Here is a 72,089-nt window from a genome sequence, read left to right as displayed (position 1 = left end):
GTGCACAGCGTGCTTTGTGGTGAAGTTTTGTTTTTGGAGTGCACGTGCAGCTCCTGCCGTGATAATGCAGGTCAACTGAGCTTACGTACTCCGCAGTCGGAGGACGTGAATTGTACCTTACCTCCGGATACCATATCATTTTCAAAGCTGTACTTCCCCACATTGAGCCCCCGTCAGTGATCGCTATGCTCACGTAATACACTTTTGGAACTGACTCAGGTTATTGTGGCGGTGGTGGGAAAAGCTTGCTGGGTGAGGCAACTGTGTCTAAGCTCTCTCTCCAAACAATCACAGGCAACCAACTAACACCTGGCCGAAATGATCACAAATGAAATCACAATCGAAATGACACAAACGCACAATGATTGTTTTTAGAGTCCCCATGTGGCAGCCGTGGCAGTGTACAGTTACGATTTTCTGTCCTCATATAAACCCAACGACAGAGGTGGGGAGTAATTCATTACGTTTAAGTAGTGACTAATGGTAATGAATTACATTTTACCAGCAACAATGCATTGCATTTCAATGGCGTAGTGCAGGGTGACGTCACTCATTACTTTTCTCGACCTCGAGTGCACATTGCATCACGTGAAGGTTGGGAACAAGCAATTTTTTTTTTCATTTTTGTTTTTTTGTTTGCTTTCAACCCGTGTTTAACAATGAGTTCAGGGCAAATAAGTAAGGGAAGGGCCCAGCCGGTAGAATTGTGCAAGAGGTCAACAGTCACAGTGTTTTACAAGTGTCCACATAATGATGCCACCGATTTTCTCCTGTACGCATTTAAGGTAGAGGAGAATCAACGAAACATAAACATCGCCTCTATTAGGGTGCTGACAGGGGTCGTTTTTCTGCAGCACAGAATTGATTGTAGAGCTGGAGACGGGGGGTATATTTATTAGAACAAATAAAAAAAAGGAGGTCAGCATAGGTGGGCACGGCAAAAGGCGTAATCGAGCCGGGGGGTGAAGACTTGTAATATTCATGGGCCGAATTTAGTGCACATACCGAGCTTGTGCGTGCAGTACAACACGAAAGTTCCGTCATCCGCTTCCGCTGAACGAGTGTTAAGTATGGGAACAGACGTTCTGTCGCCAAAGCGGGCAAGGCTAGCGGATGACAAATTTGAGCATCATCTAAGTTCCGCTGCAATACTACTACGCTGCAATAAATATTATCTATAGTTTTCGCCTATCAGCCTCGTTTCTGCAGGAACTTAGGGGCGTCGAGTTGAGGGGTACCCAGGTGGCTACAGGTATTTGCATATAACAAAAAGAAACAAAAAAACTCGTGCATGGCACATTTGGGGCTTGTGCCTTAAACGTAAATATAATGTAGGAGTAATGACATCATTTCGTCGAAGTAATGACATTACTAACATCGAAAAAGTAATAAGTCACGTAATAGTTTAGTTTTTTATAAAAGTAATGAGTAATGGTAATGCATCACAAAATAAAAGTAATTTCCCCACCCCTGTCCACCGTCAATGAGCGCTCCCACGCCACGTCTCACGAGAACACGAAAAGACTGTTTTGAGAAAAAAAAAAAAATGTTTGGTCCGTTTCGCGGCTGGTCGACTATAATGGGATTTTGAGAGAGGGTAGGAGGGGCGATGGGCAGAAACGCAAATAGGTAGTACCGATATAAAGTCTCTCTTTCCATAAATATATATTCCCCCTCTCTCTCTTAAACCTTATATTCGGGGCCTTTTGTACTCAGCTTTACTAAGCTGTAGGAGCTCTTTTTCTTGAGTTCATTTGTACGAGTTCATCTTTTTCGAGACCATTTTTCCTTATATACTGTTCCATATCGGGGATAACATTATCCTTAAAGAATTGGTACAGCTGGGGATACTGTTCCAGGAGAAGCGCTTCTCCTGGTGTCCCCTGCAGCTCATCGGTGTCGCGTTCTTCGAAATGCACTGCAAGAATGCGTGCGATGCACGCGGCGAGTTGATCTTCTTCTGGATCTCTGCAATGCTGAAGTACCTCCTCTATTATGTCGGGCAGGTCGCGTGTCGTTTGCGTGATCTCATCAAGAATACATCGGTACTGGTCTCTACGATCCTCCTGTCCTTGCCTGTAAGGCTTTCCACCATTTTCGTAAACTATGTGCAACGCAATGTTACAAAATGTATAAGCCATTATTCCTAGAAGTTCATTATCTCCCCTCTTGGCCGCTATGCAGATTCTTCCTTCTTGAGGGATAGTTAGGCCCAGAACTGTTCCGTATTTTTCCCTCTGAAAATCGAGCACGACTTCCAAGTTGGATGTTGTGGCAACAACTCGTAGAATAACGTTAACCCTCGCGATCCTGAGCAGTTTTTCGTACAGTGCCCTAATTTTGTTGTCATTCTCGTCAGAGCTCGCAGTGCTTGATGTCTTACCAGTTAGGTACGCAATAGTATCACTTTTGGGTACAATCATGTTGTGCTGGCGACAATGTTCAATCTCGTCTACGTTACTAAACTTCTCAGGAGACCATTCCTCTTCCTTTTTCTCTTCAATAATTCCACACTCGCAATGGGGACTCTTCTCCATGTTGACGTGAGATCCGGACGATTTTTTCTCCGGCTCCATCTTTTCCGCTCCTGGTTTGGTGTTCCCTGCAAAGACGTGAACGTCTGGATAACTTTGGAACGTAAGTCAATGCGAATCATCTTGTCTATTCCTCTGCTAAAACGATTAGCTCCATCTCTGACTCTTTCTTTTTACATGAACTTTTTGGGTTCCTCCGAATCTTCACTGGACACTTCGCCAAGACGCGACACTGTCCATCGCGGAACGCTTGCTCAAAATGCGAGAGTTTTCTTGAAGGAATACAGACGGCCATCCAAAAAATTTCGGATTGAGACGTCTGATGGAAGCGTGCCTGTCATTTCACACATTAGCGTGAAAGGTTTCGATGTGTGCAATCTTTCCTAGAAAAAAAAAAAGAACACGAAGAAGAAGAAACTGACTTAATCATATATCCGCGCGTTCACCTTTAACCGCCACTCCGAGTATAACGACGAGGAGTGATGCCACGTCACCGATGACGTTACGGGGCAACACGTTCTGGTTCGCCGGTCAGTGGAGGTCAGCGCCCTGTTCCTTTGCCGCCATAAACCAGTTTTGCGAGTTCTCCCTGAGATTTAGGGATAGAAGGAGCCGCCGAATCATGACCAAGCCAGGAGCAGTGCTTTTTCAGAACCCCGATCAGACCAGTAGGAGACGACAGCGGAGTAGCAGACAACATTTGTCTGGACCAATCAGCAAGCATGTTCCACGTAGCGTCAGCCCGAGGTCCCAGGCAGATCAGAGGCTGGTACTCCTCTCCACCGCCGTTGCGCACGGTAGCTTTTTGCGGCGTACCTTAAATTCAATTTCTGCAATCATTATGACTCTGTGGTTGTGAATTATTTCTCACGGTGCGTGTTACAGGCCTACTTAACAGCTATATAGGAAGAAATCAGTGTTTTAAAAACAACTTGTGTGCTACTTTGAACATGGTGGCAGTCGCGGAGGCCGCCATTCTACTTCCCGATAGGGGTTCTGCAAAGGGTTCTTGTGCTGTCGTGGGCACGGAGTCGGGGCCCATAAGATGTATCCTCATGCAAGTGGACAACCTGCACCCTATGTGGCCAATATGGATACAGAATTGCCGGCAATACTATTCTTTGTTGATGGGCACATTACAAAGACAGCGTTCTTCGAACAGATGCCGAAGATTTCTCATTTTTGAGTTCACAGACTGGAATGTTACAAGACGTACGTGGAATATACATCCCAAGCAGCATGCCAATATGGGTCCAATATTGGACCCATGTGGGCTTCCAAGATTGCCCATATTGGTCCAAATGGGCTGCCCATATTGGCATGCCCATTTTGAACCAATATTGCCAATATTTCTGTGATAACATCAACGGGGAGTCCGTGTAATAATAAAACATTATGCTGTATAATATTCACCACTGATACTACTTTTGTCTGATTTTTGCTTTTTTATTTCTGCGGATCTAATTGATCCACGTTCACATGACTGGAAAATAAAAAAAGAAAGAAACACGGCATTGCCCAAAAAACGAAGAACAGGTGATACGCCCGCCTTGCTGAAGGACACAAGCAGTCCCACGGAACTGCCAATGCCAAAGAGAGTGTATTGGCATCAAATGGAAGGTCGGCCACAAGGCCAAAGATCCCTCAGAAACCTTTGTTGGGACTGCAATATTCTGTGCACTAACAATTTCCAACCCACTCCGAGAATACAAAGCAGCAAAACACTTTCGTGACGGTGATGGACATACGCCAGAGCAATTTACACTGCTTGAAGCAACTTGAAATCACCTAACTTCACAGAACAGCCATCTATTCCTATCAAACATTGTGTTTTCTACTTGACCTGCCGCAATGTCGTTATCATTACAGCACCCAGTGACATTTTAGCAAAATGAAACGTCCGTTCGGGCTGTCGCGCATGTGCATTAGTTGTAGGACGCGTGATTTCGCTCAAACAACCCGCTTGCTCTCAGACGCTCGACCGATTGGGATTGGCATCGCGAAGGAAGATGGCGGCGACTTTCAAGACGTGGAATGTTGAGTTGTCGAATTCTAGCAAACGTTACATTGGGATTGCCACGTACGTTGACTGTTTCGAATATTGTGTATCATCTGCGGGACGTTGTTGGATGTAACGATGTAGTGAATTGGGTATTTCACACGCTTCAACGTTCAATCTTGCCGTGCTGCTTGGGCATTTGTGCAACACGGGTACGTACAATTTTCTGTTCAGTCACTATGGGGTGTACGCGGGCATTATGTGGCCCATATTGCCAAGATCTTCCCAATATTGGCTCAAAGTGGGCAATATGGGGCCCATATTGCCAGGATTTTCCCCATATTGGCTGAAACTGGGCAATATGGGGAAAATCTTGGCGAAACGGGTCCCATATTGGACCCGTATCGCCAATGACCAGCCAATATGGGCCCAATATTGTGTGCTGCTTGGGATGAATTTTTTTTTCCCTTCACAGAATATTTATAAAAGTCTATGTATGTTTCTCGTTTTGTTAGATTCTTTTTCAATTATTTTGCTGCATGTGTCTGTTCTTTACATGTTGGCTAGATGCGCCATTTAGAGTGTTTCTCTGCTATTAATCCGTGCATGTTTCTTGTTTTGATAGATTGTTTTTCAATTATTTTTCTGCATGAGTCTGTTATTTACACGTTGGCTAGATGCGCCGTTTAGAGTGTTTCTCTGCTATTCATCTATGCATGTTTCTCGTTTTGATAGATTGTTCTTCAACTATTTATTCTTTGTGTACCTCTTGCTTACGTGTTGAATTTTGGCTCTCTATTAGCTGTTGATTGTATTTCTCATTATTTCATTGCATGTACCTATTGTTTACGTGTGGATGGTGTGCCGTTCCAAGTGTTTCTTTGCTATTCATCCGTGCATGTTTCTTGTTTTGTTACATTCTTTTTCAATTATTGTCCTGCATGCGTCTGTTGTTTACACGTTGGCTAGATGCGCCGTTTAGAGTGTTTCTCTGCTATTCATCCGTGCATGTTTCTCGTTTTGATACATTGTTCTTCAACTATTTATCCTTTGTGTACCTCTTGTTTACGTGTTGGATTTTGGCTCTCTATTAGCTGATGATTGTATTTCTCATTATTTCATTGCATGTACATATTGTTTACGTGTGGATGGTGTGCCGTTCCAAGTGTTTCTTTGCTATTCATCCGTGCATGTTTCTTGTTTTGTTAGATTCTTTTTCAATTATTTTCCTGCATGCGTCTGTTGTTTACACGTTGGCAGATGCGCCGTTTAGAGTGTTTCTCTGCTATTCATCCGTGCATGTCTCTCATTTTGATAGATTGTTTTTCAATTATATTCCTGTCTGTTGTTTACACGTTGACAGATGCGCCGTTTAGAGTGTTTCTCTGCTATTCAGCGTTAGGTCAGTGCTGTATTAAATTATTCATCATGTGCCATTCAAAGTGTTTCTCTGCTATTCATCCGTGCATGTTTATCGTTTTGATAGATTCTTTTTCAATTATTTTTCTGCATGTGTCTGTTGTTTACATGTTGGATTGTGCATTATTTTGGCTCTCTATTAATGCTAGCTGTTGATCGTTTTGATTCTCATTGTTTCCGTATGTCGATGCTGTATACTTAATACGAAATTGATGAATTGTGTAATGTTGAATAATCAACTTATCTTCCCTATTACGCTCGAAAATGTCATAACAGTCACAAAACGGGCGTACGCCTCCTGTCTTTGACAAATCAGGGCAGATATTATTAGAGCTGGTTGTTGGCTAGGAGCGCGCTATGCGGTGAAGTTCATTTTGTTTATATATTTTCTGTGTTGGATTCATAAAACAAAGTAATGTGTCTCTTAGAATGAAAATTGTATGGGGTTTGACTAGATTAAGTCACGAGGATGATTTTATGATAGTTAAAGTGATAGATTATTCTCCTCCTCTGTTGTTTTGATTAACCAGAGTAGTGTTATAGATTTTATTTCCTGTTGTGTTCATGTCATTCTTGTCCCATGGTCTTCCAGGTTCTCTGCTGTCCACAATTAACTACATACATCTATCGGCACTTGTAATTAAAGCACCACTATGGTGGTCTTGTATAATAATGTTAGACTTTTTAAAATAAAACTTTTAATTTTGATTGTAATCATATTGATAAAAATATCTTCCTTGATTAAATGTGTCATAATCGAATATTAGCTGTTGTGCATGAAGTTACGTACATCTGTCAGAACTTTGTAATTAAAACGCCGCTAATGTGGTCATGTTAGACTTTTTATAATAAAACTTTTAATTTTGATTGTAATCGTATTGATTAAAAATGTCTCCTTTGATTAAAATGTGCTACTCTTTCTGCTTAATTGAAAACTTGCGTGATTATCACTAATAAAAAATTGTGATACTTCTTCAATACTATTGCATCAGATTTTTTTGCTAAGTTTTTCTCCTTCACACAGAGTCGTAACATAATTCCTGACACTAATGACTTTAATAAATATATTTTCACTTGTACTTTTGTGTATGGCTATCCTTTGCATGTAAACTGCCAACTGCACAGCTGTTGTAGCGGGGAAAAAATTGTGATTGAAGTCGACACAGATTGAAAAATGATGAAAGAAGTCAGCCCAGGCTGAAAAATGTGAGCGGGTAAGCGTGCAGGCAGCCCTCCGGCCACGCTCCGCCCACCGGTAAGAGCCTCCACCCGAGCGCCGCCTGCCGCGCGCGGGGAAAAATACGCGCAGGGCCCAGGGGCAGAGGTGCCGTAGTTTCGCCTTGTCGTAGTTTAACACAAGTCGTATACTACTGGGGTGTCCGTTGTCCTTTCCTTTGTTGGTGGAACAACACATTAATTTTCGAACGCAAAGAAAACAAAAACAGAGCATGAAAACGTAGTCATATTAGGCAATTTGTTCAGAAACAGATGCATAGGCAACTCGGGAACGGTAGTTCATGTTATCGCCGTTGGTTGGCAACACAGTTCCTACCGTACCGTTCGTAGCGTTGCCTGACGATCTGCTAAAACTCTCTTGCTATTCGTTTCACGGTAGAGAACTACGTACTCTGCGTTAACGTTGCGTGCGTTACGTAACGGTCTATTAAAACTCTCTAATCTGATGAGCAGATCGGCACCTACCTCAAACATCTAGATTGCTTCAGAGGACGTAGCCCCTGACGTGGAATGCATCGCTGCATCCCGATCGACACGGTTTGGGGTTCGGCTCATTTGTAGACAAAAATTAGCCGATGGACATTTCAAGGCACCTGCGCGTATAAGAATTATTGAGTTAAAGAGTCAGTTAAAGTTAAAGCAAGTTAAAGAGTTAATTAATTACACGGCAATTATAGTCATCCAGTAGTTACATACATAAATGGTGACCGCATGGCCGTAGAACTCAACCGCAAAAATGTCGTCTGTGTAGCTTTCATAGCCAACATTGTCAACATTTTCGAAAGATAAAAAAAGGAACACGTGCCGTATATGCACGCCGTTGTAGGTTGATTCTTGATTCTTTTGACCCGACTGCGGCCGGTTACAATGGGTACATGCAGGCAGCTGAGGGAAAGAGAGAATATCCAGATTTGGGGTCGTGCCCTTTGCACTTTCGTATTTTATGCCCCTGTCACACCGCATTCCGAATGACATCCCCAGCGAATCACAATCGCACCGAATATCATTCGTTTGTCTTACATCGCGCTACACGAAGAAACAGAATGCCACTCACAAATGATGTCAGTGTTGATAATTCAGATACAAGTGCCGAACATTTGATGCATTGTGCGTGTACATTAGTTATGTTTTTATTTCTTTTCCTCGAAACTAGCGACACATTAGATTATTTCACAGAATCGTTGCCTTTTCGAAGACACGTAATTGGCTAAGTACCACAAGCAAAGACAACTAAGAAGGCAGTTCTCCGTAAAAGCGTGTTTAGCACTCCTTTCTTCGCGTCAAAATTTATCAAATTCGTGATAAAATATTGGAGTACAACTTTTCATTCATCTTTCATTTGTTCGAACGGTTTATCGTTGTTGTTCTTGATACCTCTCTATTGCGAGGGTACGCTGACGATGCGAGAGGGCAAAGCGAATGAGTTCCCGAACTCATTCGCTTGGCGAATATCATTTGCATGTATTGCCATTTGATTTCATCATGTGACACGAAACAAATGTCATTAAGTGCGAATATCATTCGCTGGGAATGACATTCAATTGATCGTGTGTATTATTCAGCCGGTCTTCCCTAATGAAGAGCAATGTCTCCGTTCTCTTGTAACGGTCAATTAGCATGTTTGCATTGTTCTCATTTTATCTGGCCTCCCCTGATCGTGTGTTTTTCGGTATGGAGTTGCTATAGTGTGGAGCAGGAGCACCCAGTAAGCTCAATGAGCCCGTCTTTTGATATTTTCCAGCTGGCGTTCTGCATCGAAAGGACACAAACTAATCAACCAGCCATTCAGCAGCTTCAGGTTCTGTGACTTTCCATTACAGTTGTCGACGCTGTTTTCACGTATGACAATCTACTGTTAATTTCTGCGCAGCAAATCCACGTTATATTCACGTAGAATATTTGACATGCTGAATTGGCTACGTAAAATCAGCGCGGAACTATTAGACATGAGAGAACTGATGTTCTGAGGCTGGAACAACCTAGAAGGGACTATTGTTCGCATTTTGCGTTCTACATTGTTCAGCAATATTAAACGTGAATTCTGCATCCTACCAACAATGTGTGTTGACTGGGTCGGCTCTTAGAGCTCAGTAAATTGGGAACAGATTGAATGAGGCACCTTATTTAAACGGGTTGTGACAATTTATCATGCGCGGACCATTACGTCATCGCGCATTTTATCCCATGTCCTATAAATTGGTACGTGTTGTAGTTTGCGACATGCAAACCCATGACCCGACGTCAACGTGGGCTCTGGTATGACGTCACTGAAACTAGAGACTCAGTCATTCCTAGCTGCTCTCGCAAGCGCCTTGCCTCCACGGCAGCCGCCTAACTGGCAGAGAACGTTGCCCGGCTGTCACAGTCCGACGCATTTCGGTGTTTGCGGTACTGATTCGCAAAGCGTCTATTACATCATTTTCTGCAAATCATTGAATGCAGGTTCACATCAGCGCATATAACGCGCATAACTTGGAGGCGGGGGGGGGGGGGGGGCTGTCAATTACTTATAGACCACTCTAGCCGCAACATCGCGAAAAGAATCGAGAACACGAAATATCACCGGAACCTTGTTATGTAATGAGATGTGTAAGAAATAGAAAATGAACTAACACTCACCGTTCCTGTGCTCCCGAGTGCAGTCCAGCTGCCTGCAGCGTCCAACTTATATCGTGGTACGTGTACCGTAAGATGGTGAGCTCAAACGTGGCTGAGCGTTCTCGTGCGGTTAAGTTACCAAGCTGAAATACCACAATCGTTATTAAGAGCAAGACACGATCAAGGTACATCACAAGGCGCGTTTACATGAAGGCGACAAAGGTCGGCCTAGCCAGGTAGGTCGACCTCCCTCCTTCGTGTAAACCGGCCTACGTCGACTGAAAAGAGAGGTCGACGCAGAGGAGGGAGGTGGCTAGGAGGGGGTAGATTAATGGACAATGGTCGACTTCCTTTTGCCATGTAGACCGGTTCAGTCGACCTGGCGATCGGTGTCCGTTACGTCATCAGCGAGCCCTTCCCGTATTGCCCGCGAAATCCCGGATCCTCGGAGGAAAGCAAGTATGGCGACGGAAGCAAGCGATGTTCCCGCTACCCTTCGATCCCACCGCGATGTGCATGGACTGGCGAAAGCACTAAATTAATGTTGTCCATTATTCGCGAATTGGACATCGCATCGCAGATGGATCGAAGCGACAGCGGAACCAAGCTATGTTTCAGATTGTGGAACGAAAAATGGCAGAGGAGACTCCGTGAAAAGCCTTTAAAATGCGTTATAAGACACTTCGTAAATAAATACACTGCGAAAATAAAACATATTAACTTCCGAGATAACATTTCAACGACGTGGCAGCGCTGCTGCTGGCGAGTAAGGTTGACTGAATTTCGGGAGCGCTGAGGCGCCTCATCTAGTTGCCATGGACGGTCGACCGTGGTGGACCATGGTGGACCGTGGACAGTCGACGCTTCCGATCAGTCGACTGGGGACTTCAGTCGACGTTCGCGCCCATGTAAACGCAGTTACAGAAATCCGCGCCGCTTGATTACTGGTCAGTTCTGAGGCTAACTATCCCTCCTTCAATGACAAGGATACCATATATGACGGACGGACGGACGGACGGACGTATTCTGGTCGTACCGCGTAACCAGCGGTATCACTTCCAATAATTTTGTTTCTCCCGAAAATTGTGTTCTGTCGTGACAAAGCACTGCAAGATTTGCGCTCTGATGCTTGCATGTAAGATGCGGTAGTTCATTACAGGAAGTTCAGTTTTGCGATGAGTAACAACTCACAATAGGGTAATTACAATATATTTTGTAGGCAGCTTCGTTACAGCACATTTCGTTCATTTCACGAGTGCTGCATCGAGGAAATCTGAGAACCCTCATGAAGGCTTCTCGGATGATTAAAAACGCATCGACTCTTCACGTTTTCCTTCTTTGTTCAGTCGCCTTCAGTTTCATGCGTCACTTAGTTTCTTTATCGCCATCCGCAATTACATGACTTAATTATCCGATACGCCCAAGTGGATACGTAACCTACAACCTCACCTAGAGCACCACACGGTTTATTTAACTCTCCAGCCCAAAATCATCCGTTTCCCAAAATCAATTTTCTTGAAGATCGGCCCCCTGTCTCCCACACCTCTCTGCTGTCCTCTCTCCGTCTGTCCACGTCTGCACGCAGCTCATAGCCACAGTTGCTTTACGGCGCTAAAAATCAGCTCTGCGTTTGTGATCGCATCAAATGCCATGCAGCTTGTTGCACGTTGGCATGCGGTTGAGGCGTTTATAGGAAGTGTCAAGAGCAACGATACCATGAAATTCGGTTCATTGCTTGAACCATACGCAATCAAGTATCCACTGAGCTTTTTGGCGCAGTGCGAAAACGCCGGATACTAAATGCGATAGCTTTGCAGTAGACAGAGACGGTGCCCGCACTGTACCATACACGATTTGCGTGCGGCGCAGCGGCAAACCCGACCACAGGTCGCCATGGACCTCGTGCGGAAACAGGGGTATCGCCTGCAATCGCGATAATGCAGGGAGTGCCGTGCTACAAAGCCTGCCGCCATTACTCTCAGACAGAAATGCTCACCCAAGAGTGCATTGACTTTAACAAGAAGTTCTGCATGCGAAACTCGTCTTTCTGCGCGAGGCCTATGCAACCTATGGCCGGGTGTGCTACCGTGCCGCATGGAAATCATGTACGGTCACAGCGGAGGGCCCGATTGCGGAGTTATTGATATACGAGGTAGGATTCAAAAGTTCCCGGACTGAGCCTATAACATAAAAATTGTTTGTTCGTTTGTTTTGTTACTACGTTCTCCCCCTCTTCTAAAAGTGGTTTGACCCAAATCACGTGGTCGGTGGCTCGCAAGGGCATCGTATTTTGTAGGCGTGTGCATTTAGTTACCGGCGATTGGAAGAAATCGCGTTTGTTGACCAGAGAATTAATCTCAAACTTTGTGTTCGCTTGGGAAAGAGTGCTACGGAGACTGACGAAATGTTGAAGTGTTTGTACGGCAGTGATACATTATCGGGAACGCGAGCTTTTGAGTGGCACCGACGTCTCAGAGACGGCACGGAAAGTGCCGAAGACGACGAACGCGTTGGCCGTCCGCAGACTTCCCGCGCCGCTGAAAACTTCACTTTCGCTGACTATCTTGCGGAAATGAAAACAATTGTTTTCCCACATCCTCCTTACTCCCCTGACGTCGCCCCCTGTGACTTCAGCCTATTTCCTGAACAAGCAAGTCGCTTGCAGAGTCGTCGATTTCAATCTGCAGATGAAGTTAAAAGCGCATTGCAGGCTGAATTAAAGGACATGGCTAAAAATGGACTCCAGAAATGTTTCGATGACCGTTACAAGCATTGGCAAAAATTTGTGTTTGTGGAAGGGTCTTATTTCGAAGGAGAATGTGTTTCGGCAATCAAATTGATAATACTTTTTAAGTTATAGACTCAGTCCGGGAACCTTTGAATCCTATTTCGTATATTAAAGATTATATTATATGTATATATATATATATATATATACTCATTGAACGATGCGACAGCACCAGAGGTGCTCCTCTGGTGCGGTCGCATCGTTCAATGAGTATCTGTTTCTCTACGTGCAGCCATAGAAGCCATTTTAATCTGTAAGTTTGAATTTCAAACACGTCTAGCATCATTTACTTATTTTTTTAATGGCTTTTCCCCCTCTTTATATATATATATATAACTGTGTAATATATAACTGTAACACACAGTTACGCAGTTACAGTACACCGCAGAGCAAAAAGATGTTGCGTGGTGGCCCCTGAGCGGCAGTTTGACGAAACAGGCGGGACAAGCAGCCATGTTGAATGTCACCGCATTGCTCCTTCAACGAAATCCTTTCGCACTTAAAAGAAAGACAACCCGGGTAGCATCACTTATCGGCCGCTGCTTACGGTTTCTGCGGGTCAGATTAGCAAGTAAACCCAGTGATTCAAGTGTCAGTCGATTCCAAGTTATTTTGAGCAGTGTTGCCCATGACCACCATTTGTAATATTGTTGATATTTTGTGGTTTGGCGGCGTGAGACAGCTATTATCATGAGGGACGCCACAGAACTGAAAAGTCCACACACAGCACACCGTACGTAACGCTGCTCGCGGCAGAGGGCATGCTTCTGCAGCTCGTACCCTGCCACGAAGTTGCTGGCATCCTTTGCTGGGATCAAACCCGCGCCAATTAGGTCAGTAGGCGGGCATGATACTAATAGACGAGTTCAGAAAGTCCTAGTGCTCTTTGCGCACGCATTGCATCCTGGGCGCTTGCTGAGCGGGGGAACGAAGAATAATCCTTCACATTTCGCTTTCGCTAACCTTGACACGTCGTGGACAATGGACCAGTAGGGGAGAAATCGGAAGAGTTTGGAGGCCACCTGTTTCTTTGGTATTAGTAAACTCCCATAGTTCAAAGCGACGCTAAGCACACTGGGATTTTCTGAACTCGTCTATTGGTCCAGCGAAGCCGGTGATTTGTAATGATTCGCCGAAGTTCCTAATTCGGTAAAAGCGCACACGTGCGATACGGCTCCAGGACACTGCTGCAGCTCAAGCACGGAGAAAGAAGGCAAGGAGTAGAAACTTCGCTCTCTCCCGCGAACGGAGACCGGGAGCAGCTGCAGCCCGAAGCGCCATCTATTGCACATAGGCTGAAATCCTGTCACGCGTGCAGTCACGTGGTGCTGTCGCATGGAGGGATCGCCGGCATCGCCTCTCTCTCTCTCACGCCCGTTGAATGGCAGTTTGAGACCAATTCAGGGTAGCCTTGAACGAAGTGTTTGGCGGCCCACAGTATACCTATGACAGTTCACATGGAACTACTTAGGTGGACGCTCAGGCTGCTAATATCGAGATGCAGTTCAGAAGAAGCCACTGTGGACGCCCGCTGCAGTTCTTTTTCTTTCTTTTTTTAAATTCCGTGTGAGGCGCGGCGAAGCAACTGTGACTATGAGCGGAGTACAGATGTGGACAGGTGGAGAGAGGACAGCAGGAAATAGGGCATCCGTCTGAAAGTCTTCAGGAAGCGAAGGAAAAACCTCAGACAGCACAGCCGGTGACAGGTTTCGAACCCGTGTAACCTCCCGGTCTCGTCGTGAAAAGCGATCCGAGTTGCAAGCCGACGGACAAGAATTGTTTCCCGAAGTTTGCGTTACACTGGACGCGTTATATAATAGAGACGTTCGATGCGAATCGCGAAGACAAGCATTCTTCACATTTGTCGCTAAGTTTAGATCCCTAAAACGCGGTAGATGATGTCATTCCCTCCCCAATTGCACTACCAAAGGTCGAATCTCGCGGTTGAACCCCGAGAACGACCCCCACCCCTCCCCCTCTGACTACTACTCCAGCGCCAGCAACCGCCTCTTTTTCCTACTCACGAGCACCGCCTAAGAAGTTCCATCTCTTCGCCTTCTTGCTCCATGAGTTCAGGACAAAAGCGAATTCTCGCGGTCAGTAAATGTGACTATTGCAACTGTGCAGTGTCGTTGCAACAGTAAACATGAACTGCAATAATAGATTATTGATATCGGAATAGCTCCGACTTTCTTCCTTCACATTTACTTCCCTCCAGGTATATTTCAAGTAGAGTTGGGTGATTTCACGCCGAATAAGGCAGTGTGGTCCGGTCGACCTCTGCAATTTTTTTCTTTTAAACGTGTATTAAAGCCTTGTCCGTAGGAGCCATATTGGCGCTGAAAGTATTTGAAAATAATTGTAATGGTTGTAATGTAATGATTGTAATTGTAATTGATTGTAATGAATTGTAATGTAAAATGAAAGTAATTTTTTACTTAGCTATTATTCAGATGCGGACATTTCGATGTACGAAATTTGACACCACGTATCTTCATAAATATTTTACATGTTCATGATTCCTAGGAAGAAGGCTTTATTATGTCTTTGAAAGAAAAAAAGCTGCAGAGGTCGACCGGACCAAGCCTTCCTGATTCGACGTGAAATCACTCAACCGTGAAATTAACCCAGTTATAGGCAGTGCGCGGAAACGTGGAGGACGGAAGCAAATCCTCTGCGCAGATCCCACAAAATACACGAGCCTTGCTTCTTCTAATATTTCATGCGCGGCAAGGAAAAATACGCAAATGTACATGAACAAAATCACTTACTCTACACGTCTCTCCCAGCAGTGCTACGGGCTTGAAAAGCTGACCAGCTGACCCTCACCTCATAAAAACACAACGCCTACGTATGAGCCTGCCAGTTGTGAAATACTTGCAAGAGATAAACAGTGTGATAAGGACGATGGTCCGTATGTTGACTCTCCGCTATTGATGGCCCTCTATTTACTGACGTCATAACGGGTACATTGGTCACGAGATAACTTGACGCTATATCGAGAACAGCAGGCGCAATGCCTTGATTGGACAGCAGGGTGCACGGTGCTTCCAGGAGCTCGGCGTTTCCGGCCTTGGAGACTTCTAAAGCTCATCGATATACGCCATGTCGACATTCGAGTGTTGTACCTGTTACCAAAATATGGTATCGCGATACCGACACTCGCCACTTGAGAAAAAAGTATGGAAATACCGATATCGATATCTCTTTTTTAAAGTAAAGGTGTACCGCTACCGTTACTGAAAAAAAGTAACACGATACTTTTATTTGAAATATGAAGATGATGCAACATAGAAATATCACTTACGTCATATGTTGTGCAGTAAAGCCAAAGCATATTTCGTATGTAGCTCCGACACGTTATGCTTTACTTTTATCCAGGGTGTCGGGCCGAACCCGAACCGAAAACCCTACCCGAACCGTTACTTTTGCCGGAACCGAAGCGAAGTTTTCATGACACTGTTGAACCCGAACCGAAGCAGAACCGGGAAAAACAGTAGCGGTAACCGGTTTGCGACAAAACGGTTCGGGCATACAAGAAATCGACATTGGTATTCAAGCGCCTCTCAATCCTCGAACGAGGACACATTGGTCTCGATATCATGGATTTCGAAATTTTTCACCTAGCAGTCAAACGAGGACGTGTAGTAAGTATGCTTTGAGTATCTTTTTGACACGTTTTTAAATACGTTTTAACACCATTCACACTCTGCGGCGTCTGCTCTTCATGGAGGAAGTGCCACGCGGACGAATGAAGCAGGAATGGAGTAGGCCAGTTGTGCAGCTCTATAGGATGAATATGTGATTGAGCAAGCGATCAACGTTTCACTACACACGTGAGCAGTAAAAATTAAACACATCAGAAACATGAGAAGTGGAGAAGGAGCGTACGCAGAACGGTAATTGGTCGCGGTTTGAAAAGTAAATGTAGCTCTGCTTACTGGTAGTGCAGTTGTGTGGTGACACATTGTCTTTGTGTAGTGGATTAACTGGTACATTGCTGCGAGCTCGGACAGAGCAAGCATGGCAGTCTTCACGGTTTCAGATCGATTCACGCTGTGAATCCAGTGTGCACAAGCAAGTACTGTCGTCTATGTAGAATGCTGTCCATCTTAATAGGCTGCACTGTGCGTGTGAAGAAAAAGATATTTTGGGGACAGGAAGTAGCAGGACCGCTTCATCAGCATGGATGCTATTTGCAAGTGTTCATCTACTCCTCTCTCCCTCGTTAAAGGAAGTAAAAACGTCAATGCAGACAACAGTAGTAAGCTATTAGCCACGCATTTCCTGATAAAAGCAGTTTTATGGAAATATAAAATAAAAGTGTTGAACCGGAACTTAACCGGAAGGAAATCCAAGGGTCGCGAACCCGTACTTTATCATGGTTTTGCTCAACTGTTATCACGGTTAGTACCGACCGTGCTTTTATCAATAGCTGGTTCTCAAAGCTGTCTTCAGTGATTCTTGCAGGCCATGATCTCTCAGGCAGCTGACAGAGGCCAATGTGTCAATTACATTAGTGTCAAGCTCACAAATACCGTGGAGTCCAATGCCCAAGGAATCCTATCCGAAGTTAACAATGCCACACCGTATGTGAGCGTGACTCAGTGGGACACGGTAGCTTATACCGCGACCGTCAGCGAGAAAAATATGTAAACCGAAACCAATTAATTACTGCAACAAATGACGCGCTTTCGTGGCAGATTTTTCTGTAAGAGGTGTCCACTGAAGGTCCCAAAAGGGTATGTACCCATTTTAACGCCGACGGCGTCCTGCTTTAGAACTTATGTTTTTTCACGAAACTCATTTGAATTTTTATTTAAATAATGAGCGCCTCCCACTCATTCACAAGGCGCGGAGGTTGTAGGCGGTATCGGACAGATACTTGTAAAAAAAAAGTTTTTCGATTGGTGCACCGGTTCGTAAATTATTTAGCCCGGGGGTTTAACTGAGACACCCTGTCTACAGGGTGTTGCAAAAAACGTGTCATTCGGACTTTATTTAAAAAAAAACTGGGTGACGGAAAAATACTGGCTAAACGGCATTTGTGTGGCAACTGAATTTGCCAGCTTGCTAAAATATTTTCATTTGATTTTAATTAAAAGAAATTGAATTTCTTTAATGGAACTCCAAAATTTCCCAAGTCAACCTAGCGTTTTTTTTTTGTTTTTTTTTTTTTACAGAATTAGAGAGCCCGTAGCGAACTTAGTCAGATCCACCAAGAAGTCCGTTCGATATTGCAAATGGAACTGCCCAAAAAAAGTCCCGAAATTGAGGCTTCAGAGTTTCGGGTATTCAAAAGCGCACCAAATCAGTCGCAAAGATGTGCGAAAAGCAGGACATGCTGGTGCCCCCATGAAGCTAGAACATTTTATCGTCGGACCGGCGTGCAGCACAAGACGCGCCGATAACAAGGCGGGTGACATACCACCATACGTTGATAAGCGGAAACAAAAATGATTCCGCCTCTTTTTTTCCTTTTTTTTCGACCTTCTATCTTTCATGGGGGCAGGAGCATGTGCTGCTCTCTGCGCATCTTTGCGACCGTTTTGGTGCGCCGTTGAGTACCCGAAACTCTGAAGCCTCGATTTCGGGACTTTTTTTGAACAGTTCGATTATAATATCGAGCGGATTTCTTGGTGGATCTGACTAAGTTCGCTACTCTCTAATTCTGTAAAAAAACACACACAAAAAGTCTAGGTTGACTTGAGAGTGTTTGGAGTTCAATTAAAGAAATTCAATTTCTTTTAATTAAAATTAAATGAAAATAATTTTACAAGGTGGCAAATTCAGTTGCCACACAAATGCCGTTTACCCCGTATTTTTCCGTCGCCCCGTTTTTTTATAAAGTGCGGATGACACGTTTTTTGAAACACCCTGTATAGTGGAATCCAGAGGGCAATGTCAAAGGCTTGGCCTCTGTTCGTTGATCTCAGTTCTTTTCTTGAAACCAGCGTGATTATTCCTTCCAGTTTCAAAGAAAAACAGTGAACATGTGCTTGGTATAACTCCATAATTCCGGTTGCGGAGCACGTAGGTGTGTCCACAGTCTTCTTGTCGATGGTTAGGAGGACCATTGACAATGAATAAGAGTGAGAAATATGGTCGGTGAAGAAAGGGTGGGTCACTAAAAAGTATCGGTATCGGTATCAGTAACGATGCAGGTATCGCGTTACCATAAATTTGTAACAAATACTTTTCCGATACTGAGTTTAAAAAGTGTCGCTGGTACGCACTCCGATACCAAAAGAGTATCGATTACTGTAACGGCGATACGTACAACACTGCGACCTTCACGTGAGTTCACAGCAGTGCACGAAGTCACGCCTTATCAGATGATTCTGATCGTGAGATTCGAAGGGCCGAAACGCGGAGCTATGCCAGGAGCCCGATAAGCGCTCAAACCATCCACAGTTCTACCCTGGGACGTGCGCAGGATGTCGCCATGCTAGCCTGACTCACGTCACGTGAAAGTCTGCTCCAATTACCTACCAACAAACGCGTTCTTTCTTTCCTGGACGCTTCAAGTTTTCTCAGCAATCAGTGAGGAGAACCCCCCTCCCTCTCCGTCCCGTCCTGCTATCCCTTTATGGAGGACATTGGCCCATCCAGTGGGTGCGGCATGGACACAAATATTTGATTCCTCGTATATGATCGTGACCGCATCAGAGATCAAAGATCGCATCGGTCAGATATCGCGTAGATACATGATCATTATCTACCACGTTTTGAAGCGTGGCTGGGATAGCCGCTGGGAGAATCGATGCGTTGTCCGGAGGGTTGTGATACTGTGATACTCTCTTTGGTATATTTGGAGTAGTCTAGTAACACTCATGAAAGGAGTATCACAACATCTAGAGAGGGGTGTCATTACACCTTGAGTAGAACATAGTAACTCCCATGAGTCAGTATCACTACACCTTGAGGGGGATTTGCAGTGCTTTGAAATAGCCCTGCACGTGGCAGTAACTACAGTGAACAATCGAAGATTGATTATCGAAAGACATGCGCGAAGTGGGGGTGTCAGCCAACACAAACACAAACACAAATGGAAGAGGAAGAACTGACGGACTGAATATGTCATAATTTCGTTTATTTAGATGGTACACAAATTCTACAATAGACACTAAAGACAACAAGAATGATTAGCTTGTCTCAAGCTATGCTGCACTTCTGACTCTCGATTTAGATGATGTTTGTCAGTCATACCGTGCTCTTGCAATGCACGCAGGAGAACATGTGACCGTTAAAGATGTAGCACAGGAGTTTTTACTGAGGACTACTAGAACCAAGAAAGGACTCATGATATAAAACGAAATATTTCTCACCGTGCCTTTTTCTGGGACTGGGACTGTGAAGGTTTTGCATGACGAGCAATTGTGTTTGCAATACAGAGGGCAGGAAAGATTGATTTCTCAGAGCAACATGTACATGTCAGTAACAATTCGGCTATCAGTGCAAGAGGATAAAACCAAAACATATACTAAACCATGACAGGCGATGTGACAAATTGCATGACAGATTCATACCAATTCCATGAGCCACGAAGGGGCAATTCTCCTTTACAAGCGCTGGTAGCCACTTCAGAACATTCACAGTAAATAGTCTGGAAACTGAAAGTACTGGATTACAAACTATTCCTAGTCAGTCGAAATATTAAAAAAAAATCACTGCATCGATCGCAATCGAATAAGTAACACGAAAGACATGTGCTCCTAAGAAAAGAAAAGAAAGGAAGTCTCCAAAATGGAAATTGGCTCACTTGGCTAAGCTAGCTGGGTAACTTCCACTTCATGTGTTTAATAAAATGATTTTGAAGCTCAAGTTCACAAATTTCACAGTTCACATAAATACTTTACATGAAAAATACCAGTCAATAATCGAACACATGGCCTCCCATGTTCATAGAATACAAATATACATACAAATATTGATACAATACTTTTTTTCTTCAAAATCCTTGTTAAGCTCAGTGATGAAACTTTTGCAATTAAGAACGTCTATTTGGGGGGACATTAATACCAGTACCTATAAAGTACCACCATAACTAGTGAAATATCACATTTAAATGAAATTCCAAGATTTATGACTGAAATAACTTATGCAACTCTTAAATAAAGTCTGTTAAGTGATCTGACAACTAACACATACATATGTCAAGAACTCACGAGTCCTATACGAAGGTGTACTGCCTGCATTGTTCCTCTTCCAGTCTCTCCATGTTCATCTAGTTTACTTCTGGTCTCCTTTTGTATGCCGTATTTAAAGTCTCGTGTCCAGACACTTTGATAAATTTCGGTATTGGTGTGTTAGCATCCACATTTATTATTTGTTTGGACTCGTGGTGAATCTGTAATCCACAGAAAAGATTGTGTTAATGTTCTGAAGGCCTTTCAGCTTAAAAGAATAAGCATTTAGTATTCTATAATCGGGCAGGAAATACAACACCAATGCAGGTCGCAACCTATAATTCGTTTCAAGAACGCAAACAAAATTCATCACATAACCGCAGGCGTGTCGGAACGTCGTGAAATACTAGAATCAGGATATTACATACTCATAGTAGATAATGCACACAGTAAATTCAAAAACACCCTTTCTGGGTAAAAAAAGGTGTTTTTAAGCAAATACACCTTTTTTAATTCCACAAAGATAACCAAAAGCCGCAAAAAGGGTGCTAAAAAAGGTGTATGAGAAAATACACTCTTTATTACACCAAGTGCTGTATCAAAAAGGGTGTTCTTACGCGTTTACACCTGTCTTTACACCCTTCAAGTAACACTGGTGTCGAAAAAGGTGTTTACGTTATATACACCCTTTCTATACACTGGTGTTGAAAACGGTGTTTTCATTCGTGAGAGAAAAATTACATTGGCTTGACAGCTCCGCTCACTAGGTAACCACATTATAGACGATAGCTTGAGTTGAAAACACAATATTTGACAGGGAGGGATGTCAGGAAGCTCGCTGATATCTTGACTCGTTACAGGCGTACGTGTTAATTGCAAAGACACATGTTCGTCACCGTTACAGACGAGTTTTATCGCACTAAGCTTAGCGAATATACTCCAACGAACTGCATTTCAGTATATGATCAATCTGGTACGCCAATTTAGGCTACCGAGAGTGCTCGGGCTCATTACAGGCATCGTCTGAAGATGGCAGCATCGTAACGCCGCTCATTTCACGAGCACGGACGGCGTTACGATGTTGCGATCTTCACCTCTTCCCTTATATATGTTCAACTGTTTTGTTTTCATTTTATATGAATTGTTCTTTTTTTTTTTGCTCACTCACAGTGTTGCTAGGACGATGAGGGTTGCCAGTGACGCGCTGCGCTCCAGTTCAGGTTCTGTGTGGAACCACGGCTGGAACTGTGCCGTCGCTAGGGTGGTTGTTGCCATACAAGCAAAAACGTCGGATCGCATGGCTCGGCATGCTGCCGCGGGAGCTTACACCCTTTCGAAAGGGTGTAAGAGTGTTTAACACCCTCCTAAAAGGGTGTTTGAAAAATGCCTCCAAAGAACAACTTCTAGTATAAATTCAAGACTTGAAACACTCGTATCTCGCGTAAACGATCTCGAGGACAGGTCTCGTCGGGATAACCTGATATTCTACGGATTCGACGATAACGCGGGTGAATCCTGGCGTGATTCTGAACAACTGGTTATAGATGCCTGCTCCACCCACCTGTCAATACAGCTGGAGCCGAACAACATTGAGCGTGCGCATCGCATTGGGAAATTTAACCCATTAAAAAAGCGTCCCATTATCGTGAAGTTCTCCTCCTACAAAACAAAGCAAGAAATCCTCAAACATTGCTCCGGCTTCAGAGAAACAAACACGTCTGTTTCTGAAGATTTATCTGCAGCTGTTCGCTCGTCGAGGAAACATCTACTTGCCTTCGCTAGGTCCCAAAACGCCCCCTTCAAACTACGGTATGATAAATTGATTATCAATGAAAAATGCTACAAGTACGACCCGACATTATCCCAAGTCAAGGAAGTGCAAAGATAACTCTACCGACAAGCTCCAGGGAACGCACAAAATTATCATTTCTAGTTTCTAACGTCAGGAGCCTTATCCCAAAGCGAGATAGCTTGTGTGATGAAATCATGTCATCTCAATGCAATATCATTGCTTTGTGCGAAACGTGGTTAACCCCGGATGTAACAGATAATGAACTCCTTCCGAATGTTCCCGGCTTTGTATTCTACAGAAACGATCGCATTTCCCGGCGAGGAGGGGGTGTCCTTCTCGCAGTTTGAGACTGTTTGCACTCTCATATCGTGAACATTTCACTTGATCTTGAACTGTTGTGGGTGTGCGTTCAGGGCTGCTTTTCACGTTTATTAATTGGTGTCTGCTATCGGCCACCAAACTTCGTAAATTTTAGTTCCTTCTTGCACAGTGCTCTAGACATGGTCACCCAGCGATACCCCAACGACAAGATTGTGCTGGTTGGCCACTTTAACTACCCGGGTATCGACTGGTCATCCATGAGCTGTTCTTGTCGCGAAGAGCGTGACTTTCTTGACTTATGCTCCACTTTTTGTTTAAGCCAGGTTGTGCATTCTCCAACGAGAACAACCACAACAACTAACAATACTCTGGATCTCATTCTAACGACTGACCCAGAACTTTTCGATTCCGTATTTACATCACCGTGTCCTCTTAGTGACCATCTTACTGTTTGTGCAGATATGCAGTTTGAACACCCTCCACCTAAGAAAAAATGTAAAGTAATTAAGTTGTACAACAAAGCAAACTTTGACGTCATTAACGCTACATTGGCCTCGTGTTTAACGGAATTCACTGAACGATCTATGCACCGAACAGCGGAGGAGAGCTGGTCAGTCTTCAAGGAGCTATTGAATGGCCTGGTGACTGCTCATGTACCATCGATCACTATATCACACAATCCATCAGCACCGTGGTTCAACCTATCAACTAGGCGGTTAATTAACAAGAAGAAGCGTCTTTTCCGCAGAATTCGTCACGACCCGAACCCTGATCGCCTGGCCGCTTACCGCGCATGTGCAAAGCTATGCTCCTTCGCGATTAAGAAAGCGAAAAAGGACTTTTACGCGGACACCTTACCCAGAATGATGACACAAAATCCACGGAAGTTTTGGAACGTGTTAAATCCGGCTACCACTCAAACAATTCAGTTAAGTGACGATGAAGGCAACAGCCTTCCCGAGAATACCATCAGTGAAATATTTAATGAAAGCTTCGCAACTGTGTTTATCTCGAGTAATATCCGTGAAAATCGTCCTGTCCAAGAAATCATCCTACCGCCAATGAACGAAATCTCAATCTCAGCAAACGGGATCGCAAAGATAATTGACGGTCTCAAAATATCTTCGGCTTGTGGATTTGACGGTATAAACGCCAAAGTACTGAAAAGTACAAAAAGGATATCTAGCGAGTTTCTGGCAGTCATTTTTTCGCAATCGCTCTTGTCCAGCATTGTCCCTCTAGACTGGCGCTTGGGGAGAGTTGTGCCAATTTTTAAAGGAGGGGACCGTAGTGAACCATTGAATTACAGACCCATTTCTCTGACAAGTGTTCCTTCCAAAATTCTTGAACACATAATCTATTCAAATCTTTCTTCCTTCTTGGAAGCCCATTCTTTCTTTTATCAACACCAACACGGATTCCGTAAGAAATACTCTTGTGAAACCCAACTTGCCAGCTTCGTTCATGACCTACAAACAGGCCTGGATAATAGGGTGGAGACAGACGCTATCTTCCTCGACCTCAAAAAGGCGTTCGACAAGGTATCTCACACGGGCCTTCTTTATAAATTATCTCGTTTAAACCTTCCCCCATCTCTCTTAACCTGGATCGAACAGTTCCTATCCTGCCGTAAACAAGCCACGATAGTTAACGGTACCTTATCATCCTTCTGTTCTGTCACGTCGGGTGTCCCTCAGGGCACCGTTCTCGGTCCGTTATTATTCCTCATATACATTAACGACCTCCCCACCAACATCACTTCAAAAATTCGGCTTTTCGCAGACGACTGTGTGGTGTACCGAGCAATATCGAGTATATCAGACCAGGTCATATTACAACGCGATCTTAACTTAATTGGTGAATGGTGCAAAGTCTGGCAAATGGAACTCAGCTTGCCTAAGTGCGTATTTGTTCGTTTCACCCGTTCCGCACAACCTGTAACTGTTACCTACTCTATATCCAATCATTCTCTTTTCCCTTCCACATCATGCAAGTACCTGGGCCTTACCTTTTCATCTAACCTTTCATGGAAGGACCATATCTTAGCCATCTGTAAGAGGGCCAATTGCTCACTTGCTTTCCTTCGACGCAACATAAGACAAGCGCCCTCAAATGTTAAAATAATTGCATATAACACTCTGGTTCGACCTCAGTTGGAGTATGCAGCCTCGATATGGGATCCCCATCAGTCATATTTGGAAACACTTGTTGAGTCAGTCCAGAACCGGTGCGTCCGCTTCATCCTATCGGACTATTCCATTCAATCAAGTGTGTCCTTAATGAAACTTAATCTAGGTCTTCCCTCTTTGACATTAAGGAGGAAGTACCTTCGGATCTGCTTATTCCACAAATTCTTCTACACTACATCCCTGAGTCAGCTATACATCATTCGGGCCCGGTATATTTCTCATCGCACCGATCACAGTCTGAAAGTATCACGTACTATCTCTCGCACCGAGTCCCTCAGACACTCTTTCATACCGCTCGCCGAAACCGAGTGGAACTCGCTCCCACAGAACATTGTTGACATCGCAGATCCCCTAACCTTCCGCAGGCATTTACTTTCCCATTTGTTTCATTAATAACTCCGTTGTCACATAGACCTCCTTCCCTAGGTCTACTGCGTCCAGTGTACCATCGTTATTGCATTGAATTACTGTTGTTATTATTGTTATAATTCTTGTTTGTTCTCCTTTTAAACAAATAGTGTGCAAAGGCTGTTGTTATTTTTTTCTTTATCGTCTACCCATGTAATGACCCTTTGTGGTCCCTTGGGTTTTGGAATAATAAATAAATAAATAAAATAAATAAACAGGTGTTTTTTGCACAATACACCTTTTTGAAAGGGTGTTACAGTTGATGCGGTGTAAAAAAGGGTGCCAGCCATAGAACAAAAAGGTGTAAGCGGTTTATACCCAAACGGGTGTTTTTGAATTTACTGTGCACTGATCTGGTACGCCTTTACATGAAAGACTACAGTAGTGTGAGTACATTAAAAATGATATTAGGAATTACACTTGCAACTTCGAAAACTCACCTGCGCGAGCAGAACGTGTGTAGCTAAGACAACAAAAGGTGATTCCTTCCGGGTGGCAATGACACCCACTATGCCTTTGTCGTAGGCTTACTCTGGTTTAAAGTTAAACAATGCCCTGTTCCCCTATGAATGATACTGCAACTATCAGCACAGTATATGACTAAGGCCCTGTAATGTCGCGATCATCCCATAAAGTACGTTGGGCACGATGCAAGATTCTAATAAGAAGCGTCTGAAATGCTACAGGACACACACTACTGCAAGGTACATGCATGTGTTTCTACAATAGCAGAGGTCACGTACCCTTTCTGAAAACAGAATGACAAAAATTAACTCGCTCACCCGAGAAAGATTGCACATCGCCCTCCGAAAGTTTTATTCAATTCCACTTTCATCCTCATTTTTCAACCTCCTCGACCTACCTCCTCCTCCGTCAAACTTTAACGACCCTTGCAGCTCTTTTGTGTTCTTGTAGTTGGTGTTCTCTTACACAGGGTCCGTTCTGGCAAACAAAGAAAAAGCTACACCTCAAGGAGATAGAATACGCAACAGCATGAGAGCAGAGTGAAAATAGATTCTTATGATTTACAGTGCATCCTTTAGACAAGGAATTAGAGGGAGTCAGTCTATTCAACTTGAAGGCATCGAATATAGCCCACTGTGGGGAGGCCAGGTCCGGAGAGGCATGAGGCGAGACATGGGAAGGACAATGAGGGCAGCGAACTACCCGTTTAATGGCGAATGGCGAAAGTGATACAAAAACTGACAAGCGAACCGTTAAGTAGACTGGCGAGTGACTAGTGACAAGCGAGTCTCCGGTCTTACAGGAGTGGCGGACGCGTGCCACAGCTCTGGCGTGAGCAAGGGGCCTCCTCAGTTGCAGTCCAGGGGAGTGCGGCATGGATGAGGAGGAGGGGAAAGAACGACCCTCACATCCCACCCCTTCCTGATGACGAAACTCCCATTTGAAGAATTTGAACATTCGCAAAAGTATATTACAATACAAACTAAAATAAGCCAAGAATCATGACACTGCACAAGAGACAAAAAAAAAAAATGTAACTTAGTGCGCAAAAAAAGTTTCACAGTTCGATCTCATAGTCACTCAGACGGGACGGCAGTTTGCGCTGTCTATTTGGGCGTTGGGAAAGCTGTTCCGTTGTTGATTGAGACGCTGAATTTACTTGCATCGCTGGCTGTGATGCGGAGCAGTCCGAAGTGTCGGTCAGGTCACTGGCGGGTTGCCGGCGAACGGCGAACGGTCTCCGTTGATTTGCGCTGAAAGGGGGGCACGCATTTCTTTAACTGAGAGACGTGTACCATGCGTGGTTGTTTGGTTTCTCTTATGGACCGTCCCGTGACTGGCGTAGCCTGAAACGTCGATGAAGTTAGTCGTTTCGTGAGGCGGTAAACGCCTTTAAGGGGAGAGTTTCTCGAGGCCTTGCAGAACCGACTGTTGTCGGCGAATACAAACGAAGTCTCCAACTCGGAAGGAGTGTTGACGATGGGTTTGATCGTATAGTTGTTTACTCCGATGCTGAGCAATTTCAGAGTTCGTGAGAACCCCTACGCGTGCAGTTTGTGCCCCACCCTTTCTTCACCGACCATATTTCTCACGCTTATTCATTGTCAATGGTCCTCCTAACCATCGACAAGAGGCCTGTGGACACACCTACGTGCTCCGCAACCGGAACTATGGAGTTATACCAAACACGTGTTCACTGTTTTTTTTTTAAACTGGAGGAAATGACCACGCTCTGTTCAATAAAAGAACTGAGATCAACAAACAGATGTCAAGTCTTTGACAGTGCGCTCAGGATTCCACTATAAGCTGCCGTGTCCCACTGAGGCTCACATATGGTGTGGCATTGTTAACTTCGGATAGGATTCCTTGGTCTTTGGACTCCACGGTATGTGTGGGCATGTAGATCACGGGCTGCAAGGATCACTGAAGACGGCTTCGAGAACCAGCGATTGATAAAAGCACGGTCCGTACTAACCGTGATAAAAGTTTAGCAAAACCATGATGAAAGTAAAGCGTAATGTGTCCGGGCTATATATGAAATATGCTTTATCTTTACTGGGAAACATTTGACGCAAGCGATATTTCTACGTTGCATCATTTTCATATTTGAAACAAAAGAGTCGCGAAAAGCTTCGCGTTACTTTTTTTCAGTAACGGTAGCGGTACTCCGTTACTTTAAAAACGATGTATTGATATCGGTATTTCGATACTGTTTTAAGTAACGAGTATCGGTATCGCGATACCATATTTCGGTAACGGGTACGACACTGGTGAAGGCGCATGGAACGTACAAATTGGGCAGACTCGAAAGCTGCTCCGTCCCTTCTCCACTTGCAGATCCACATTTTCAGTATCTCTAAATCGGGACCCGCTTGCACGAACGTTGAGCACTGTGCTCCGTAGCTTTCCAGGGGCTAAAAGAAACTAAAGCCTTGATGACAGTACCGTGTGCAAAAAGCGCTACTGTCGCTACGGAATACAGCACAGAGGAAAAGCCTCAACTTTCGTGCAAACGGACCTAGCTGGACTCTTACACTGTCACTATGTGGAAATTGCTTGGTCCATGGTCAAATTACGCCAACCAACGCTTTGCCCTAAACTTCGAAGGCAGGCAGGTTTCGGAAGCGGATAGAGGTGTTGTTCCACATATGCCTGTAGAGAAACCCCTTTATTGTCGTTATGTGGCATGTTGACGCATGAACTGTCACTGCTTCTTTCATTTCTTTTTCTAAGTCAATACAGCACCCGTACGGATGAGTCACCTAGGGTAGCAATCACTCTCCTTTCCCCGTTCCGTACCATATCACTATCTAGGACAGACCTTGTCTTCTGTAAATGTAGCATATTTTGCTAACTGAAGTGTAGGAAAGGACAATCAGCGACGAAACTCAAAGCAACAAAGAACTGCACTTTCTGAACCGCCGCGCTTTGAGAGGTGTTATCCTGCCGTTATCTCTAACTCTGAACGACACAGCACCGTTGCCCCTCGAAAGAAACAAAAGGAAAACTACATAATGTTGTCGAGTGGCCGCAAGTATGTCTAAAACGACATCTGTCCCTTAGAAGTGTTATTGCGCTGTGTATTGGTTTTTGTCGTCCGGGACTTGTCGTATTCAGTCCAGTCCATCGCTTACCTGTTGGCTTGCTTTGCTGAAATCATGCGGGTCGATCCAGGCCGAGGACGGCAGGAATGCGAGGGTGTAAACATTGCTTCCAGCACCACTTGTCCAAGATTTCCGGTGCACGATAAGGAAATTCGGGTTATCGAAATCATCCCTAGTTTTCGGCACGTGTAAATCGACTCCCAATGCAACTCCATTTTGGTGACGATTCCCGTGGTTCATCGTCACAGGCGGTCCTCAGAACGTGGATTCTCGCAAATGACTACGTATTGTGTTATTACAAATCTACAGTAAAAATTAGACCATATTGAAAGCTTATTGCTGATCATAGACGCGTAGAAATCGTGCGAACGGAGCCTTCCAAAAACCAACTTTTTCATCCTTCGGGGCTGTTGACCCACAATTCGCATGAACCTTTGACATATCATAACTAACCCTTTAAATACCATCCCAATTACGAGGACGGTGCACAGAACAAAAACAGTCTCTGTTCGAAATATCGGCGGCTCTCGCCCTGAGGCAGTTCCCTTCAACTTGTTAATCATGAACCTCAACCAGTTACTCGCAGTCAAAGCAGCCTCATCTTCGTACTTTGGTAAGCTACCACTGTAACTGATGTGAGGACTGACGTGGGCCCATCCCCCAAACTTGAGCGCCCAAGTAGACACATTTCTAAAGCTAAAATCTCTCGCAACCGAAATAATGTTGGGTGATAAAGGATATATGGTGTGAGGATCCTCCTTCCCCCTCCTCCACATTTCCGCCACACTCCTCCTGGACTGCAACAGAGGGCGCCCATTGCTCACGCCCGATATAGCCTCGATACTTCGTTAAAGTAGCGCGAACCTTTGAGGATCGCCGCTTTCCTCCTCTCTTACGCCATCTAGGCGTCTTGCCTGTTTCCTTGGGCTTTCGCTATCACGTTGTGCGGAGCCTCTTTCGTAGCCGCCATTCCGGATGCAAAAAGCAGAAAGTCGTTGGGAATGCCAATGGCAATCTATATGACTGCGAGTGTTACTGAGTCTGTCTCTCAGTGGTTTATGCAAAAATTAGTTGCTGTGCGTTCGGGTGTTATACCCGATATGGCGAAGGCAAGAAGTTTTTTGCGTTGCCTTTAATTACAAGGGTATTTATAAGGGAACGCCACCATCTCGGCGTTGTGAAAGAAAGGCTTCGCAGTACTTTCAGTCCTTTCAGTTTTGTCAGGTACACACCTTTATTGCTTTTTTTCTTAGCTTACCAATGCAGTCGCCGTGCAAAGCTTTCATCGTCACCGCGTAGCCAAATTTTGCGTCTGGTTGCGCCGCTATAGTGAATTTTTGTTCGTGTTCAGGACCATTTCACGGATGGGTCACGCTTATGCGGTCAGTGAACATTGCATGAATTATTGACAGCGTAAAACAGTGCAGAGTATTTCATCATTTGTAGTTACATGCTATCTTCCAGAGGACGCCTAGCCGCACAACTCAATTACAGCAGCGACATCTGTGCACCTATCATAGTTATTGTTATAAGAATTCCCTAAACATGAAAAATAAACACCTGTAGAAAAAGGATCGGTTCTCAGTGGTGAACAATTTTTCATCTTGTGTTACAAAATGGTTACCATCAAACCGGGTGAAGTCTATATACCACAAAATTGTTGAATCTTGTGGCACTCAATACGGTTCAACTCAATCCCCATTGCTCTCGCTTCCTGATCTCGTGGAGGTGACGGTGATGGATAGAAAAGAAAAATGAAGAAGAAAGAGGAAAAGGGGGGAGGGTGAGTCACGACTAAACCGGACTGGCCTGATCTCGTCATCATACCGTTCCAATTTCTTCATCCGCTTCTGTGCTGGCTACCGCGGACCACCGCGGTTCTTGTAGCTTCGTCGCGGACCTACCAGGGTTCTTTACATTGATCTTGAACATCGCACGCAATAGTTCCGTTCAACAACAACAACATTATTTCGAGATGGTGGATGGAGAATTTTCATCCTTTTTTGAGTAGCGCTTTTAATCCCTTTGCCTAACATTGCTTCCTTGATAGAATAGGACGAACTCTCTTCGGGATGGTACTCACAGAACTCTAAAGTGTGTCGCCCAAAAAGACAGGGCTATAGGTACACCCTTGATGACTTCAAAACACTCACGGCTCGAGTTTTAAGTTGGCAACATACCACAGAGGACGCAAAGTAGAGCTCTGCTCTCCTTTCTCAAAGGCCGCACGCGGGGGAAGTTCGCAGAGGGGGACTTTACACTTTGGGCTCCACACCATGCGGCTCTGACATCACAGACTTCACCGCCGCCAGTGAGGTTGCGCACAAGGAGTCACGTTCTTAGGGCTGCCAATGACAATGCACGGGACAATGACAATGACAATGCACGGTCGTTTGCTCGGGAGTGCGTTCGAGGGCATTTATCTCGCTAAGTACGACACGTAGAGGAATAATTCTTCTCCTCTGTATTCCGGTGTCCAGTATAATGCGTCCATAATATAGTGCACTAGATCTGTGAAAGTTTCTCAACCTCTTTAAGTAGGAAATCTCATGGTGGTAAGTTTTACATGATGGAATACCAAACGATAGTGATAGTATTTCACTTTACAATCCCTTTGAAGTGCCATATAGAAATTTCTTTATGTTGGAAGAAAGTTAACAGGAAGCGTTTCTAAATCAAAGACAACTTTCTGAGGAAGCTACTATGGCGCACGCCTGGAAATTTAGCCGCCGTTTATTCTTTTCTATCGTAATTGTCATCACTACATACGTGACACTTACTTAAGCCGTGTAGCAAGCACGTATACTGAAAGTGGCATTCGCTGGTTGGAGTGCACTACACGAAAATGACACTAAATCATCCCGTGTGACTGGGGTATAAGTCTAATGTGCTTCTCATCAAGAAGCGCACCCATGGGCGTGTATGCATGCCGCGATTTTGGTTACATTCAATTATCATTTTCGGGACTGTCGCTTTTGAGAGAAATTGTACGGATGAACCGTCCCTGATGCGCCTTGAATGCGCATGCGGAACCACGTGAGCGTACATGATTTTTTTTTTTTTGCCATTTGTGATGAGCTTAAGACGCGTGCCAATGGGCACTCGCCTTAAATTTTGCATGTTACATTGCAGCACGATATTCTGAAAGGTACAGCATCCCTATCAGAAATATTGTTTCAGAAGTAACATAATTCGTAACATTTTTGGTAGCTTCCAAACTTCTTGTGGAACGTGAATAGTCGAGAACACCAAACATACTACATATAAAGTACAGTACACACGGTGTTTATTTTTAGCCTTGACAGAATTTTTATCTAAAAAAAAAACTATGAGAGCGGGCCAGATGTCGTATTTGCAATTGAATTATACCGCCAGGCGGATATCTCCTCGAAGAAAGTATGCACTACAAAGTGACTAATTACATAATGTTCGTTAATGCGCTTTCTAATTAGTGGATTTCCGGCAAAAACGAGACAGTAGACTGAGAGACTGTCCTCGTTGAAAGCTATTCCATGTCGAACCAATTCTCAAACATACACGTGCGTTAAAATATACGTCCCAGCCGGAATTTTGATATGCCGATGAGCCCGGAAATCCAAACCGCGGCGACTGGTGAACGCGGGGAGCATAGCGTTCGTTCCACGCTACAGGGCCACGTGATTCGGAGCGATGGAGATGATAGGAGTAGATGCCGATCTGCTGTCCATATAATGGCTTTCCGGCCCAGATATGGCCGTAGATAATGCGCTCTTGAGGAGAAATTTTTCGGTTTCGGTTCATTTGCATACCAAAATAAATTTCGCGTTGGATATTTCGCGGTACGCGATTTTTCTTGGGTTTGTAAAATATAAAATGGCTTCCAAGGAGGATTGTCTCTCATTCCGCTCTCTCCCTTTTGCCCACAATTCCCTAATTAAAACGCTAATGAATTTTCGGTAATTAGTCATCTTGAAGTTAAACACTCTCCTGCAGAGGGTGTCCGTTTTGCCGTATAGTTAAATTGCAAAAACGACATCTTAGCTGCTCTCATAGCTTTTTCAGTAAAAATTCTGTAAATGATAAAAATAAACACCACGTATCGCACGCATAGCGTGACTTATAACGTCAGTTACAGAGGAAGGTCTGCTTGCACGACATGGAATTTGAAGTCAGTTCGTATTGTTTATTTTTAAAATACATTCTATAATAGCCGGATACGTCTAAAAATACGTAGCTGTATGACAGGGAATAACCAATAGCCGCCTACTTGCTTTAACTTTCTGCGGCCTTCCTGCAAGAGAAATGAAACGTAATGATAGCATCGTTTCTTGAACACAATGAGAAGTAAAGTAACATCATGCGAGCAGAAGTCAACAGTGGATGCTTGCAATTTGCAAGTTGTCATATTCCGTTCTTTCATAGTCATCGTTCGTGAACGTTCCCCATACATGTCACTGCCTAGTGAAAAGATTAGATGTCTAGATTGACTGAGCTAGGACATGGGAGGTAGGACACGACCTGATATGGTTTGTAAGCACGCTAAGTTACGCTCCAACATCGGCATCTCAAATTGTTTGATCTTTTAGTAAATAGTCATTTGAGTATATAAGGGACGACAACTATGTAACAGCTATCTCCAACGCGTTTTTTTATTCTACCCGGGTAACTCCGGGGTAACCCTTACTGCGCGAAAAATCGAGGGTCACGGAAGTGACATCATAGCCTACCTGCGAAAATTCAACTCTCGTCGCTGGAGGGTTACTCTGGGTACCTACTCTCACTGACCCAGTTCAGCAGGTGGGTAGCAGAGGGTTATGACGTCAAACGACGTCAAGTGAGAGTCCCGCATCTTTTATCTTTCGGATTCCGTGCATATTTCGGTGGCTTTAGCACGACTGTTGTCAAGCAGCACAAATGCCGCAACTTCTACAATCATTTCTACACGGTCATGTGACATCTCACTCGGGTCACATAATGCGTAATCCGGGGGTTCCCCGGGTGGAATAAAAAAACGCACCCTAAGAGTGTAAGATATTGCGTATGAAAATAGTCGCCAAAAAACATACTACATTTCGCAAAAAACACACTAAATAGGGGTCTCTGCACTCCTATGGAGATATGATACGAAATAATATAGGCACCAAAAGAACAAAACGCGACAAAATAGTGCTGCATGCATGATACATATTCGACAGCGTTGCCCGCTGCACAGGGGGTTGTTTGACACCAGGCGTCGCGCCGCTGCACTACACCGAATTTTTACGATAAATTAAAAATATTTAGAGAGCGTTGTCGGTAGTACGGTTCCGCATATGGGATTTACAAGCAATAAAGTCTCAAGCCACGTCGCCAGCATATCCTGCTTGTCTACTACTTTACAGTACCTTTAAAGGTGTTATGACAGTTGGTTTCAAGCTTTCCCAGATAAATAGAAAAACTATTCTATCACCCGACATCATCCCATATTCAAGTCTTCAGGTCCATGACGTGAACAGGTACGGAGAAAAACGGCCCGGAAGAAGCAACTTGGATGACGTCACACAGGAGCAGCGAGGGAAGACGGCCGTCTCCCAAGGCAAATGGGGGAGAGGGGTCCGTGAGGTCACGGTGGGTAGTCGTTTTGTGTCCGCGCCTATTTTCCGGACCAATCTAGCGACAGGAAAAATTCTTTTTTCCACGGTGATTCTCATAATGAGTGCGATGTATATATATTGTGCTTCAACACATCAGAGGAGGTGTCGCAACACCTTTGAAGGGACGGTCTCATCTGTTTCAGTCGATATCGTAACGACACTGTCATTTCATTCCTCGTGGATTAGTGACCTCCGTATCGAAAATCCAGTGGCGTAGTTTAGCAGCAGAAATTATCACAGAGTGGACACTAAAAGCGGTGTGATTTATATCCAAGCATACCATTACATGTTCGAACTTGACGCGGCGGGTCTCGCGCTTTTCTGTTTCATGACACCCGACCTCACCATATTTTATGGTGCTGTAGCTAGTCGTCAGTCAATAAACCGCAAATAAAGCGGCTTGTGTGATTTCCTCTGTGTGCATGTGAGTCTCTGGATGTGGACTGCATTATTACACAGGCGATCATTAAGTACACGTGGGATGAGACTGTAAGAGACTGTTTCTCGACCACGAATATGGAAATTCTGCAAGAAATGCTGCATGCAATCACATGCAATCATGCAAGAAATTCTGCCCCCAAGCGCGTCTAATTTCGTGACTATCCCCGTTCTACTCACCTTCCGCGGAGTAACCTTCCGGTGACTGTATAATGCTTCGTTCTCAGGAAATAGTTGCTCATTTTGAGTGATGCCGGAATGGCTACAGTTAGCGTCAGGATACAGCACAACATTGCGAGCCACAGTCCATTCTGTAAGAGACGACACTATTGGTGAACGAGTTACAAAGCTCCAATAGTGAAGACACCCCGACGAACTATACTGTAAGAGTAAGATGCACCCCTGTTTGATGTCATACAGTGTACTGGCCGGTGATGTTCATTTGCTCAGGCGTGATGCACCACCACCTGATGAGGAACCGAAGGATATTCATATCATAATAGACTCTTGAAAGGGGTTGTAGTTCGACTTTCTTTTTGGTACGTGGTGGTGGGTGTGGAGGGTAGGTGCACGAATGTGGTCATGAACTTTCCCATGGTTTATTGAACCGCAGATAGGAACCTTTATTGATACACAGTCATGGCGCCAATCAGTGTTTCGGAGTTGCCACTCCGGAGTTGAAACGATTCTGGAATCATTCCAGATTTAGCAGAGCCGGGAATGGAATTGGAATGGAATGGCAGAAACTGTCCTAGGGATGGGAATGGAATGATCTGGGTGCCCAAGTGGCAGTTTTGGTTTCAGCGTGCTGGTTTCTGCCGTCGCACCCTTTGCATTGCACCTGCACCTGGTCAAGAGTGAAATAACCTTGTCTTTGTGCTTTTTTCGTGCTTGGTAACGTCAATATCCTCTAGCACTGCTGGACTTTCCAATATGGTTACCGGTCCTCTTCTTTTATTGAAGTGATTAACGGAATGGGATTTTTGTTTGCCAAGCCATTACACAAGCCATGACCATACCTTTCCATTCCGAGGAATTGAGAGGAATGGAACTATGGTAAATCTCCATTCCTCGGCGTGAAATTGGAATGTGGCCACTTGGCAACACTGGCGCCAATTACAACTACGTGGTGCTCAACGCAGAGTTATTCGCCCTAGTGAGTGAAACTTAAAGGGACCGTCTCGAGTCGTCGACAGCTTTTCAGGTTAGAGCTTTATTCCACTGTCAGCTAGATATAAATACCAGTAAAGATGTTTGTCTACCACAGTGTCGCAGGCTATTGATAAACAAAAGAAAATAAACTAACGGTATTCTGACATCCACTTTGTTTCATGGTGCAGTTAGTAAGAGAAATGGCACCTTGGCGGACACCGCAATGGCGTGTGAACCGCTTAAAGATGGTTTAGTAGTGTCGTATAATACGGAACGGTACACTGGAGCGTAATCAGCAAATTCCGTTGCGGATTGGAGGCTTGATTGTTTATCAGAAGAAAAATGCAGGGCAACGAAAGGTATGACTGAAACTATAGTATGCGGCTGGGAATATCATTGAAATATTGCGATAACTATTCCAGTTGAAACGTTGTGCTCTGAGCATCACTTTACTATTACTGCGAGCATCACAATAAACCATGCTGCCGTCTTTCTTAGAGCGATAGCTGCATAAGGGACGTCTTGCTGCGTTCACGGTGATTATGACGAGTCAAGCAAAACCGAAGTGACGCCACTAGCCATGACGTCATAAGGTCATGTGGTACACTGTATGCCACCAAGACGTCTCACACATATGATATCACAGTACATGCAGCAATCGCAGAGCAGAGAGAGGGGAAAAAAACGTAAGCAGTGCGTTTGTCGCCATTGTGTCAGGTTGTGAGGCCTCGCGCCAGATGGCACAGCGCTAGGGCTCCAATTTTTTTTGTGCTTTCGCATGCATGATGAGGCTCAGGTGAGGAAACGAAGGAACAGCGACGGGCGGGCATGCCGAACAGGAAGTACTGAAGCTCACCATGCTATCTGATATGACGCCGCACGAGATGAGGAACGCAGCGCCCGTCATATCGCGTAGTGCGTTGCAGCTTCCTACTTGCGTTCTCATCTTCAGTTCATGCAAGAGAGCAATAAAATGATGAAAACGCGTGTAAGCAGCACATGTTGTTTGAATCAACTGTAATACCTCATTGTTTACTGCTTCTTTCATCTGAGCCATCGCATTAACTGATCTGTTCAGGTACGTAATTAAAGCCTGAAATACAGAAACACAATGATTATCAGTCTCTTGGATACATAAATTCCGATGCTACAAATGTGAGCAGGACTGTCCTTATGCTATACAGACAAAAAAAAATCTGACAACTTGACGTCTGCTGTTAAAGCCTCAGGACAGATTTCGCCTTCCGGAGGTATACGGAAAATTTCGTTGGCTGGAGAGTGGGAAAAAAGAATCAGTGCCGAAACCGAAATAACAAGAAAATGAGCTCTCATGGACCAGCCGGCTTTGTGAGGCGCTCTTCCCGCGTTATCGCTATCATCGCTATCTCGGAATGACACAACAGCGTCTGTCACCTGCGAAGTACGCGTTTCCGCAACACGACCGAAGTTTTAAAAGCATTTCTACATCCTTAAAAATGAGTTTCACCCCATAGCACGCTCCCAGCCAACCAGCATCCCGAATGACGATGTTCTCGTTCCTGATTTGTTGAAAACTGGAGGCGAAGTCTATCTGGTACCATTTATGCACGTGCATAATGGATACAAAAAAGGTTCCGGCTCGGAATATCCAAACTGTTTGCTTGACATCTCAATCTACATGATTTCCTACTCACTTCCCTTTTCCTCCTGTTCTTGAATCGACCAATGGGTGGTTTGGACAGTGCTCAACACTCCCAGTAAACCAGAGACGTCCCCTGAACACCCATGTAATATCCTGACTTGTAGGTTTGAACGTCCCAGGGAGCATGCCACAAATCCCATAGACATCGTCTGTACGTCCAGGGGAAAAATTCCCCTATTGCACATTCCACGAACATCCCACAAACGTACAGTAGACGTCCGTGGGATATTGACAGCTTTGAGATCGAGACGCCGCATGGATATGTTTATTGGGAGCATGAAGTTGCTTTTATCATCTTGAAAGCTTGCTAGCTTCAGAGCCTTACGCAAAAAGTAAACTGAAACAGTTTTATTTCCCACTAATTCAAAAATAGCAGCTACAAGATCACTTATATGAACATTTCTCTATCGCATTTTGAATACAGCATGACGCCTTACTCATCCCTGAGCCTTCGGCTGCTTGAAAAGGTTTATAAAATCGGTTATAGAATATATTCTTGAAACAACGGCCGTAACGATGGAGAGTGACTACCACATAACTATATATTTCGTTCCCTTCGTGCTTATTAAATTTCGTTCCCTGTTTCCCCTCTTTGCCCGTTTCTGGTATTTCCCATAACGGACACACAGCGCAGCAAACAGAGAAATGGAAAAGCTCACAGTCCAAAAAGCTTCGAAAGCTACTAGCACTCCCTTTCCAATAGAAAGGAAATACTATGATATATTGCTTGCCGCGCGGGAACTTCTGCGAATTGGAGGGTACTGCTCGCCTTCGAAACAAAACGGAGGGTGAGCTGTCTATGTATAATCCAATTATGCACAAAAACAACAGTCAAGTGAGGAGTTGCGTGGTATATTAACACTGAAACAAGGTAACGCCTGTATTTCTTATTGCTCTTGGTCTGAGACACTCAGTATGTTCAACGAAAGTCAAATTTGAGAGTGCCACAGAATTCCGCATCTCTGCCTCTTTCGCAATAAATGGTCAATGTAACATAGACGGTCAGTTTTGGAAGGAGCGAAATCTTGCAATCTTGCACAGGAACGCCCTTTGTTTCCGAGAAACGTCATTCAGCCCCTGTTTGGCACGTACTTTTTTGTTCGTGATGCGGTCACCGCAGATTATCCAGTTCTCGATGTACCCCAGATATTCTCTTTGGGACGTACATAGGATATACAGAATTGAATATCCCCAACAACTAAAATATTTTGCGGAGACAGACTGGACGTCCATGTGACGTCCATGGAACATTAGTACAGTTGTGACATGTGCGACATAGTTTGGATTAGATCACGAATGTCCACCGTACGTGCACAGGATGTCTCGACGTCTTAGACGTCTGTGACATATTTTGGACGTCTCCAGGATATTTGTGGCTTATTGGGCTCAATGACAAACATCCCACATCAGGTTTCTCATCACTGGTCAACAGTACGAGTAATGCATTCGAAATATCAGTTGTGTAGTTGCGTGCATGTTTCGGCGAGAACCGCGTCGAACTCTAAGGCGGAGCGAAAGTACCGCACTGTTGAAGCTGGAGCTCCGTTAGGAATTTCAGCAGTCCTTGTACTTTGCAAAACGATGTTTAACGTGCTGCCTGTCTCGAAATGTCGAATCAGTTCACCCAAGAAAGAAATATTTATCAGAAGAAACAGAGGGTTGAAGCCAGCATTGAATCCTGACCTGGCACACATTGATATGTGCAGTGGCACATTGCTGACGTCTACAGGTTAGCCGCGAGGTCCGATGTGCGCAAGCACGTGAGTGCAGCATGTCTGACAGTGGGCGCTCGACCTTTATAGCTTACCCTCTGGGGCAAAGGCTGCGAACCTAAAGACACAAAATCCATTTCCAAATTTCTCTGTGCCCAGTTTTTGGAAAAGTCAGTTTTTGAGGCCAATTACATATAGCACTTTTTGTACGAAACTTGTCTGACCGCTCGTCTAACACCCAAAATGAGCAACGCTCTTCTCTAAGACTCACCCGTTCCACGTCAACCTCGACACTCTCCTTGTTCCTATTTGCAAGGCGCAGTGCTTTCAGAAGGCGCCTCGCGAAGATCTGGGAACACGGGATGCGATAAAGCTTACTCAGTTACATTGAGAAACTCAGATAATGGTAAGATCACAATTTTATTCTATTAGCCGTCCTGTCCACGTCTTTCGTCGTCGCTTTCTGCCCTATTCTTCGGGATAAAAAAATGTCGTGAACTCATGTAATACCCTGGCACACGGGCAGGCTAGAACTTTTCGAATCAGGGTTCTATTACAGCTTTCAAGAGCCCCTCAGTGAAATGAATTCGTGCCGCTGACACACGACACTGGTGATCTGGTGTTGTTTCTCTCAAGACACTCCGGATATTCCTCAGTGCCTCGTCGATGCGGACGTAGACTTTACGAGATTGTTTCTGTGCACGCATATCTTCCAAATTACATTCCCGTGACTCTACGGGAGACCATGTGCTCTTCTCCACTCCCACACTACTCGCGCCTTTTTGAGCGCCCTCGGAACTTTCGATGTTGACAAAGGAAACCCTGATCCAACTAAAGCTGTACAGTGGGAGGACTTACACACACACACATAAAGGCCGCATCTTCCAGCATTGTGTCGAACACGATAAGATGCGTTAACTTTGAGGGCGATTCATAGAGGGTATGGTAGTTACACAGTTTAAGCCATCAGATGTTGTGACAGCGCCAGAATGGTGTCGCGCAGCCTGATAAAGCTACGGACGGACGGACGTCGTGGTTGGCACCATAAAGCTATCGCTTCAGAAACGCTCCACGCTTTAAAACAGGCTGACAGGTTGTCGTACGCCGATATTCTGACGCTCTCAAAGCTGTAAACAACGACAACTACAGAGAGCAATAGAGGACGCAATAGAGGACTTAAGAAATGTCAAGAAGCTTAGCGCCGCTTTGAACGATGGGGACTTACTGGGAGTAAAGAAGGAATTTCGATTCCTTCTATTTCGGTCGATTGTACACGCGGAGTCAAAGTCAGCGAAAACAAAACGTTGAGGACAATTGATTCGAGTATTCTATAAGGACGGAAAGCGCACGCAACAAGTACTGGGAGTTTCTGAAATCATCTATTGTGCACGACACAGACACGTAAGCCTCAAACGCCCAGGAGACCCAGGTTCTACTCCTGGTGTCAGCATCTCTTTTCCCTGAGCCGGTTGAATTCGCTGTCAAATATGTTTTGAACTGGTGCAACGACAGTTCCTGTGCAAAAATAAGTTTTACAAGCAGACGCCAAACACACGACAACCTAATCATTCTACGAGACTGATTATCTTCGGCGCTGAAAATGTAGCTGCCATGGTACTTTCAGAGAGCATAGATTACATTTCTGGAGTATACGAGTCCCTAGGTCCGGTATACATGGGAAGAGAATACCGTTAGCCGTGAACGCGCAGGTTCACCTGCGTATTTGACCTCTATATCTATCCTCTCCACAAAGGTATTGTGGTTTAGTACCTGTGGCCCTCATGTTCGCGATTCATAGTGCGCTTTCAAGCGACAATGTAGCATGGTCTGAGCATAACCTACGGACGCTGCTGCGATGAGCGGCGTTCGCTTCGAAAACTTTGGGCTATAAAATACTCTCAGTCATGAACGTCTATAAGTCCGAAATACTTACATTAAATTCCGGGTACCTCTTCGCAGCAACTTTCATCTAGAGTCAGAGCAAAGCGCAGCAAGCTGTCTCAATAATACGACACGATCACAACATAGGGATTGCATACGTGAGAGGAAAGCGTGGAATCCGCGTCCAGTGCCTTTACAAGTGCCTCCGCCTTTTGTTCCGCCGATTTCAGTGTTTGTTGATTGAGAAGGCCAGGAAGGTAGACACCTTGATCGTTTTCCACCAATCGGGCACGATGGTCCTCCACATTCTGTTTAAGACATCGCCAAAGAATCGAAGTTACTTAACAGAATAAGAAAATGTGCGGTACTCACCAGTCTCTCGAGAGGGTAAAATGAGACGTTGATCATGCTAGCATATGACCTCTTGCTGTTGCATTTCCTGTTGTGGAAATATGCAAACTCAATTATCGGGAACCCTCTCCTTTTGGGGATAAAGAGCACGTATAGGCACTTACTGAAGAATGGAACTCGGCTGAAGTCTAGACAAATAGGCTTTCGCTGGCATAACGAAGACATACTCAGCTGCCTGGAAGGAGAAAGTTGAAAATAACAAATCCGTTCCACATGATAGTTTGCTGAACGGTGTCTTATCAATTCCATTTCCGGAGGTGTCCTAAAAAATCAGTGCTCTTGAGCGACCTTACCTTGGAGACTTATACCGGTCTGCAGCAGCAGTGGTTTATTCAGAATCACGAGTACGGAGGCGTGTTGGAAAAATTGGAGGGGTGGGGTCATTAATATAGTTGCGTCATTACAGCTTAGCATGTCGTTACCGACATGTGTCTCAAGCTGAAATCGTAAGGGCACCCCCCGTAGGGGGTACGCTAGCGAAAACGTTAAGAGGTATCACTGAACATTTGGGGAGTTAGGGGGTGTAGGGGGTTCTGGATAAATCACTGTGCTGTAGTCATGTAAAATGCACAGTCTGCGTGAGCCACACTTCGAGTCAGGCGACCCAAGCTCATCGCGGAGCACCCTCAAATCCACAGGAGTGGTCAGCACACGCCCTTTTGTAACTACCCTCGTGCGTGCAAGACGCGGTACCCTCGCGCCAGCTCCTAGCTACCTAAGCGCTCGCTTGTGACAAAATCACAATCTCGGCCTGCTCACATGTCACGGGAAATGTCAGTTTGAGATCATGTGACCTTGTCCATGTTCCGTTTCAGCGCTCGCCGACATAACCGCGGCAACGTAAAACCCCAAGCAGTAAAACAACTTGGTTCAATGCTGCAGCAATATTAATACTGGCCCAATACTAGTACAACCGTGGTCCAAGATGTTGTGTTGCTTGGGATCAATCGCGATTATAATTATTTGGTAAGGTCTTTACGCGACGTGATATCATACGACTTCATTGTTCCATTAAAGGAGGCATGAAGGAAATGCGATTTTAACGTCTTTTTATCAGAAGCACTAAGAGAGCAACTCTTGTGTAGAGCGCCCTTTCTAGACGGTCGTGGCCGGCGTGTAGCCTGCGTTACAGCCATAGCGGGTACGTCGTCTCTTTTGTGGAAAACCTTGCGCAACGATTTCTCAGAGCTCTCCGTGGAGCTACTCTACGACTCACCCTCCACGGCAAGCTGTCCGCTCACTACTCCAACTACTCTTCCCCCACCGTCGCCTCCTCGGCTGTCTACTCGACTCAGACCGCCCCGACAAGTCACTTGGGCTCCCAAGCTCGTTTCTATTCGCCTTGCAAATAAATGGGGTAACCCAGCCATGTCGTAGCCACTCTCGCGTCCGTGAACTCGTTCTTCCCCACCCTCCTCATCGTTTCTCCTTGGAAACATGCGTGTATCTGCATGGAGAACAACTGAGTTGCATTTAATCCGAAAAATTCCCGTTCTTCCCTCAAAGAGTGAGCGCATCCGTGTGTACCGCATCAGCTCAGGGAGTCTTATAGCGTTGGTGTTTTCACGTCTGCGGGATTGGACAGCAGTACGAGGCGTCATTTGTGGGTCTACGTGTATTACTGCGAGGGTATAAGGTAAGGCTAACTACCGAGGACTAAAGAAGTTACGAAGTAACGCGCTTAAACAGCAATCGCTTTGTTCGTAAGCATGTTGAACACAAATCGTGTACAGTACCAAATCTAAGGATGCATAATCATTCCTCCGAAATGGAGAGCAGATATAGGTTTCCAGTAAAGAGGCCATCAGGAAGCACACAGATACGAGGCCGCTTAACGCACAGCAGACGAACCAGACTGCACCGATGTTCCTGAAAAATCAATCAACGGATTGTAAAGGGAGAGTGGGTACGTCCGCGTGGTGACAAAATAACTGCTACAAAACGACGAAGATATCAGGTTAGCAACAACGTAGGCGGGATGTCTGGATGCTCGCGACTGTGTATTTGACAGGCAGGTTTACTTGTACATAATAAAGCACAGACGGATTACTTCCGTACTCTAGCGGAAGCCATTTACTTTTATTATACGTAAGCAAAGCTGCGTGTCCAATCGAGCTTGAGCTGCGAATCTATAGCCGTCCCGCCAACGTCGTTTTAGCCTGTTCTCCTCGTTTGCGTCCTACAACTCTTCCACCCTGAAAAATGAGCAAGCAGAAGACGAGTCATATTGAACTGTTATATTGGACCTCGATATTACCGACTGCGAAATCCCCAGTCTGGCAGTTCGCGTTCTCGAAGCAAGGAAAATCAAGGAGATTGCTCGATTGGTTCGTAACATGGTACATGCCGTGTTTTAAAACACGGCGTCACTACTTAACAACCCAGCTTGACGGGTTTTCGATGTCTGTCCAAGTCGTTTCAGCGAACGAAAGCCTAATTTTAGCAGCCGTAAGGCTTAGCAGGGCAGACACGACGGAACACCACGTTAGAAGAGACAAAGCGCTGACACGCTGGTGCATGATCAAGGAAGGGAACGCGAGACAGGGATGAAGAGACGACACAACAAATTTGAACGATACAACAAAACACAGAATTTGTTGTGTCGTCTCTTCATCATTGTCTCGGGTTCCCCTCCTTGAACACCACGTTAGTTAGTTTATTATTAGGTTAGTCCAAATTTGGTATTTGCATTATGTGACGTTATTATTGACGTTATGTCAGTCTAAGTTCGGTATAGGCAGTTTCCCGCGCACGACTGTGCATTTTATAGTCAAATAACGTTTAGTATGAACATGAGAGAACTGAACGTTCAGTAGTTTATTTTGCAGGGGGGATTTCGCTCACATTATTTCCAGGTACAGCATACCAATATTTATGCAAGGTGTTTCACCTAAACTGTTTAAAAATTCTAACTGGCGTTGCACTCGGGCGGACGACTGTGGGACTTTCTGAAATTTCCCTCTGAAAACTTTTGCTGCCGTTTAGGAAGGCTTTGGACAATTTTTAATTGAGGGATTTTTTTCAATGGAACTCTGAAAATTGTCAAGCCAACCTCACTTTTTTTTTACAGAAATATGAAGTCATCTACTGATAACCGCAGACCCAACAAAAACTATGCACAGTATAGCAAAAGCAATCTAAACCGTGCCAACTTGCGCTCGCTACTCAATCCGCAAAGAACTACAAAAATGAAAATAAAAAAAATCAATATCTGACTGTGGACGAGACACACTGGTTTAGTGTGCCCCTTCTACCCTGGCTTCTTATGCCATTCCATCTGCATTTCCATGACTCTTTTTCTTCTGATTAAGATTTTTAAAAGTCCTGGCATACAGACTGTCCACTAGTAGCTGATAACTCCGATAATCGATAAACTGTAGTAGATACCTGTGTAACACAGTCCCTCCCATGTTAGACATGGCATTACGTTTATTCGGCGGTACGACCTCCTTGTAGTTGAACGCTCCTAAAAGGAAACCAAGAATCATGCCTGCTTCCACGCACGCTACAGCAATGTAGGAGCCCATCAGAAGTAGATTACTGGAAAGCCAGAAAGCGCATGTATATGTAGCAAACAGTGCTAAGAATGCCAGCAAAATACCTGAAGAGTTTCATGCTCTTGAAATCCAGGACACTGCCTTCCGAATGCAGGACATTGAAACTTCCTATGAGCCCGAGAGTCTGTTATCAGATACAATAAGTTTGATGACCAGGTCGTAGGGTCAAACATAAGAATGTTCTTACGACAGCGCCTCATTATTTGACATAAGATTTGAAATTTCAATAAACATAACAGGAAAGTGTTGTGCGAACGCATGTGATGCCACGCTGAAACTAGAGATAACGAGATCGTGAAATGCTGCCGTATCTTCTGGATAACGAACAGGGTGATGGCAATAGCAAACAGTAGACACACTGACACGACATATGAATGAAGGCAAAACAGTGGTTCATGTCGACGAAGCCTGATGGCGATTTTGGGTGATATACCTCAGTAGACATCTATAGTCGAGAAACGTCGTCATGACGTAGGTATGCAGACTGAAACCGAAACAAATCGGAAGGCGAGGGCTGGGTTTCACGAATGAGCACTTGTTCGCTGCCTCCTATTGAAAGAAAAGTAAGACCGAAGGTCGCATCCCTTTCAGGGACCGTCGTAATCTCCTCAAGACCGTGGCTTTCGGGCGCGACCGTGTTTACCTCTAGCTTCGAGCGTAGTTCAACTACAACAAATTGGTGGCGCTGCCGGACACTATGACTTCGTTTGTTTACAAACAGGGAGAGGTCTATAGAGCAGCGAGAACGGTCCTGCTCGGTTCGTTTCCCGCAGGAGAGCGACCCACGCGGAGGCACCTGAGCGGAAGCACCTGAGTTCATAAGGCGCTCTTTCCACAGGGGCACTGAGTAATGCGTGCTCCTTTTTCATGCCAGTTCTGGGTCAGACTCTAAGAGCAGGAGCCAAACAAACCGTACTCGAAGGGTGAGAACTGCTCCATGCTTGATTACCCGAACATCGTGTCTCTTGGTCCTTTGGCATCATCCAAACTTACAGCTCGCTCTCAGAGCAAGAAAAAAGTGCCCGAAATGCATAATCCGAAATCGCCATGAGCTTGGACGCAAAAACAACAGCGCATAACTGTACGAAATACGAGCTCCTGTTGCGTTACGCTATATGCCCTGTTGTTGTTTATCGCGGATCTTGTCCACCAGCTTGCCTGCATGATTGTCATTTTATAGGTTTCGCAGATTGATCCCATATGAATGAAATTCCGTTTGCCCAACCGTTAAGGCGTATCTGGTAGATTCTACAGGTAGCGCAAAAAATGAAACAAAAAGGGAAGAAAAGGAAACAAATGCGGAAGACATATTTCAAAGCATCGGCTGTGAAGAGCCCTCCCCAGAAGAGTAGTACTCACATGCAGTTATCTATTCTTACTACTACGCTGGGACTATTTGCTGGACGTTTTTAGCGTGCATCAGTCGCATAAATGTTTTTTCGTTGCGTTTGTTATTGCAATGTTGTAAAGTTTACACTCAAAGGTGAATAGGCACGGCGTGGTATCGCAAACGTTTTTCAACGTTTACAGCTCCAACGTACAGCTCCAACAGATAATTACACGTGTGCACTTTCGGTACTTTTCATATCGACTTTAGTATTTGGAAAAATTGATAGGTCACTGCACTTACATCATTTGTGTCTTGAGTGTACTTTCTACAGAGTCCTTCAATGTCCTCGATGACTTCGTGAATATTCTCCCACACAGCTGCGCCCAGACCCAAAAGTATATATCCTCTCTTCACCAATACATTAACTTGGAAGCGATATCGATGTGATTTAGAGTAATAGATCTATCTGAACTTGTGATTTGCTATCGCTATCTCTCCTACACCAGTTTTGTACGAAGCAAAAACTGCTTCGTGACATCAACATATATTTGCTAAGTAGGCTAACATTGATACAGATCGAGGTTCCGAAATGTCAACGAATCCAACAATAAACAACAACTTTAATGAATATTTTTGTCTTCCAAGATGTAAGTGTTGGGATCGCTACGTATTACAGATCTACGGTTTCATTCTGATGTCATAGTGTACGTATGACGGCGTAGATTAGCAAGGTATTCCATCCTGAGTAGTGAGGGTAATGCGAGCGAAGACAACCTGGTATCAAGAAGCTTAAAGACACGTCGGTATGGAGTGAGACACAGCGCTTGGAAGTAGCATCAGAAACGGTTGAAGGCCGGCATTACGGTATGAAGGTTAAGACGATACGGCATTTAGCACTCGCGTATACACAGTAGATCAAAAAACACCATTTTTCATAAAAGAGGGGTGTTTTAGCACATAAACACCCTTTTTGATTCCAAAAATGTTATGAAAAGGTGTAAAAAGGATGTTGCAAGAGGTGTAGAGGAACTACACCCACTTCTACCTACGGGTGTTTTCAGAAGGCTGTATTTATATTTTTACACCCATTTTGTTCATTTTCCACCCTTAAAGCAATGAAGATATCTAAAATGGTGTTTGAAGATGACAATCTCATATGGACTCCGACACATTTGTTGGATTGCTTTACGCTTTCCTGTGGTATCTGGAAATAGTTGCGATGGGACGGGAGGAACAAATAGACACATCAAGGCATAGTTTCCCTCCCTATTTCATGCATCACATGTCCAACCTTTCTACCATTTGTCCTGTTGACATTTCCCCCAACACCAGCATGATACCAGTAAACTTCAGAACAGCAGACAATTTGACAATTTCCGAAGGCAATAATGCGTAGCAAGTTGTGAACAAGGAAGTCCCGTGGCGTGAAACCGTGGCATATTTTGGAAGAAAAGCGTGTGAGTAACTTAATTATTTGAGCGACAACTTTGCTGGAGAAATAAACATGTTCCTGTATCCAACAGCTTACATTCCCCTCTCAAATTTTTAGCCTTACGATAAGCCAGGTGAGTTCTTTTTGGAAGAGTGCTGTGAGTACAACACCAAGGCTCTTCTGCCCCTTGTATACACTCTAAATCCTTTGACGGACACGTGCCGGTTAAAGAAGTTTCCTGAGAAAGTGCAGCCGGTACACAGCCGTAACCGTCTGGAAACAGCCGTAACGGTTATCCAATAGCAAGCACAGCGATCCCCATCGCCAAATTTCAGCAGGTACAGAGCCGTCACGTCGGTATGAAACGTCTTTGTGCCCGCTGGATAATATGTGCGCCTCCTGAACCCCGTACTCGTGTGCTTGTTGAATAGTGCCTGTGCCTTCGTTGGAGCGCGTACTACGTTGCTCTGCGCTCCGCCGGTGAGGAGTGACGTGGCACGGCGTATTCCTCCACAGTGTATTCTTTCCCGTTTTTTTTGCCCTTGTCTGCGCTACAACCTCGCCTTTGACAAGGATGACAACCTTGCTTTTTAAGTACACGTGTAATGTTTGCTTAAGGTAAGTCAGCCTAGCTGTGAAGCATCCTACGACGCCTACGTTTTAGTCGTGTTTAACCATCGAAGTAGATTCTGTTGGAGACGATAGACGTATTGCAAGTGTCGGCAAGAGAGGATCGGCTACATCATGGAGGAAGGAAACACAAGGAGCGGCTTTTCGGTCCAGACTAGCGTAGCTACCCTCTAGAGGTCGCTCAAGTCAAAATCGCCATTACGTCCTGTCCACCAAGTGATCCCCTCTAAAATTTCGGTTTTGCAAGGCTTTGTTTCTCGCGCTGCTCTCTGTGTGAATTTGCTTTTCGAAAGTAATTTATTTTGAAAATGCGAGCGCCATCGTACAAACGACGTATGGTAATGTGGTGGTTCCTGTCCGTCCTGCGGCTCTCGTTGAACTGGAAGCAGCTCTGTCACGGGAACACCTTTTGTCCGTAAGTACACGGTCAGTTGTTTTAGTCGCCTGTGTGTGTTCGAGTTATCTTGAATTGTTCCTTTCGGGCCTGACACTGTGCTCTGGATTCATTTCATATCCCCTGTTGCTGTACAAATCTGACTAATAGTGTTCTGAGTACGACATTCTTTACCACTTAATCAGGAAACGCACGTACGTTGAAAGTCACCGCTGACACACGTGATGTTTCCGGTCCCGCGCACTGCTTTTGCATTCTGCACACTGTGACTGGTCTTCTAATAGAAAAGTAAACATCCGAGCATACAGAAATGAACTGCAAGCACGCGTACAACGTAATACTGCACTCTGAACTGTGACCAGCTCGCGTTGTCTGCTCTGGTGGTGCCGTGCCGTCTGGAGCATGGAGGAAGGAAACACAGGAGCGGCCCTTCCAACTTTTTGCCATTGAGACGGGCGTGCCAGCTTCGCACTGAATTCTGGGATGCTCCTGTCTACCATGTGACCGCTCACGTGACCCCAAGAGCATGCGCAGGCCAGCTGCCAAAGCAGACGACGGGAGTCGTGATTGTCTTGCGGTTCAGATATCTTCATTGTGATGAACGCCGCGCGTCCAGTTTTATTTGTGTGTGTTCGGAAGTTTGCTCGGTTTACCCTTCTACTGCAATACCGGTCACGGTCAGCAGGACAAGCACGTAGGACCAGAAACATCATTCGTGGCAGCGACCTTTGTGTGAAGATGTGGCCACGTTTAGTGTGTTTGTTGCTGAAGTGGTAAAGCATGCGAGTAATCAAACTGGTACAACAATGGAGGAAATCAAATGAATCTTAAGCTGTAGCACAGCGTCCGTTTGTAAGGGAACGATTCAAGATGACTCTCACAGACAAGAGTACGAAACAACCGATCCAGTACGTACTTACCAATGAAATGTTATTCCAGTGACAGAGCTGATTTCTGTTGAACGGCAGCCGCAACCGCGGTAAGAACACGTTAACAAAACGTTGTTTCCGCAATGGTGCTCACATTTTAAGAGTAAATGACTTTGGAAAGGCATAAAAGCACAGAAAGGAGCACGAGCAACAAAGCGTTGCTAAATCGAAACTTTAGAGAGGATCACGTGGTGGACAGGAAGTAATGGCGGTTTTGACAGGAGCGACCGCCAGAGGGGTCCCACGGAAATCTGTTCGAAACGGCCGCTCCTGTGTTTCCTTCCTCCATGGTCTGGAGGGTCACGTGAGCGGTCACGTGGTAGACAGGAGCATCCCAGAATGCATTGCGGAGCCGGCTAGGCCGGCTACGCTCGTCCCGATGGAAAACTGTCGGAGAGGCCGCTCCTTGTGTTTCCTTCCTCCATGGGCTACATCGGTGAAGCGACGATGTACGTTAAACAAGCGAGGTTAGTTGTATCCTTTCGTTATAGGTGACAGTGGGACTGTATCAGTTGCAATGACATGAGTTACAAAGTGATGTACAATTCCAGCATTCACGTTGGAACAATGCCAGCGTGATATTCACTTCGGTTTCTTTACAGGTTATTGTTTCCTATCTCAACGGTCACACATACATGTGCAAAACTGCAACTGCTTCTCACATCGAAGCGTGTCTGGTGCCACTTTCTTGGACAATTGTTCGTCGGCCATTTCGTTTGAGGGACTGTCATGTTCGTCACTAAGGATGATCTTGATTGAGCTTTGCAGTGCCACCTGTTCAAAGTTTTGAGGATTTTGCGTTCGACGTTCTGAGGACTGTGTGGTGCATCGGATGGGTTGTGTGTCCGTGCAACGTGTGCTCCATATGTGTGTGTTGGAATTAGTGAACAGTGTATGCTTTCCATTCGGCAAACGATGATGTACTGGATGCAATTTAAAGGTATGTGGAAGCCAATAAAATTTGGTGTTTCATGTTCGATGTCCTTGGAGCATTTTCTTCTTTCCTTTTTCTTTATTTGTGCGTAGCCTGGTGGTCATTTTGCTATTAGTGAACTCGGGAGGCACAATGTCTCGCGTGTTGGTGAGTACAATTAACCCTTCAATACGTCCGGTACACTGTGGCTCCTGGCGTTAGCGGGATGTCGTACCAGTTGTTTCAGGGGGCACAGGGCTCGTTCAGCTTTCGCAGGCACCGCGTGCCTCTTGAAGTCATCTGATCAGACGGCACCTATCCGTCACTGGGTTTAGAGTGTCGGCATGTAAACCTGGAATGTGGAGGTGCATGACATGCTTTATAGCATTCCATTACGTCTGTTTGAAGGGCATAAAAGCTGCAATACATCTCCCTTAAATGGTGTTTGAGGCAGTGTCAAAAAAGGTGATTGGCATGTAATACACTTTTCACATAGGTGTTCTGTGTAGAAAGCACCTTTTGTAAACGTGTTTCGCAGAATACACCTTCTGAAAATAACTGTTTGCAACAGTGGGGTGTAGGAAAGGGAGTCAATTATAGGACAAGGGGTGTAAATCAGTTTACGCCCCTTCTCCTATAACTGACTCCCTTTTTTACCGCACCCAAAAGGTGCTTTTCGATTTACTGTGTAGGTCATAGAGCAGTTAGGCGAAAAATAAAGCATGCAACTGGTACAGCGTTAAAACTTGCAAAAGTCATATGCGAATTCAATCAAAGAAAACAATTGGCGGCAGGAGTACTATGACTTTCACTGGCAAATCACGTCGTAGCGTGGTTGCGTACAATACTTTCTTGCATATACTTACTTTTCCTTTGTGCTGACTTAAGTATTGAGATTTCTTCGGTTGCTGTAGTGTACACTTTGGATATCTGTACGAATCATACAATTTTAAAACAATTGGTGTTGATAGATCCACACCAGACCAGAAACGAAACAATACACACAGAAGCAATACAACTTTCACGCTCATTACAGTATTGCCTCGTGCGTATATATTGTCAAAAGTGTCCCGAGGTGTCGGTGCCTGTTATACATCAGGGGACTGTTCCTACGTTGGTCCCTGTGGGACCTAAAACCTGGAGCCTTAGTCTAGTCGTTAAAGGGACATTTTCGAGAAAATTGGCAAAATGAATGATAGACGGAAAGCAAGGGGTACACCAAAGGGGGACACATCGACGGGCATGCAGAGATAGCGAAGTGGATTGCAAGGGCCATTGAACGACGTCGTGGTGCCAGTGATCATGAACTCATTTCGGAAGGGTTGAGAAGGAACAGGAGACAGACACCGTCGTGGAGACCGAAACCTAGCCGCAAAGCAAAGTCTAGCAAAGTCAGTTTTCAAAATACCCACGGCGTACATCAATAACACCGATGTAATCGCTGTAGCAACTGTTGGATATCTTTGGCGTAGGAACAAGTGGACTGCTGTCGTAGACACTGCAGGACATCTTTCCGGTGGGCTACATCTGTGTATAAGGTCTGTCCTCCAAGGTGCCCCTAAAGGTCCTAAATAAATGGCTATCGCTTTGTGCTAAATCTGGGTTGTTAGAGGCATGGCGCAAAACATCCCATCGTATTACGTCCAGGATTGCTACCGTCAAACTCGCCGTGTGAGGCCGGGCGTTGTCTTGGAGGCGATGATCCTTCCGGCCAACAGCCCAGGACTTTCATTGCGAATTATGTTTCGCACGGTGCCCTTTATCAGCGTGGAGGAGTACTGGTAATTTATCGTGGCCCGTCGCTCCAAGAAGTCGACAGCTGTGGAACCCCGCACGTCCCAGAAGGCTGGCATGGGCTTTCCAGAAGACTGTTACATTTTCCTCTTCTTTGGTGGCGGGGAAGCCTTATATCGCCATTCAATGCAGCAAGAATTCGTTCCCCTCGAATTGACACCAGCTGGTTTGACACCAGTTAAGCAGGTACTCAGAAACTCTCATGCGCGCTCCCTTCTGGCCTCAAGTGAGGTGTCGGGCAGCCCATCTTTCAGAGACTTAGTGAAGCAGTAAGTACACGTGAATGATTGTCTCCACGCTACCGGCACTAATATTACGCTGGGCTACAGTGTCCTGAACTGTTAGCTGCCGGTTATCGTTGATGGCTCTCTCAATGCCTGCGGTGTTCTTCGGCGTGACTGCAGTTGAACGAAACGTATCCAGGTGCTTCATTCGTCACTACATTCCGTCCTTCGCCAAACTGTCTGCACCACAGTTTGTTCCCCATACTGTACTTTGTGGGGGGCGCTAGTGGTTACCCGACATTGTAGCCCCAGTAGGGGCGCTGGCTGTACTGGTACGCCGGTATTTAAGGGGGTGGGTTTGATGCTGGAGAGGTGTGTGTTCTTTGGGAGCGTGGCCTGCAACATGGCAGGGAATAAATCAGGTCTGTTGTGAGTAAACCTCCTTTTTGTGGTTCTTCCCATGCGCGGTTGATGCGAGCGAGTCTGGGGTTCCGGTCGTGGCGAACAGAGGTTCCCACAATTTGGCGCCCAACGTGGGGCCTTCCCCGTTTTCTGCTAATACGAGTATGAGTGCCTGTTTGTAATTTTGTGATTTAGCTCTTTTTTTGGAAGCGGGAAGGAGCTTCGCGCTCTTGCTTCCGTAGCGGTGTGCTAATTTTGCACGGTGCACTAGAGTCACCGCTGGTCGTATTTTCCGTTGCTTTTTTGTATTTTCAGTCTTTTCGAGACGGAAGCAGCCTTGTGCTGTTGTCTCGTGGGGGGGGGGGCAGTTGGCTCATCCTGCTTGGTGCAGCGGAGTCGCCCCGTTATCTTATCCAAATTCTAGTGTTTTCACTAGCCTCGTTGCTCGTGTTGGCAGAATGTACGGGTTACGCCCAGTATTCCGGAGCCCTCTCGTTCGGTCATCAGCATGGGAGCCACGGTACGTTGGGTTTCTTCCGGCTTTTTACCTAATTAGGCTTTGGCTTGTTTTTGGAAATTGTTAGGTTTGAATTGTTTGTAGACCTACTGTTGCAATCTTTGATGTGTTCGGTACCCGACGCACTCTGCTCGCTCCCCGTCCGCGGACACCAGCGGACAGCCATCCGGACCTTGCAGGGCCGTTGACGAGGTTTGAGGTACTTTGGCAGTGCCCTCATCCGCATAATTGTCACACTCTGGAACCTGCAGGCCGTAGCCTGACAATTCTAACCCGATAGCGGTGTAACCATGCATGGCACGCTAGGGGCAGCGCGTCTTGATGTTAGGCGGTTCGCCGCTCTAGACATGATCTTGCACGCTGTTGTTTCCTGATATACCGCATTCTTGGATTACGCGGATATCAGGCTGATAAGGTGACGTTGCGCTGTACCCGGCGCAACGGTATCTCGGACGAATTTGACACCGCCCGCAACCTGGAGTACGCTTATCTCTTAGGATTTACAAGAGATAGCCCAGACGTGTTACGGTTTCATGTGACGCCCTGGTACGCTTGGGAAGAAGCCGGCTTTCAACTGGTTTAAGGCAATGTCTCGGTTCCTGGATGTCGCCGTTTCCCCGAGTATCCGACACCATTGTTTTGCGCAAAGGTTAGTCATTGTAGGGAGGGTACTGCAGGCCCCAACCTGCTGATGGGGACCATCCGGGTTTCAACCGGTATGTATCTGTCAGTACTGGGTTTCGGTCACCACATCCAGGTGCTCACGGTCCAGTGCGATTTTTTTCGAACTTCCGTTACGCGGTCCTTCGCTCGTACGTAGGAGAGAGTGCTGACCCAGCGCTCGTGGTGGGGGGCTTCCCTTTCACTACTGCCTATTTTCGTTTCTTCCAGTCTCTAGTCGACGAGGACCAGGGAGGACGGTTCGTCCATCAAGGCCGCCTGGATATTCCCGCTCCCGGTCCCCGGTTCCTCCCGCTGCGGTTCCTCGACCCCGGATGAGATCGGCTTCGACATGGACTGTCGTCCATAATGGTTATCCCGTCTCGTGGGCTAGCCACTCCAGGTGGTCTTCTCAGCATCGCCCCCTTCGGACATCAGACCCGGCCACTGCTCTGCCGCCGTTCCGTGGACTGACCATGGCTGAGAGGCATCCCTCGGACCCACTTTTGCCCCTCTCGGCCGAAGAACAACGAGTGCTGTGCCCGCTTTGCCGTGTTCCTGAAATTCACCGGGCCACTCACCAGCGGGGACATCTGCATCGAACACGGGCGGCGGAGTCCTCCTCTAGCGCTATCAACCCAGAGGCGGCTATAAGCATTCTTCGTCGCATGCGGCCCGAGGCGCTCCGCGAGCTCCTGCGTGAGACGCTTCGCCAGCCACCTGAACCACCCGGTGCACCGCCTCCGATTTTCGAGGAAGAATTGCTCATGGAATTTCCCTCCGACGAGGACCTCTGAACTTTTGTGTAACGAACTTGAGGAGGGGGAGATGTGGGGGGCGCTAGTGGTTACCCGACATTGTAGCCCCAGTAGGGGCGCTGGCTGTACTGGTACGCCGGTATTTAAGGGGGTGGGTTTGATGCTGGAGAGGTGTGTGTTCTTTGGGAGCGTGGCCTGCAACATGGCAGGGAATAAATCAGGTCTGTTGTGAGTAAACCTCCTTTTTGTGGTTCTTCCCATGCGCGGTTGATGCGAGCGAGTCTGGGGTTCCGGTCGTGGCGAACAGAGGTTCCCACAACTTGTAAGATTTCCAAAATATCAGCTGGTTTAACGATCCCTTTTACGGGGAACTTGATGATGCACCGCTGCTCCACAGCTTCAGACACACTGCTCGCTGCCAGGATAGCTAGCGCTACTGCATGTACACTACTTCACGTGCCGCCGACCCAAGAATAGTTGCAATTTGTCCACCGTAAGTGTTAGAAAGACCGCGTGTACAAAGTGTAACCGAAATTTACACTTCCACGGTGAATTTTCTCGAGCAAAAGTTTCAGTCACCCTTGGAATACCCTTGTATTACTACCCTAATACAGTGGAATTGGAGGTTGCTGGCTTCGCGCAAACACTGTGTTCATTATCGATGTAATGAGAAGTACCCACAGTCCACAATGTACAGAGTTTACAGTTTCGCTGGATTATCAGCTCCTGTATTTTCAGTCTCGTAGATATAATTTGCTTGACGCGATCTCGTTTCAGTCGACTATATTTGACGAGTTTCACCCGAGAATTCGTTGCTACTCTTCGATTATGTTTAGCCTGTAGACTACTGTCGCTAAACGAGGTGCCATATTTCACACCTTCACCTACTAAAATTAGACCAAACAATTTGGAAGTCACAATAGTTGAGTGGTCAGCACTGTGTTACCGTAAGAGCATATCAGAATTCGGACGGACAAGCTCACTTCAAAATCGAGGTCGTGTGCTGGGTGCTCAAGGTACTTCTTGGCTAGGTCCAATACTGAGCCATCTGTCTTCTTCGCCTGAATAGAAAAGAAGAAAAAAAATTCTGAATATCTGACCAAAACTGTGTAATCAATGTGGGGAAAATCTCAGACTGAAATTTTTAATAGCAACACCTTAAAAAAAAAGTATTGACAGCGTCTATTGATCCTATCCGAGAAACTTCATCACGGTGTTGGTGGAAAGACTGAAACCAAAACGAATCGAAAGGGAAGAGTGGGGTCCCATGAACGGCGCTGCCTACCATTGAGGAAAAAGTAGGACCGAAGGTCGCGTCGCTCGCATGCAGGTATCATTGTAATCCCATCATGACCGTTGCTTCCGGGCGTGATGTTGTTTGCCTCTAGTATCGAGCATAGTTCAACTCTACCAAGCTTGGAGTGCTGTCGGGCACTATGAAGACCTTTGTTTACAAACAGGGAGAGCTCTATTACTTTCGCATCTCTTCCTTATTGACATCGCATCCGCAATAGTTGTTTAAAAATTAATAAAGTGTCTATAACAACAGGCGCTTTTATCGCGAAATATTCTGTACCACACACGTGAACAATAGAAATGCAAAATGAATTTGGCGATCAGGATCTCCTCACAGATGGAATTATCCTTGTGAACATTTTGTCGTGTACATACAACAATTCTCAAAAGCTGCGAACGCACCTACAAGTATAATGCATCGTGGATCATATTCCCCGTCTCTGAACTATCCCAAGGCTGAACAACATGAACGAACAGCAATCCTAAGATCACTCACCAGGTCATCTAAGATGGCTTCAAGTGCTGTGGGTAGAGCAGATGGTGGTAGATTCAGTGATTGAAGACAGAGGATGTGTAACCTACTTGGTTGGAAGCGACGACCTTCGAACAGGAATGCTCTGCTTGAAATATTGCCTCGTTCGATTAGTATTTTGAGTACAGTACGGGCCATTCCACCTGTACGAGACCAGCTGACTCTCAAACACACACGCAGGAAGAAGACGTAGTTCCCACTTACTTCCGTCCCGAAGTTGTTCATACACTGTGCTCAAGGTGGGAATCACTCTGTCGCCGGCCAGGTAGTTAACTTTCTGGGAATGCAAACGAAGAGACGACATAGGTTAGTTAACCAGAACCAGAGACATGTGAACCATTGGAAGTTCGTCATTATAAAGAATACGTTTCACGGTGTTGCAAAGTTCTCGTCTCTCGGCGTATTGCCCACGAGGTGTCAAGTCAGCGAAAATGAAACGTCGAGGATAATTCTGCCCTCGTCATGACAGTAATCTCGCAGAATGCAACCTGTGCGCAAGGAACACACAGGGATTTCTTGAAATTGTTCATTTATAAGCGGCTTACATTCTTGGATTCGTGACAAATAGGGTTGGTGTGCAAGTTGCTTTCTGCTTGCAGTTGCACGCGTTAGAGAAATGAATGAATGAATGAAAACATATTGAATAAACAATGTGGAGATATTGAATTGTATAGACCCACTTCAGTTTTGTAAACAAGAAGGCGCACGTGCGCCTACTCATGGAGAAGACGACGTGGCTGGTGGGCAAAGGGGTCCAGGAAACCGCATGGTGTGTACTGCATATTTGGCCCTTGTGTACCGCAGAGCACATCCATCAGCTACACCACCTTATGGCATGCCTTTAATAACGACTGGAAACACCTAACAAACCCAAACTAACTGACCTAAAGCTATCTCAGATTGTCGACGTGACATACAGTTGACGTCAAATTTGTGACAAGAGCCTGTCCACGTCACTGTCATGCCACGTCACTGCCATAGTACAGAGCGATGAGGCCTTACATGTTCCACGACACTGTCGCGATGATCACGCGATTTTTCCCCACAAACAAGGCGGAAGTGCCGCAGAATCGCTATGACGTCGCGCACAGAAGTAATTCTATAAGCAATTGAATAAGCAATCAGTTATGTCACTGACGAATATATCAGGTTGTAAACGGTGTCTGAGAAGTTGAATTATAATAAAAACTACGCCACCTAGAATCATGCGGTCAACGGCATTTGTTCTTACAAGGTCTTTGCCACCTCCTGATGTAAATGTAACGTAAGGTAATTTTAATTATGTTAATATTTGAGAACTGAACTCCGAAATTTGTCAAGTAAAGAACACTTTTTTACCCCACCAATGTGTAGAGCATGCCGAATTTACTCAAGTTCATGATAATTGACAGATATCGAGGAGATATCCCAATGGAAAAAATAGCCGAAGATCATGCTTTTCGGGGCACCAAAAGCACAGTGCTTAACGGCTTTTGGAGAGTAGTCGTTGTCAGTCTGACAAAAGGAGGGTGCACACCAAGCCCAGAGAATGATAGTAGAAAGAGATAACACACGCATGGCTTCATGGTGCTCACGTATAGGAATCTTTAGCTTTTTATAATAAAACTTGTAATTTTCTTTGTAATGACATTGATTAGAAATATCTTCTTTGATTAAATGTGCTATTCTATTTTCATTCTGATTCATTGAAAACTTGTGTGTATATGATTGCCGTTAATAAAAATATTGTGTTTCATCCTTTCTGTGTGATACCTCTTCAATGCTATTGCATCATACCTGTCAATCAAGTCAATTGTATTGTCTTGTGTTTCTTTTGTTTTAGATCGTTAAGGTTTCTTTCGGCTGGATTTTTCCGGTTAACAGACTGGCAGTACAATTTCCAGCACCATTACAATTAATATATTTCCATTTGTACTTTTATGTATGACTCTCCTTTGCATGTCTATACTTGAATGTAAACCGCTCACGTGCCACCAACTGCGCCATGAAAAAATTCTGAAAGATGTCGGCCCAGGCTGAAAAGTGTGCGAGGGTAAGCCCACGGGCAGCCCTACGTCCACGCGCCATCCATCGCGCGCTGGAAAAAATTCGAATGTTAAGTCGGTTCAGACGAGACGGTGACGGAGCACTGGCGGGGATTGCAGGCAACTGACCACGACCGTATACTACTAGCCTTCTAGCTTATTAGCTTAGCGACTGGTTGGTCGCGCATTTCTGTAGCTCGTTGCTTTCTGTGACAAATGGCTATCTTGCTGGTGCCCTTTGAACAGGTGTAAAAGCTAATAAACTTGGAGTGATTGTACTATGTGTACTACTGTTTCGATTATACTAATTGAATGAGATGAGGGTAGATTTTCCAATCATGTCTCAGAAGAATAGATATGCCACATTATGAAAATTATACAGCGAAACATAAGCGATTAAATATGCAGAACCCACATGAGCCATTTCTTCAAAAAAGACCCGTAGGTCATGCTGAATGTTGTCTTCCGCAGTGTCCATCGCTTTCATGCCGACCTGAAGGCTCTCGGTGGCACTGTAGAGGGCCAGCATCCACATGCTGTAAAATAAATAAATCAGACAATGGAACTCGGAGTCGCTCCGCATACAGATCCCAGCGGCGGACACATTTCTAACGGTTACTCATACAGTTCTTACAGGCTTAACATCAACTTTCTTTTTCATTACTGTTGTCATTTAATATGATAGACCGGACGCAAATTATCCCCAATGAAAAAGAACCCAGCAGTAAAATGTCGTCAAGTGGCAGGCGAAGTGGTCTTTGAACACTATTCCTCCTTTCGCGTTGGTAGTACTTTATATTTGACGGTGAAACCAACTATAGTTTTGCCGCTGGTAACGCGCCTCCGAAGGCATATTTCTCCTGCTCATACGCACGCGTTCGCTTTTACTTTACTTATCCTTAGTTAAGTAAAGCACGCGTTAGCCTTTGCATTACTACGCGCGATAACCCACTGAGGGGCCTGATGACATCGAGATAAATTCAGTTTATGCCCAGATAATCTTACTCGCAGTATGGTGGTACACGTTGCTAGTCCAGCACAACACGTAAAAAAGTATTAGCACGGTACTTATCAATGTCGTCATCGTAGTACTGTTTGGGACACTGTAGTCTAAAATCTCCAGCCCGTGGCCGAGCAGTCCCCTATCGGCGATGTCGCGCACGAAGTAACAATACCATTCAAGTCTTTGAAGTACTCTGAAGTACTCCGCCTTAACTCTGAAGTACGGCAACGCAGCGCCACCTGTCGGTAGAGATTATCATCGCATACTCAACGTCGTCCGCTAGGGAGAGCAGTCACTAGCAGTCCCTCCCTTCGGAGAGGGTGTTAGTATAGTATGTTGTGCGACATCGCCGTTGGGGGTCGTTCCGTCACAGCCTGGACATTTCAGAATACCGCATGGTAAACCTGCTTCGTCAGTGACCTGATTCCAAACGTGCCTTTTTGTGACTCCAAGCAGTGTACAACATTTTACTTATTATCTTATGCTATACGACCTAACTACAAGACACACTGCATATGATGCTGGAACGAAAGGAATGTGGAGAAGCGAAGCTCTGGAGAGGGCACCAACAAGGTGGTATATGCCGCCAGGGGTCAAAATAATTGCTCACTGGCAACCGGCGTTATCCAGACGACGCGACAATTTACTGCGGCAGCTGACTCGTAGCCTATCGACCAGAAAACACAGCGTCACCAGGACAATTACATCACCGTAGACGGTAGCTTTGCACCCAACCACAGTTTCTTTCCTTCCTGGCGGATGGTGACAGTGGCATCGTGCAGTCTACACCCTGTAAACATCGCTTCCGCACTAAACGTTAACGTGCAGCTGGATCCAACATTGTTGCTGTCAGTCAGCGGAGTATCGAGTGTAGAGACCGTAGGCAATGCAATAGCGCCAAAAATCAATCGCGAGACGCTGTTACAAGGGCACCCTTGCAGTCATCAACATGATGGCCGTATCGTAGTAGCGAATAAGAGGAGGAGCGTGGGTGCACGTAGTTCTGTTTTTTTGCTTCCAGTTTTCCTCGGAAGCAGCTACTTCCGTTCATCTCTGTCTGCTCCTATGTTTCATTAAATACCTTATCATTCGTGTTACTAGCATGTCTTGGGTCATCTCAACTGGCGGCGAGGATGGGCACCATCCTCACCACAAGCACTGCAGTTTTCGTTTTTGAATTTTGCGCATCATGGTTTAAATTGCCGCAGCGAAAACATCGCAAACCGTCAGTTCTACTCTCCATCTTGTGCACTGCTTCGGTAATGGCGCTCATACTGCAACTGTACCGATTTCAATGGCAGAAAGAAATGTATTCCACGTGAGACGACTTTGCTCCTTCTCGCTCTGTTTTCGTGGCTCATCTATATGCTGGATAAAGGAACACGTGATAAATGGTGACTAACCCGCAGCAAGCAATACAGAGTACTTGTAGTTTTACGTAAGTCCAGAAGCGAGCAACATATGCTGGTGTTACGTCGACTGTGCATTCCGCCCCACTCCAGTGACATCTTTGCCGCAGAAGGTACAGCATCCCGATACCAAGCAGCAAAGCCCCGTACGTAAACATGGCGACGCTCACTCCATATACGAATGGCTGATAGGAATGTGCCTGCGGATCGAAATAAGCCGATAATCTCGCCAAATACTTTCAGCTTCGCGTGGACAACCAGACACACGTAGACACACAATCTCAAGATCCAATTAACTGATACTGCGGAAAAGGAGTTCGCGATTCTGTTGATGAACTTGGATTGAAACACAAAATAAAAAAAAAGTGTAATATTTCCATATTTCCTTTTAATACATTGAAAACAGTACTCCTTCACCAACAGCCACCACGAATTTACCTACAAAAATATGACATGTCGTCTTCCGCCATTTTGAACAGCAGCAACAACTCTCTTTAGGGTTTGTATACTAAGCGATCTACAAGTACCGCCTATGACTGTTAGCTGACTGCGGCACGAAAAACTGCGTCTATCGAATACGTGAATGACAGCGAACTTTATTGCATCACATGACCCGAGGCAGCCTAAGAAGTGGTGCTAAACTATTTATTTTAACGCGGCCGTGGACTGTACATGCTTCATTGAAGACCGTACTTTGGTCATTGTATCATATCGAACACAATCACTTCATAATTGCTATCACATTATCATAAAATCTACCATGCAAAGAAGTTGATGTATCAGGAGCTTATTCGCATACCATTTGAAAAAGTCGCACTAGTTTTCCCAATTGCGTAGAAAACTTTCCTTCCATGTAGAACTCTGCAAGGCAAGAAGTAGCAGGTAAAGATCTCGTGCACAGTTCCATGACATTGTTATAGAAGTGGCGTTGCGTTGGAATTAAAACGTCAATTCTTAGTGCGTGTGTGCTCATGTGCCGTCTCTGTGTCTTTCGTTGCACTCGTTTATCATGCATAGTAACTCCCAACCAGCCAAGTTTGTTGACATTTTCAGTGTATTTCTACTTATTTTGGCTCTGTAAGTAATCCTTCGCCTTCATCCCCTGGACATATCCATGCCAACCTAGCGAGAGTGTTTGGAGGGTGCCCAGGGGCGTGGTATTGTGGAAACGGACACCACACGCTCGCAAAAGGTGGCTCTTATGCAGTGCGTACACGGGGCCTAGCAGCTAAGTATGAAACTAAGCATGGAAATAAATCTAGGAGCTAAGCATGAAATCAAGGTTGTGTTCACGTCTGACCACAAACTGGCGTCGGTGAGAGGAAGAGTGAATTGCTTCCAGGACAGAGCGGAATGCTCAATAGGCCTTGTTAACCTATTTCGGCTTTGCTGCATAGGGGTTGTTAACTGTCTCGAGGTATCATGCGGCAGCCCGTATATTGGCTAAACTGGTCAATATATAAGGAATAGACTCAGGGAGCATGAAATATACCTACAGGTTAGTTCGCCGGTCACTCTCAACGAACGTACATGTTTCGGTGTGTGGCTGCTGCCCTCTCTTTGAAGAATAAGTTCTATAGATCAATAGATACGGTCATGGGGAAGTTGTTGAACAACAGATAAATGAATCAGCAGCGACTTCGTCGCGTTCACGCAAAAGTAATGTGTCCTTCTTAAGTCCTGTTAGTATGTATAAGATGCGCGGTCTGTTCAACTGGGCAGTACATTGGAATTAAAACGTCAGTTGGATGTGAGTGCGTGTTCTGTGTCTTCTTTGTCCTGTACGCCTTAAAGGGACGGTCTCGTACAGCCGGGGCGATTCCGAAACTTAGCCAAAACTAGCTACACGAGTTCTGTACACATACAACGGCCAAAGTTTCATTCGGAATAACCAGGTCGTTTTCGAGGAATTTGTCGAAACGTGCCGTAATAGCAGGCGACGAAACCTGCGCTTCTCTCATGCATACGTCACGTATGACGTCGGCCTGCGGGTGCGTCGTCGTTGCCATGGTAATTGGAACTTGCAGAAACACCTTGGGTTGAGTCATCCCCTTTGCTCTCGAAATGGGGACACTTAGGCATATGCCTCCGCGAGCGGAGAATGTAGTCCGAGCATTGACTGTGGGATCTGAGATAATGTGGCGCATAATCGGATACGTGGAAGCTAAGTCATATGTTCTCTTTCCGCGAGTATTTAATGCGGTTTTTAAATAAACACGCACTCCTTCTCCATGTACGTCGTCAGCGACACTTCATTTCGAAGCATGATCAGCGTACAACGGGGAGTGTAAAGGAAGCGCGCGTAATACATTTTTGGTCGGAGCTGTAATGCGACCGCGCGCGCCGATGGCCAGCGACTTCAAATTTGTGATTGTGGGTGGGATTGTCCTGCGACTTTTAACTTGTCTCTGAGGATTAACATGGTTGTTCTAAACCACCATGCTTGCCACTTCTTAGAATGTGCGTTTTTCACCTCAGAACTGAAAGAAAATGTACGAGAGTTGCCGCTGTGCCCAGTAACTCCTGAAAGCCATCTGCTCACGCCGATGCACTAGCGCGCGCAAAAGCACACGATTTCTGTATCCTATCACGGACTTTCCCGCAGGGCGACGTGGCCGTTCTTATTGTTGCGAACACAGATCGCGGCATGCTCTGCAATCTTTATCAATTTAATTCGGTTATTTAATAACTGTGGCGTGTTTTGTCGGGTAAATTCGCAGTATTCTATTTTCAACAAAGGGCGATCGAATGGCACACTTTATGAGAGGGGCAGGAGGTGCGAGACCGTCCCTCTAAGGCGGACTCATGCTATCTAGTTACGTTCGGTTCTTGCGAAGTGGCAGCACCGTCGAAAAATTGTTTTCTTTGTTTGCTTTTCTCCTGCGCTCTAATGAAGTGATGTAATCGGCGCCAGCGTGCAGAACATGGTAGCAAACCCCAAAGCCGTTATTTTTATGCGCAGGGATCTGAAAAAAAAATGCAGTATACGTTTGTCGAACTCGCTGATTGCAATCAATTCCTAGACTGTTACTGTAGAGATTGATATCATTTTGACTCAGATATCGCTCCCGTGCGTGCAGTGGGAAGCGATTATGTTGCATCTCGCATAAACTCCCATGTATTAAAAATTTCACAAACCTCAATTCGCCGTAAATTAGTGGATCGCTACAGGCCTTTAAAATGACTCACACCCTAGATAAATTTGAGAACACGCCTGTGCCTGTTTCGTGTCGAAATTTAGCGAGGATTACGGTAACACCGTGAACAAAAATTATCCATATACTTTCAACAACATGACAACATTAGCATGGCTCAATAGATGCGCATGTAGCATTCGCGGTAGCATAGACCTTGGCGTGATAGGTGCTAACACGACTTAGGCAGTATTCGCTGCATGCAAACGAAAAGGAAACGTACAGTACATAGTACTATAGTCAGCGAGTTAAAAGGGGCTCTGGAGGTCATGTTGTAGGTGGTATTATCGTACTGCTGTTGTCGTCAAGGACAATGGCGAGAAGGGCCTACCTGGTGTGGGTCGCCTTGCTAGAAAATGCACGATGGATTTGGCGATAGCGTTCCAGGACACCATCATGCCTTGGTCCAGTGTCAGCTGGGATAGATATTTGAAGTGAGTTGGTGATGCACCGCTGATATTCGTCATTTTCAGTAGCAGGAGAGAGTAGTTCCGCCACGGAACCCTTTGCTTTTACTTCTTCTTCCTTCCTGTCTGGGCTTCAACTACCGAAGGCAGCTGGCCTTTCTTCTGCCATGCTTCTGCTTTTTGACACCTTCGCTTTCTTCGGCCTCTAGTATTGCATGTTTAATCACAGACATGCGACTCATATATCGGTCATAAACGGTGAACAGACGAATGCCATGTATCCCCTGTTGCTGGCCTCGAGAAAAAAAAAAAGGGAGAGAGAGAAGATTTCGTCATGGTGCGACCGGCCATGATGGAGTGAGTGCCAGCAGGAATCAGCTGTGTACCAACGATGTCATGTTTGTTTTTATTTCTTTTTCTTTTTTGCAGCCAGCCGATTACGGCCCTTATTGAAGAAATGCAAACACGTAATCACTACATGTACATATAGCATTAGGTGTGAGATGGACTTTAAGTGAACATTCACAATTTCGGTGTTGCCATCGCAATGCCCTTCTGTTTGGAGTTGTCAAAATCTATGATAACTGTATGTGTTTCAAATTGATAGGTGTCAATAAACCTCAAATGATTTACCTTTTCTGTGTTCTCGTCTAGTATTATTGCCCTGGGTGATTAGTATGGTTCGGTCGTGAAAAGGGAACAGAGCGCAACCGAAGTGCGCGAACGTAAACATACCATAGCTAATTATGCACGGCTTATTATTCATAGTGCTGAAGTCATCGCTGACGTCATTTATTTACATTCGTAATAGTCCGCGCAAAGGATGGATGGCACTGACGGTCTGTATCATGACTTCATTCTGAATACGCAGGGGCCTATGGGAGTTACGCTACCTGTTTAGATATACCTTGACCACGTCTTGTGCCATGCAGCGACAACTCTAACATCACTGTTAGATGTGGTAATCAACAACCACTTTATTGTGAGATGATGAATGGAGAGTTTCATCGCCAGGGGCGTTACTTTACCGGTCGAATACAATCCGGTCGTACAATAGCGGTCGAAGTCCTGTGGTGCACAGAAAGGGCAAGAGAGCCTTGAGGGCAGAGCGTTGGTCCAAAGCTTCGAAGAACACGAAGAAGAGAAGAAGACCACGATCTCGTTTGTGACAACAAGCGGTTGCGCATTACGAACCAAACGGTTATGAGTACATCCTCTGTTTCAATCAACACCCTGCAGCAAACGGGAGGAGAACAACGGTATGCTAGCACGATTCGAGAGGACTCTGTGCAGCCAATTCGACTCTCCGTCGCCGCAGCGGTGTACCTGAAAAAAGAACGCGGCATCGACTGGAAGGGAGTGTACGTGCGGTGTCTCTTTTACACGTCCTTCCTCGCAGTGCCTCTAACGTTTGTTAAATTTTCAAACCTTGTCTCTTGTAAAGGCTAAAGACATTGTGACATTGCACCTGACGTGGTTTCATATAGCAACGAGATAATTTTCCCAGCTGGTCAATTGCCAGGTCGCATGGCTTTTCTTTTTTTCATGCTTCGTCCCGGGCACGAATGGATGTAGCCAGGGACCAAGCAATTTTGTGAGAAAGAGGGGGCGGGAGTCTAGCTCTTTGAGGGATGCGGAGAGTACGGTTCGGGAAGGGTGGTAGTGTGGGCAATGAAGAAGAACGTGCTCTAGATCTTCAACAGCACCGCAGTGGCTGCAGTGGGGAGCGGCAACTTGTCTCAAGCGGTAAGGCCACTGTGCTGTGAAGCCACGTTGAGGCGCATTCGAAGAACTAATGCGGCATCTTGACGAGAGATATGTGCAGGCATTCGGAAAGCGAGCGCTGGATCAACTCTGCTCAGCATGGCGGGGGGTAGAATGTCAGCGGTCCGTTGGCGGGTAGCTAGAGGAGCCACGAGGCGTCGCAGTGCGGGCCGACGATCTCCTGTCAGCAGTGCAATACGCGTCCGTCTCCGAGACGAGAGAGCTGCTTCGGCAGCGCTGTCAGCCTGTTCATTGGCTTCGATACCGGAATGGGCTGGGACTATTTGGAGAGCGAGCCTGTGCCCTGCTTCGTAGAGTAAGTTTGTAAGCCATTAACACATCCATAACCAATGGTGCGGAAGAGCTCGTATACCAGAATTTTCAATTTCTTGCCGCGCAGATGTTGAGTCAGTGAAAACCACCCAATTCGGTGGGGTAAAGTGAACAATGTGCTGCAGAAAGAAAAGTATGGCATAGGGTTCCGCAGCTGTGGATGAGGTATGATGCCAAAGGCGGCGTTCTTCAACTACGCCTTCGGATGGGATGACGAATGCCGACGCGGACTTGCCATTGCGAGATGCGCCATCAGTGTATGCGGCGGCAGAGATAGAAAACTTCTACCTGTTCTACGTCTACGAAAGCATAAAAATGGGCTCGAAGGACTTGAGAGGAAACCTGATCTCTGCGGTCGTGGAAGTCAGGAAGACGTGCAAAGGTGGGTGGCACAGGCAGAGACCAGGGGGCGTTCGGCGGTGTGACGTGCTTAGGTGTGAAGCGAGTCAGAGTATTTACTTACTTAGCAGTTACGCAATGAAATTCCGGTGTTAGGGTGCACCGAAATCTTTCCGCTTCTGATGCCGTCCTATAGAGCAACCTTTGTGGTCTGGCTGTACACTGTCGTGGAAGTGTGCATGATGACACCCCTTTCGCAATCGATTATATTTTATTGGCTGTCTTATTCACGTACCATATTCAGATATACTGGCGTTGTGCTTTGTAGCACTTGTAGGTCACCGAGTTGACGTTGCTGATGCAGTGGTACTAAAGTCGGACAGTCTCTCGGAACACTTATATCGCAGTCATAAATTAGTTATATTATGAAGTTGGAATATACGTAGAACAGAACGCGGCCGTCGAGTCGCCATGCTAGCCCTTGTCCGTGCCATCAGATCATAGATAAAAACGATAAGCAGTACAAACGCTAGAGGCACTGCGAGGTAGGACGTGTAAAAGAGACACCGCACGAAGACTCCCTTCCAGTCGATGCCGCGTTGTTTTTTCAGGTAGAATGCAGTGGCTACGGAAAGTCGAATTGGTTGCACAGAGTCCTCTCGAATTGTGCTAGCATACTGTGATTCACCTCCCGTTTGCTGCAGGGTGTTGATTGAAACAGAGGATGTACTCATAACCGTTTGGTTCGTAATGCACAATCAATCGATTGTTGTCACCAACGAGACCGTGGTCTTCTTCTCTTCTTCGTGTTCTCCGAAGCTTTGGAAGAAGTTCGTCTTCCTCTTTGCTTCTGATCTCCCGACTTCCAGTTCGTGGTTATTCCGTATGAGCGGCGCAAAACGGGTGCCTTTTTTGTTATCGCTTTGTTCCACATTCATATTTAGTTTTCAAGCCTTGTCTCTTGTAAAGGCTTAAGACGTTGTGACGTTGCACCTGACATGGTTTCATATAGCAATCGAATAATTTTCCCTGCAGGCCAATTGCCTGGTCGCATGGCTCGTCTTTTGTTCCATGTTTTGCTGTTTTGCATCAATGTGCCGGCTGTGCTATATGGGATATTTCCTCTGGGTTTTCCTGAGACGGCTTTAAGAGGAATGTCAGCACACTTTCCTGTGAACTGGCCCCATGACGTGTGATCCCCTCTGCCAGTGCCGTGACTTTGCCCGCCTATGTATGGTCGACTAGAGCAAGAACTTCCACAGCGACCACCATGTCTTCCGAGGGACAACACATGCTGGTGCGCCTTCTCTCTTGCCCCGTAGCAGAAATTGAATTTCAAAATGTCCCTGTGTCGATCCTTGCCCGCCTGAGCGTGGCCGACGTGGCCGACGACTATAGGCTGGGAGGACGATCGGAGGAGAGCAAAGGACTTGAACGGGGCTCTTCCCTCTCTCAATGTATGCGCCCGGAGGAGTCATACTGAATCAGCCGAGGGAATGTCGCGTATTTTTAGTCCGTGAAACCAAGCGCAATTCCTAAAACTGTTTTCAACGCTTGCTCCGCCGCTTTCGTTGGCTACCGATTTTGTCACTGTCCGGTCCTACCCAGGCTATAGTAGCCAAGGCTGGTCGAGGCACCGGCGGTGGCAGTGAGGGGAGGTGTACATGGGCGCTTGGTGTGTGTACCGTTTACGTGGTTCATCTTTTAGCACAGGTCTTGTTTCATAATTAGTGTGCTGCGTATATAGGGTTTGCTATCCGCTAAGCTTAGCGGCGAAGCAGAGCTCTGCTGGGGGAACTCTTGCTGATTCAATATGGCGCACCCCTCGCCCGTACGTCCCAGTTTCGGAGGTTTCCTTCTAGGATACTCCTTAAGATTTCTATGACCACCACCACTGTCTGTTGGTCCTCTTCTAGTCTCTCCTCCAGCACCCGTGGCCTAGTGGCCGAGATTGGGAGGTGATGCGGTTTGGAATCCGGGCGCCTGCCGTGCTTGCTTCATGCTACCGTGGGATTTCCTCAGACTCTGTTAGACAAATGCCGGCACTGTTCCCTGTGAATAGATCTCTACCCGATAAACGTCATCATGACGTTGGTGGACAGACTGAAACCGAAACAAATCGGAAGGGAGGACTGGGTTCCACGAATGTGCACTTGTTCGCTGCCTCCTATTGAAAGAAAAGTAGGATCGAAGGTCGCGTCCCTTTCGGAGACCATCGTAATCCCCTGAAGGCTTTCGGGTTCAACCTTGTTCGCCCCTAGCTTTGAGCGCAGTTCAATTCTACCAAGTTGGTGGGGCTGTGGAACATTATGACGTCATTTGTTTACAAACTGGGAGAGGCCTATTGAGCCACGACGCACGAGCCAACCTGCGATTGTTGTGACGTTGCCCGCCTTAGTGTGGTCGCCTACGGTAAGCAGTTCCATCATCACCACCACCACCACCTCCTCCTCCTCCTATTTTTTTGAAATTAACCGGGATGGGCAAATAGACCTGAGGGTGGACCACTAAGCCTCCAGCTGTTGCCAGCTGTGTTCAATAAGGAAGTTGCACTGGAAGAAACGGCATCTTCTCCCAAGGGTCCATTTTGTGGTCAGATGCCAATATGTACAGGAAAATTACATGCGTCGTCAGGAGGAAAACCCTGGACCCGGGTGGAATGAACCCGTGAAAAGGAGCTCCTCGAAGGGTAAGGTACTGTAAAATTAAATTTCTCCTGCGGCCGCTGTGTTCTGACATGTCAATTCCCAAGTAACCTAATCTATATCTGCGAAGAAAGGCGTAATAAAGAACACGAACACCGCCGAGTCTTCCACGTGTGGTTCATGCTATTATTTACCAGAGGTGTCGAACACGCTTCGTGTCAGATATTAAAACAAAACCCTTACGCCTGAATCCGCCGACATTCTGAACAAAGGCCGTGCTGCGACTGGGAGTGTAAAAGCCAGTGTAACAGCCAGTATGGAGGAACAGCCTCTGCTCGTAGCCTGATGTCAGCAACAGCGATATCTCGGGAAGAGATCCTTCTTCTGGTGAGGAATACAAGAACAGCCACTATGGAAGAACCGCCTCTGTCCGCAGGCTGAGGTCGGGAATCGCCTATATTTCATAACATATAACAGAGGCCACTGTTCTACTGGTATAGAGTGCAAGAACAGCAAGTAGGAGAAACTGTGTTCATAGCCTTAGGTCGGGATGGTGATAGCCTCAGGTCAAGTTTCCTTTAGTGATTACGTCGTGGATTGCACAGTTACTTTCAGTAGGAATGGCATAATGCCGAAAACGAATAATGCCGACTAGATCAGAGCCCGTTTGCATAAAACGAAGCGGAGATGAGTACGACCAGTGATATATCGAGACCCCCCCCCCCCCCTACACCACTCTAACACCCCCAAATATGGGGGACACGGCCTAAAGTGTTGTGAGACTGAGCAATATTTTGTCGAAAGCATAAAAATACACGGGAGGAGTCAGCACATCACACCTTGCGCAGCCCAATGCCCCCCTCCTCCACACACGCAAGAACGAAATTCTGGGCAAACCACTGAGTACGACCTCACGGTGAATTCGTGCTCAGATGAGCAAAGTCTAAATGTTGAGAGCGAGACGATTGCATAAGCCATTTGACGCCGTTCTCATTCCGTGCTCACATGAGATCGCACTGCACACCAGATACCGATACATGGACAAATAGCATACTTGGGGAATGCAATGCATTCTGGCCAGGTCCTACCTTGACGCCACAGCAAACGTCATCATATGCGCGTGACTGTAAAAACTGAGGCGTCCGTGATGGGCGGCCGAGTCGTTTATAAAAAAACGCGACTGCCGTTCAAGTGAAATATGGCAGTCGCCGATAAAGCCAGACAGCGGCGGCAATCGCAATTTTTCGGCTGCTCAGTTCATCAACTTAATGCAACACGGCCGAAGAAAAACGGTGACGCCTCTCGAGGGCGCCGCTGGGATATCCACCACCTAAGGCATATTCATTGAGAGCTTTACAAACACCACTCTGTCCGTGCTGCTAACGTTGGCAGTTCCTTCATTTTTCGAAGATATCGAAACGTCCCTCCTAGAATATATGCAGCCCCTTAGTAGAATACTAGCGCGTGACATTTATGCTTAAGCAACCAAAGAAAAGAACGAACTGAAGAAGAAGAAAAAAAGGATGAAAAGAAACACGCACAAATTAACCGGTTAATATCAACAAGATGACGAAAAATTTTCGGGAACAACCGAAACACGTTTATTTTGATGGTGATGATTGGAATGTTTCATCGCCGTGGTTGGGGGCTGTACGTCACCCATCGGGATATACTTCGAAGACATAATGTTGCGCCTCATATACATAAACAAAATTCTACACTGTCTAATTGTGG

General features: G+C 45.7%; 1 protein-coding gene and 1 long non-coding RNA gene across 2 annotated transcripts; both read right to left on the bottom strand.

The window, feature by feature from the left end:
• Positions 1-35,207: 35,207 nt before the first annotated feature.
• On the bottom strand, positions 35,208-37,372 carry LOC135365925 (uncharacterized). Its single transcript, XR_010414018.1, has 3 exons — positions 37,209-37,372; positions 37,041-37,130; positions 35,208-35,343 (listed from the first exon to the last, which is right to left on the bottom strand). It is a non-coding gene; the product is annotated as an uncharacterized LOC135365925 (long non-coding RNA).
• A 2,216-nt stretch (positions 37,373-39,588) lies between these two features.
• Positions 39,589-65,377, bottom strand: LOC135367495 (uncharacterized). Its single transcript, XM_064600797.1, has 19 exons — positions 65,199-65,377; positions 62,473-62,534; positions 61,668-61,873; positions 59,677-59,797; positions 57,442-57,514; positions 57,288-57,380; positions 57,202-57,227; positions 56,393-56,470; positions 51,921-51,984; positions 47,057-47,133; positions 45,471-45,550; positions 45,257-45,409; positions 43,606-43,738; positions 41,974-42,044; positions 41,831-41,897; positions 41,617-41,766; positions 41,511-41,546; positions 39,788-39,926; positions 39,589-39,695 (listed from the first exon to the last, which is right to left on the bottom strand). Exons 1-19 carry the CDS (start codon positions 65,332-65,334, stop codon positions 39,589-39,591), a joined length of 1,872 nt encoding a protein of 623 aa, XP_064456867.1. The 5' UTR covers positions 65,335-65,377.
• Between the last annotated feature and the right edge of the window lie 6,712 nt (positions 65,378-72,089).

The sequence above is a fragment of the Ornithodoros turicata genome, chromosome 8 (genome assembly GCF_037126465.1).
Source record: "Ornithodoros turicata isolate Travis chromosome 8, ASM3712646v1, whole genome shotgun sequence".
Taxonomy (NCBI): Eukaryota; Metazoa; Arthropoda; class Arachnida; order Ixodida; family Argasidae; genus Ornithodoros; species Ornithodoros turicata.
Note: the sequence above shows the minus strand (reverse complement) of the source record. Positions and strands in the feature narration are given on the sequence as shown.

Coding starts and splice junctions, on each gene's coding strand:
- LOC135367495 (XM_064600797.1), bottom strand. CDS start 65,334: ATGACGAATATCAGCGGTGCATCACCAACTCACTTCAAATATCTATCC. Junction 45,410..45,470: donor AAGAGCATGAAACTCTTCAG/GTATTTTGCTGG, acceptor CTGGCTTTCCAG/TAATCTACTTCTGATGGGCT. Junction 42,045..43,605: donor ATTATGCATCCTTAGATTTG/GTACTGTACACG, acceptor TTCTCCTTCCAG/GCAGCTGAGTATGTCTTCGT.